Source organism: Ictidomys tridecemlineatus, chromosome 10, assembly GCF_052094955.1.
Source record: "Ictidomys tridecemlineatus isolate mIctTri1 chromosome 10, mIctTri1.hap1, whole genome shotgun sequence".
Lineage (NCBI taxonomy): Eukaryota > Metazoa > Chordata > Mammalia > Rodentia > Sciuridae > Ictidomys > Ictidomys tridecemlineatus.
In genome coordinates, this window is record NC_135486.1 from 86,373,526 (window position 1) to 86,445,614 (window position 72,089).

Sequence of the window (72,089 nt, forward strand, 5' to 3'; positions counted from 1 at the left end):
CACGTACTCAACTGTAAATTGAAGCATACAACACTAATGACTACCAAGATTTTAGTAGGAAAATTAAGAACCTTGCTAAGTAGTTAAATGTCAAAAGTTTCAATATCTGGAATGATGCCAGTGTGTGGGAGAAGCAGAGGTCTGGACACCTTCAGAACATATTAATGTCAATATCACCTTAAGTGTTAATTATGAAAACATTAATTCCTGGCTGGATGAGATTGAGGTGACTACACAACTCATTTTCTCCACTAGAATATAGTCTCCTCTTCCTTGTCTATTGATTCCTTGTTGTGGATAGTAAGGAGAAATTAAGGTTGCAGGTGAAATTAAGGTTACTAGTCAACACTGACCTAGTAAGATTATCTGAATTATCCAGATATTATATATATATATACTCACTATCTATCTATCTATCTATCTATCTATCTATCTATCTATATATATAGTGAGTACCATCTCCAAATATTTTGGCAATTGGAAACAAAGGCATTCCACAAAGTATTGGGTACTACTTAATATCTTGTGGATTTATAGTCAAATAAAGGTTTAATAGAAATTTAGCCATGTTAAAAATAGCATTTATATGATACAGTTCTATAAGAAAGGGCAATGTGGAGATAATAGAGCCCATTTTGAAACTAATGTTACCTATGAAATAAAGGTAAACTTAATTTTTTAGATGCATTTGACATAGAACAAAAAGTTCTGTCCTCAGTTACACCCATATGATTTTCAACATCAGAAGTACAGGTCCCTTGTCACAAAGTATAAATGTTACTTATGCTCTATCCCTCAGCTCAAGGACAGGAATAACTGCTAGAGAATTGGAAGGCAATTTACAAGGGTTCTATTTCTGTGATCAGTTTTCACAGAGCCCTTTTCCCTGTTTAGCCCACAGAGCCTAAAATATTTACTGTCTGAACTTTATAGAAAACCTTTGCTGCGTCTAGGAGGAGGAAACTGACCTTTCCACATGGCAAAGGGCAAATGGCAAGTGGATAGTGTATTAGTTTCCTTTTGCTGCTATAATAAACTACTACAAACTTTAGTGACTTAAAATTTGTTTTATTATCTTACACTTATAAAAATAAAATTTATTATCTTACACTTATATAAATAAAAAATTAAAAATGGGTCTCACTAGGCTAAAAAATTAGGTGTCAGCATGACTGACAGTGTTCCTATGTTGGGGGTGCTTCTGTGGAAGAAATTACTTTCTGGTCTTTCCCAACTCCTAGAAGCTTCCAGATTATTTGGTCCATGGCTCTTTCCATCTTCAAAGTCAGAAATAGTTGGTTAAGTATTTCTTTTTTTTTTTCCCTTTCAATTCTTTATTCACTTAAATTCTTTTTTTTCCTTTAATTTTAATTGTTAGTTGTTCAAAACATTACAAAGCTCTTGACATATCATATTTCACACTTTGATTCAAGTGGGTTATGAACTCCCATTTTTACCCCGTATACAGATTGCAGAATCACATCAGTTACACATCCACTGTTTGACATATTGCTATACTAGTGTCTGTTGTATTCTGCTGCCTTTCCTAACCTCTACTATCCCCCCTCCCCTCCCCTCCCATCTTCTCTCTCTACCCCCTCTACTGTAATTCATTTTCCCCCTTGTTTTTTCCCCTTTCCCCTCACTTCCTCTTGTATGTAATTTTGTATAACCCTGAGGGTCTCCTTCCATTTTCAAGCAATTTCCCTTCTCTTTCCTTTTCCCTCCCACCTCTCACCCCTGTTTAATGTTAATCTTCTTCTCATGCTCTTCCTCCCAACTCTGTTCTTAGTTACTCTCCTTATACCAAACAAAACATTTGGCATTTGTTTTTTAGGGATTGGCTAGCTTCACTTAGCATAATCTGTTCTAATGCCATCCATTTCCCTGCAAATTCTATGATTTTGTCATTTTTTAATGCAGAGTAATACTCCATTGTGTATAAATGCCACATTTTTTTATCCATTCATCTATTGAAGGGCATCTAGGTTGGTTCCACAGTCTTGCTATTATGAATTGTGCTGCTATGAACATCGATGTAGCAGTGTCCCTGTAGCATGCTCTTTTTAGGTCTTTAGGGAATAGACAGAGAAGGGGAATAGCTGGGTCAAATGGTGGTTCCATTCCCTGCTTTCCAAGAAATATCCATACTGCTTTCCAAATTGGCTGCACCAATTTGCAGTCCCACCAGCAATGTACAAGTGTACCCTTTTCCCCACATCCTCGCCAACACTTGTTGTTGTTTGACTTCCTAATGGCTGCCAATCTTACTGGAGTGAGATGGTATCTTAGGGTGGTTTTGATTTGCATTTCTCTGACTGCTAGAGATGGTGAACATTTTTTCATGTACTTATTGATTGATTGTATGTCCTCCTCTGAGAAGTGTCTGTTCAGGTCCTTGGCCCATTTGTTGATTGGGTTATTTGTTATCTTATTGTTTAAGTTAAGCTGGTTAAGTATTTCTTCAATAGCATTGTTCTACCTCTTCTGATTCCCCTTTCTCATTTTCTAAGGAGGCTTATGATTATATTGGGTCCACCTGGATAATTCAGGCTACTCTTCCCAGGTCAGAGCTGACTAGTAACCTTAATTCCACCTGCAACTTTAATCTCTCCTTACCCTGACATGTGTATATGCATAGGTTCCAGAAGTTTCCACTAGGACTTGGATATCTTTTCATTAAGCATGGTGGGTGGCATTATTCTGCCTGCCAGACAACTTAGCAATGTAGAAAAGGATGCAGTTATATAAAACAAAATGTTATGTTTTTGTCACTGCAAACCCCACAAGGGCAGGTTGAAGAGTATTAGCTATGAATTTAGTAACTTTATGTTAGAGGGTACGCATTCTGAGAGCTTCTCTACCACCAGTTACCCATGAGTCTCGAGAAAGCAACAGTTGGAGCAGACAACCTCTGAATTTTCTTCTAACAGATAGTATTTTATTCAATTGTCAGTGACATGGATTTTAAATCTGAGTACTTAATGAAAAGCCTAGAATTTCAGTTATTTATTTGTGATTTCAGTGGGAAAATTCTAGACTCATGATGGATGTGTACCCATGTCTTTCTAACACTACCTATAAGACACTGAAGCCAAGAGTTAAGGTGGTATATTTATGGGACCAAAAATAATGATGAGACTTGCGTCTTTTCTGTGCAACCTCTCTGGTGACCTACATTGATGCTGGTAGGAATTTGGTCTCTAATTACGCAATAAGATCATTATCTTTGCTTAAAATTAGAATGTGCCATTAAAATGAGAAGTGACTGGTATGTACTCTGTGACCAAAAATTTTTCCAACGCTTAGGAATCAGGTCTCACCTCTAGCCTCCTCAACAGAAACCTGAAGGCAACATGAAAGTGAGAAAATAATAGAATAGAAATGACCCTGGAGCTTCCCATGAAGAAATGAAAAGTGTTTTCCAGTTCTAATTCACCTACATGGATTGATTGACATGACCTTAAGGCTTCTGATACACAGCAAGCTGGGGCCCTTGTTCCAAAGACATTGAAATCCAGAATCAAGTTTTCTACACGAACTGCTGGGAGTTTACAGTGCATGCATTTTGTAAAAAGTGATATCAGACCTATCTTGCCAACCATTTTTTTTCTTTTTTTGCTTCCAAAAACCATAGTAATAACCTTTTCTAACTACATTAAAATCTGCACTCATGCCAAAAGATTGCAAGAGCATATGCTAATTCAGTGCTGTCATAACATGATATTGCCTTAAAAATGAAAACAGCCCTGAAACAGGGTTTGACTCTGACCCTCTGCGCAAATTATAACAAAGAAGATAGACAGCGCTGCCTGTCCTGGCCAGTGCCTGGAAAGGGATAGACAAGATCCATTTGTAGCATCCTGTCAAACTCAAGGGAAGAAAGAAGTCACAAAGTACGTAGATGAGAAGATGCCCACGTCCCATGTACAATATGGGCACATTCTGGTATTGACGCACAGACATGTCATGATTGGTGACTAAACTCTTCGAAACTTGGGGATGGCTGCATGACTTCAATGCAGGCACCCTTATTTTGACTATATTGTGGGGCTTCCTTTCTCTGGGTCTGGAAAAGCAGAATAGATTTTTATCGTTGTGTATTCTTTGAATTAGGCTTGCCTTGCCTGAAATGCACATAGAGAAGAATGAGTTGCAGAGTGGAGGAAATGAACAGTTTGCATGACACTGAGGGCCACTGATTATATGCAACATCGTCTTAAAAATCAACCATATGACACATATACATAAAGTTATATGAAAAGGGAGTTGTAGGAAAGAATAATCTCTGTGGTGGTCAAGGAGGTAAGAAGTGCAGAAGGAGATGAGATACAAACAGAAACAGTAACAGATAAAACAAAGCACTAGTTAATAAGTCTCTGGTGAGACTAAAAGATCTTGCATTTTCTCTCTGTTATTTTGGGCTATTTATTGAAATCTCACCCATCCTTTAAGGAGCAACCTCCAAGAAGAAGTCTTCTTTAATCATGCTGAGAAGTGATCTTTTCCCCTTTTGTATCTTCATAAAACTATTTACCACTTTTATGGAATTAAAATGTCTATTCTTGTGGACATCTTAAGTTCCCTACTCTGTGGGAACATTTCTGTAGGGCAGGAGTAAAATTAAGTATCCAGTTTCTTCCTAGTGTCTATTTCATGTTTCACCTATAGTAGGAGTCTGATAAATGCCTATCGAACAAAAACTGAGTACGTTAATCTTGTTGTAAGCATAAGTGAGAGGTAGAATCAGAATTTGGAGTATAAAGTGATCACTTTTGTTTGGGATATTTAGGGAAGGTTTTAGGAAGAAATAGTATTTGATTCCCTATTGGGATTATTGTAAGAATAAAATTCTTGCTAACATATTAAATTCATGGTACAGAAAATTGAAAGATTAAGGTATGTCTGAAAAAATAGCCATGTGTATTAATATGCCCTCTCTACTACGACTGCCTCCTCCCTCAACACACATATGAGCAAAGGTTTCTGATTTGTGGGGTTTAGCACAGTTTCTGGAACATAGAATATGGTCAGTGAAAGTTGAATAAATCATTGAAATACTTTTTTAAAAACTTTTTTTTTTTTTGGTTGTTGAAAGACCTTTATTTATTTATACGTGGTGCTGAGAATCAAACTCAGTGCCTCACACATGCCAGGCAAGTATGTAGCTACTACTGAGCCCCAGCTCCAGTCTTCATTGAAACATTTTTAATAAAGAAATTCATCTCAAATATATATTAACAATAAACAATTCTTCACTTTAGAAGGAACAAATTAATATTTATCGGACTTCTCTTGTAGTACATATATTACCTAATTTCAATCCTTGCAACAATGCTGTGTGGTCAATTTTACTCCCAATGGTTTTATGGGTAAATCTTTGGGCTCAGAGGGAAGAAGTAACTTGCCCACAGTATGTAGTCAATAAAGAAGTGGGGATTCAAGTCCAAGTCATGCTCCTCATAATTTTTCCCATCACCAGGAAGATGTAGGTAAAAAGCAAATGATGTAGCTACCTCTACTTGCCTAGTTGCTTTATACACTAAAATAGCACTAGAGTTCTTATTTTTAACCTTGGCTTCTATGAGGTAAAAATTTCTTTCAGCATCATCTTAAGAAGCTATTATGACCTTTCTTTTGAAAGCATTAGAGTCTCCTATCTCACCCAAACCCTGTGGGTATAGAGAAGTGTTCATAAAATCTTTCCATCTTTTCCTCTGCATTATTTCAAACCTTGTTTCATTTTTACATTAACACATCCTCTGGTATTATATATATAAATAAACTAAATTCAGTGCTTCTTGTGCATCCTGATTGGCCAGACCAGATGGAGTGATTTCTGAACTAGAATTGAAAATCAAAACACAAATGCTTTTTAAAGAGGTTGAAGTTTGGAAGCAACTGTTCATGGCAGACTTTAATTCTAAGGGGTTTGGGTTTGTTTTCAGGCTATGTTTGACTATGGAATGTTGGAACTTCCACCCTTGAGCTACTATATATGTATCATACATATTGTCCTTGACAGAGAAGGTAGCACAGTTGAAGCCGAGCTGTAGAGTTTTCCAGGAGGATGTGGCTATAATCATCATTGTCATGGTAGAAGTGACAGCTGTTTGTTTTCGCTTTTGACTCTTAAGAGCCTGTGTGCAAAAACAAAGAGATGGGAAGTCGCTTTGTTGAACAGGTTCTGAGAGGATCCTGCAGAGCAAATTCTGAAGAGTAATGCATGTTCATTTTCAAGGGCTTATTCTGAACAAGATTCCTTATACTTGCCATCTTATTTAATCCTCGGCCCAGCGTTATGAAATCAGCATTGCAATTCCTGTTCTACGGAGAATACAGACAGTGTGAGGGTCATAGGACCAGAATGGAGAGGAACTGACTTAAAAATCAAGTCTTATGGACTCCCAAAACTTTGATCCATTGTGATACCACTCACAGACACACTTTTAGGAGTTTAGCTTGATTAGAAAGCAGGTTTTCTCTGTCCCAGCAAGTAGAGAATGAAGGGCTTTGAGTATGTCTCTAAGCGAAGAGATCAGTGTTCTGTGGTATGTCGAGTCCCCAATTCTTATTTCATGTTCACCAAGACTATCATGCAACAGCAGGGTCCTAATGACGACAAACGCCACACAGAAAGCATTATGACACAATAGTTTATATAGGATCCAGGAAGGCTTGGGGGTTGATGTCTGCCTCTTCCCCTAGCCATGCTACCTTATTAAGCAAGTTATTTATCCTGTCCACTGTTTCAAGGATAAGATAGTTAATCCTCATTATTCATAGATTACTTATTTGCAAATAGGCCTACTCACTAAAATATATTAATTACTACCAAATCCATGTTTTCAAGGTTTTATGGTCAGTTATAATCATGCCCAGAGCAGAAAAAAAAAAAAGGTTTGAGTTGTCTGATGTATGTGTTCCCAGCTGAGGTTGAATGAAGCGACCCTCTGCCTTCTCTTTCAGCTCTTCTACTGTAAACAAGTGTTCTTATCACAGTCTGTTTAGTGTCCAAGTTTTCAGATTCTTGTGCTTTCTTGACTGCCTTTGCTGTTTAGGATGGCTTTCAAGCATAGTGCTGAAGGGCCAGGTGTTGATCCCAAGGGCAAAAAGGCTGCACAGTGCATTACAGGTGCCGGATGAGCTCCATCCAGACAGAGTTAGGGTGCCGTTGGCTGGAAGTTCAATGTTAAGGAATCAACAGAAAAATGAAATGGAAATTTACCTGTCTGGATATGAGGCTGCCCTGGAAAAGTGCTCAAGTGACCTAGCATGTGACGAAACTATGGGAAAGATGGAAATGTGGCTAAATTTGTGGTTCATGAGATGAATTAAAAAAAAATACGACTTAGCTTCTAAGTGTCTCCATTCCTGGTCACAGGATCCTCCCTCAATTAAAACTACTCTCTCAGATTATGGTATTTCCTCCCTAAGAATCTATACGCCGCTAGAACAGGTGAATTTATTGGACTGGTTATTCAATATCTAACAGAGAACAGACTTAAGGGAGTAAATTACAGGAGATGTAGATGTCAGCAAATATCTGGGTCATTGTTCTAGAGAGCACCACATTAATCATTAATCATAGGGTGGAGATGGGGTAAAGGTAGATGGGCAGTTGGAGGAATCCTGACCCCCCCTCCCCTGAAAGGGCAGGAATGCCTGTTATAGGTTTGGGGGCTGCTGCTGAACAGGTACAAAGACAGCACATCAATGGGTAATAAGACTCTGAAAAGACAAACTTACTTATGTCCTTTATTTCACACGTTTGCCCAGAGTTGTCAAAGCTCACAAGAAACAATATCACTGACATGCCTCCTAGAATGAAAATGTAGCCTGAATTTGGCTCAAAATAACCGGTGTGATTGTTTAGAATCTGTGCTAAGCACCCTTTGTGTTTTGTATCATCCAATTGCTGTAGAGTCATTAATTAAACAATTACTCAAACTGAAAATGTGTCTCTTAGGAGAATGTTGAAAAAAAATAATAATCATAAAGAACATAATCCTCATTAAGAATCATCAGTCCACGTGTGACAAGCCTCATTTTGTCTTAGAGAAAACAGAGATGTGGTTTGGTATTTAGTCAAAATAAATGGGTTATGACACATTCCACCCTATAAAATGTTCCGAGGCTGGTGGGATAAAAGCAGGAGATCTGCAGATGGTATGCTGGGCAAAGACATCTAATGAACCTAGCGTTGCTACATAGCAACAGCATTAGCATTTCATTTGTTGGAATGAATTATTTGAGTTTTTCACTTTTTCAAAGGGTTGAGGCACTGATGTTTATGCAATGGTGTAACTAATGATTAAAAATGAACAAAGACTTGAAAAATGGGACTTATTAACAAAGGTTACAAGATCTGAAATGATTAAATCGAGCAGGCTGATGGAGTTATTTAGTCAGGAGTTTTCAGTGTTTGAATGTCTGCCCAGAGGATAGTAACGAACTGATCTTTTCCTCCATGGAATTGTATTAATAGATCTCAAAGGATGTCAACCTGAACTACAGTGGGAGTTATTGGGGTGAGTTATGAGAAGAACTTCCTACCCATTTTGGCAAGAAGGACTAAAATAATTTGGCAAAGAAGATGTATAATCTCATTCCTCTCAGTTTTTTTTCTGTCCCTCCTCCCAAGTTAGAATCAATTCTCTCTGCCCTGGGAGAGATGCAGGCATGGTCTTGTTTGAAGGGAGGGGACCAAATGATGTTTCCACGTCTCCATTTTCAGGAAGATTGGTTGCTGTAGTCAAAGTGGTGTGCTGGATGCTATATGAGCCCACTACTATTCTAAGATTGTATGGTTTTATTCTTTCTATAAGATAGATCTCAAATTAGAGGTTGAAAATGTAAAAGTAACTGGTGCCTTTGCCCTGAGGAATTCTTAAAGCCTATCTGTTTTCCCTGCCTCCCGTAACTAGGAGTTCATTATTGGCAAAAGCAATTTTATTCATATTTCCTCAATCACTCCTTCCTGCTTTGTCCCCCCTCTTTTTTCCCTCCCACCCTCAAGCTAACCCATATAGAGTGGTTCCTTGAGGGAATGGTTTTATGAATAAAGATTGTATCCTTTGCTTGAGAGCCTTGGTGTATGATTATAGATTAAAGTCTCATTTTGAACGTCAGAGGAATATACAGCCATAAAAATAGCAAGAGCAGCATTATTTTAACGACAGCATCTAGAAACATAAGAACGATTCAAGAAAAATGCAGCATGCAGCTGGTAGGCTCAAGAGCTGTCCCCTGGCCAGTTGTACTGGTGTTCATGCTGGTATCCAATGCCCACGATGATAGGTTACTACCATGCCAAATGCTGGTTGTACCGATTCTGTGATTCCCATGGTGCGTTCTGTATTTTTTATTTAGTTTTAGATCTCAGTTATTCACTTCTCCACCACATGAGGAATTAGAGCAGTCTAATACTTTAACAAGAACCTATCCTGTGGTCCTCAACTGCTCTTTCTAGGTGATCAAAAATACACTCCACTTACTGTTGTTTGTATTCTTAAGAGCTGCCATTCTGACTGGAGTAAGATGAAATCTTACTTTTGATTTTCATTTATCTAATTGATAGAGATTTTTTTCATATATTTATTGATTGATTGTATATCATCTTCTGTGAAGTGTCTGTTCAATTCCTTGGCTCATTTATTGATTGGGTTATTTGGTTTTTGGTGTTGAGATTTTTGAGTTCTTTATATATCCTAGAGATTAGTGCTCTGTCTGATGTGCATGGGGTAAAAATTTGCTCCCAAAATTTAGGCTCTTTATTCACCTCACTGATTATGTGTTTGCTGAGAAGAAGCCTTTTTTGTTTGAATCTATCCCATCTATTGATTCTTGATTTTAATTCTTGTGCTATAGGAGTCTAATTAAGGAAGTCAGGGCCTAATTTGACATGATGGAGATTCGGGCCTACTTTTTCTTCTATTAGGTGCAGTGTCTCTGGTTTAATTCCTAGGTCCTTGGCCCACTTTGACTTGAGTTTTGTGTATGGTGAGAGATAGGGGTTTAATTTCATTTTGTTGCATATAAATTTACAGTTTTCTCAGCACCATTTGTTAAAGAGGCTATCTTTTCTCCAATGTATGTTTTTGGTGCCTTTGTCTAATATAACTGTAGTTATGTGGGTTAGTCTCTGTGTCCTCTATTCTGTACCATTGACCTACCTGTCTATTTTGGTGCCAATACCAAGTTGTTTTTGTTACTATTGCTCTGTAGTATAGTTTAAGTTCTGGTGTAGTGATGCCACCTACTTTACTCTTCTTGCTAAGGATTGCTTTAGCTGTTCTGGGTCTCTTATTTTTTCAGATGAATTTCATGACTTCTTTTTCTATTTCTATGAGGAATGTCATTGGGATTTTGATTGGAATTGCATTAAATCTGTATATATATCATTAAATCTTTTGGTAGTATGGTAATTTTGACATTAATTCTGCCTATCCAAGTACAAGGGGGATCTTTCCATCTTCTAAGGTCTTCTTTAATTACTTTCTTTGGCATTCTGTAGTTTTCATTGTAGAGGTCTTTCACCTTTTTCATTAAGTTGATTCCAAAGTATTTTTTTCTTTGAGGCTATTGTAAATGGGGTAGTTTTTCCTCATTTACTTTTCAGAAGATTTGTCACTGATATATAGAAATGCCTTTAATTTATGGGTGTTGATTTTATATCCTGCTACTTTGCTAAATTCATTTATTAGTTCTAAAAGTTTTCTGGTGGAATTTTTTTGGGTCTTATAGGTATAGAATTATATCATCAGCAAATAGCACTAATTTGAGTTTTTTTCCTATCCATATCCCTTTAATTTCTTTCATCTATCTGATTGCTCTGGCCAGTGTTTCAAGAACTATAAGTGTTGGCAAGGATGTGGGGGAAAAGGTACACTCATACATTGCTGATGGGACTGAAATTGGTGCAGCCAATATGGAAAGCATTATGGAGATTCCTTGGAAAACTGGAAATGGAACCACCATTTGACCCAGCTATCCAACTCCTCAGTCTATACCCAAAGGACTTAAAAACAGCATATTGCAAGGACACAGCCACATCAATGTTTATAGCAACACAATTCACAGTAGCTAAACTTTGGAACCAACCTAGTTGCCCTTCAGTAGATGAATGAATTTTAAAAATATGGAATATATATACAACGGAATATTACTCAGCAATAAAAGAGAATAAAATCATGGCATTTGCAGGTAAATGGGTGGAGTTAGAGAAGATAATGCAAAGTGAAGTTAGCCAATCCCAAAAAATCAAATGCTGAATGTTTTCTCTGACATAAGGATGCTGATAAATAATGGGGTAGGGGGGAGCATGATAGGATTAAATAAACTCTAGATAGAGAAAAGGGGAGAGAAAGGAAGGGAGAGGGTATGGGGGTAGGAAAGATGGTGGAATGAAATGGACATCATTACCCTAAGTACATGTATGAAGACACAAATGGTATGACTTCACTTTGTGTACAATCAAAGATATGAAAAATTATGCTCTACATGTGTAATATGAATTGTAATACATTCTGCTGTCATACATAAAAAATTAGAATTTAAAAATTTTTAAAAAAGAATTCATACACTCCAGTTGTAAGCCAGCATCCTGGGAGGCTGAGGCAGGAGGATTGCGAGTTCAAAGCCAGCCTCAGCAAAAGCGAGGTGCTAAGCAACTCAGTGAGACCCTGTCTCTAAATAAAATACAAAATAGGGCTGGGGATGTGGCTCAGTGGTAGAGTGGACCTGAGTTCAATCACTGGTAATCCTCCCCCCCCCAAAAAAAGTGTGGTAAATAGTAGCGTCTTTAAAATGTTAATTTCTTCAAAACAAAATTTATTGAACCAAAAAAAATACATATACTCCAGGCAAAAATTTGGAACTACTTCCACTCTGAAACATATTTTTAATTTACAATAGAAGTTAAACTAGATGTCTGTCCTGTATTTTTATTTGATGCATTTGACAACTCTACATCTAGATGATATTTTCATTAATTTGGTGGTGTTGAATGTGATTTTTATTTTATGATAGCAAATGGATGGTCTCTATTGGAACTCCATAGTGGTTAATGCTAAAAATTACAAATACATAACAATATGTGGAAAATACAAACTTTGGCAGAGGGAGTTAATAATTTTAAGGTGGATGGGTTCCTTAGAGTGGAGAAAAAGAGAAAGTCCTATTTAAACATGTAGTCTGCTACTGAGCTTTATCCTCAGGAAATAAACATGTAGACCAAATGATTAGGATGGCTAGACTGACCCAGTATCTTGGTCTGTACTATGAATTTTTTACTAGTAGAATGGAAAGTTTGTTAATATATATGATTTATTAAAGCTTGTTAATATATTTGATTTTACTGATGAGATTAAAAAGAAAATCAAATATCAGAAGGTAGGTGATTCCATGTGAGCAAGAGTGGAGAGGGTACCATGATGGTTATTGCATACTCTTGCCTGGAGTGATGTAGGCGGATATGTACATAAACACACACACACACACACACACACACACACACACCCATATATAATTTAATCAATGTACTCAGTGTATTTGAGAAGAATATGCATTATGTTGCTTTTTTCCATAAAGCATTCTATAATCTCTTTTAGGTCTAGTTTTTTGGTAATAATGTTCAAGTCTATTATATTCTTGCTGATTTTCTGTCCACTTTCTACTAATTATTACTAAGAGGAGTACTGAAAGATACGATTACATCATGGATTTCTGTATTTCTTTTTGCAGTTGTATCAGTTTTTGCTTCATGGATTTTGAAACTCTGAATTAGTGACCTAAGCATTTTAAATTTCTATTTTCTCTTGTTGAACCGATCCATTATCCTTTATGTAATGGCCGTCTTTATCCCTGAAAATAGTCTTTCTTCTGGGATATACTTTGTTTGACATTACTGGAGCCACTGCAACTTTCTCTCTCTCTTCCTTTCTGTTTATATATTGATGCTGGGGATTGAACCCAGGATCTCATGCATGATAAGAGCTTTATCCTCAGGAAATGGTGGCAGCATCTCTGAGTGGGCACAAATGGTGTGGTGTTCTTTATTATTCAAATTTGCAGACAATACCTTTTCCAAGTTTTTATTTTTAACATATTTGTGTCTTAGAGTTTTTCTTATAAATAGCTTAGAGTTGTTTCCAATATGATAATATCTGCTTTTTAATGGAGTGCTTAGACCATTTATATTTAATACTATAATTATTGATCTGGTTATGTTTAAGCTTAACATCTTATTTGTCAATTTATTCTGTAATTTGTCCTTTTCTGATATTTGACCTACTTTGTGACTGAGTATTTCTAATTCAATTTAATCTCTTTGGCTTATTAACTGTAATTTTTATTTTATTGTCTTGGCATTTGCTTTAGGTCTATATTCAGTTTTATAGAAGTCTTCTTGATGTAGCTTGGACCCACTAAATATACTCCCAGTTCAGGGTCTTTGCTCTTTTCTTCTTCAGAAATACTTCTGAGGCACTGATAGTTACATGCCTCATTTCCTTATTGCTCCAAGTCTGTGCTCAGTTATCACTTTACCAGGGAATCCTTTCCTGACCTCCTAATCTGAGACAATGCCATAAACTTGGCCTGTCAATCTTTGCCTTCTATCTAGCTCAATTATTCTTCATAGTCTTTATCATTCATGATACATACTGTTGTATTGTGTCTTTCTCCTCACTAGCATGTAAGCTTCATGGAAACAAGGGACCTTTTTTTGCTCATTAGTGAATTTTTAGTTTTAGTAGATTGCCTGCTATATCACAAAGTTAATGAAAATTTGTTAAGTGAATGATTCAGAGCTGGGGAAGGGACATATATCTAGGTTAATACATAGATTAATGTCTGGCTTGATATGCTGCAGTATCTCATCACCAGAATGCATTTTTTAACCTAGTTAGAGAGGTATCCTCCATCGTAGTCACTGCTCTGACTGTGGCCCCTGAGGATCACACTGTACAATTGTTAGGAAGGGGTCACATATCTAGTCAGAAGAGGGATGTTCACAGGTGAGATATACACAAGGAAAGGGTTCACAGAGCAATTTTGTGATCCCTCTTCATCTCTTTACACTATATGGCCCCCATTCATCCATGTTCTTTCTTCATATTCACTATCTCGATTACTTTTGAAACAGATTTCTCAAGACTTGGAGAATCAGCCATCTTTAGAATTTAGAGGTGCTGGGCATTATTTTTTTCAATTGGCTTATTAACCGCAATTTTTTATTTTATTGTCTTGGTATTTGCTTTAGGCCTATATCCAATTTTATAAAGTCTTCTTTTTGTAACCTGGACCCAATATAATGGACCCAAATATACTCCCACTTCAGGGTCTTTGCTATTTGTTTATTTTGCTGAAATATTTTTTTTTGTGGGGTGCTGATAGCTACATGCCTCATTCTCTTGTTGCACTGAGTCTGTGCTTAAATATCATTTCACCAGGGAATCCTTTTCTGATCTTCTAATCTAAGACAACTCCCTAAACTTGGCCTGTTAATCTTTACCTTTTACCTAGTTCAATTATTTTTTTTCAAGAAAAAAATATAAAAATAATGTAAAATATAGGGTGGAATCCCGCCAGCCAAGCCCGCACTGACCCCCGGGCTGAGTACGGGATTTTAGATGGGGAAGGAAGCAGTACAGTCCCATCCCCCACAGCGGACACTCCACCAAGGCAATCAGCAGCCAGCATCTTGAAAAGCTGAAATATCCACCGCCACTCTCCGACAGATCTCAACAACAAAACAGGTGTGTGGCACTCAGCCCATCTCCCATACATCAGGAACTCGCATAAAATCTCTCCTAGGCTTTCCGGGGGAGGGAGTATCAGAGTGAGCCTGCATAAAGACTAGGGGGGAACTAGAGGCACCTGACCTGCAACCCCCCCTCCCCATCTGCAGCCAAAACGAAACCTGTCTAGCTAGCGCTGGGGGAGGGGCAAGCAGAAAAAATCAAAAGGACAGAGTGCCTGGGATCCCAATTGCCAACTGTGGGACCCCGGAGAGCCAGGCCGACTGATTCGCTGGGGCCTGCCCTGCGGCTACAGAAGACGTGGGAGGGAGTATCAGAGTGAGCCTGCATAAAGGAAGGAAGTGGTACAGTTCTATCACCCACAACGAAAACAAAACAATAGAGTACTGGGGTTCCCAATAGTCACCCTCCACACCCAACAAACGGCAGGCCCAGAGTACAGTTTGAACTGCCGAGAACCATCACTCAGGGGAAATCTGGTCTAGCAGGAGAAACCAAGACTAGCAGGAGAAACCAGGAGGCTAGAGGCAAGGCCCCCGAGACTGGGCAGCTGGAAACCACAGGCCCGCCATCGACAGTTCACCCACTGCCCACATAGCTGGGCGGTAGGAGAACACCCGCCCGCAGGCGACCGATCACCCGCCCGCGGCCTGTGATACTGGGCGGCTGGAGACTGCCTGCCTGCCGCGACCGGGAGCTGAAACCAAACAGAGACAGTCCAGTCACACCCCCTCATCAGGACACCCCGGCAAGGAACTGGGGCCGGTCATAGCAAAGTAGTGTCGTCACTGGAGCTCGGACGTCGGAACTTCCTTCACAGAGGAATCCACGTTAGCAGGCATAGTTTAACAACACAAAGGAGAGGCATCAGAGTAATATGGAACCAAAGCAAATCTATAGAAGAGAGCAGAAACACGACAATCAAATAGAGCTGGAAAGCAATGGGGACAACATGAGAAAACAAGGGAATAAAGGAGTACAAACAATGCAAGACAACTTAACTCTACAAGAGGACATAGAAACATCAGAAGCAGAAATAGGGAAAGAACTCAAGGCATACCTAACTTGAATGGAAAGGAATATTAGAGAAGACATGAGAAAGCAAGTCCAAGCAATAAAAATATATTTTGAAAATGAATTAAACAAATAAATTCAAATGGCAAAGAACGAGCTCTACCAGGAGATAGAGATCTTAAAAAAGAATCAAACAATAATCCTAGAATTGCAGGAAACTATAAACCAAATTAAAAACTCAAACGAGAATATTACAAATAGACTTGATCAAGTAGAAGTCAGAACATCAGATAATGAAGACAAGGTTTATCAACTTGAAAAGAGTATAGTCAACACAGAAAAGATGCTTAAATCCCATGAGCAATCTATTCAAGAGATATGGGATGTCATTAAAAAATCAAATTTGAGAGTCATCAGGATAGAAGAAGGCACAGAGATTCAAAACAAAGGAATGGACAGCATATTAAATGAAATAATTGTAGAAAACTTCCCAGAGATGAAAGATAGAATGGATTGCCAAATCCTGGAAGCCTACAGAACCCCAAACATTCAAAACTATAATAGACCAACTCCAAGACACATAATTATGAAGATAGCCAACATACAGGACAAGGAGAGAAAAGAGGCAGATTACATTCAGGGGTAAACCAATTAGGTTAACGACTGATTTCTCAGCACAGACTTTGAAAGCGAGAAGATCCTGGAACAATGTATTTCAAAAGCTGAAAAATAATGGATTTCAACCAAGAATACTGTATCCAGCAAAATTGAGCTTCAGATTTGACAACAAAATTAATTCTTTCCCGATAAACAAAAGCTAAAAGAATTTGCAGCAAGAAAACCAGCACTGCAAAGCATTCTGAGCAATATACTACAAGAAGAGGATTGAAAAATAGTGCCCAAAACTAACAACAAGAGGTATCTCAGTAAAGGAGGAGGAAAATAACCAAAAAGTAAAACTAGCAAAACTAAAATAAATAAATAAAGAAGCATGACTGGAAGTACAAATCATATCTCAATTGTAACCTTAAATGTTAATGGCCTAAACTCACCAATCAAGAGACATAGGCTAGTAACCTGGATCAAAAAAACAAATCCAACAATATGCTGCCTTCAGGAGACTCATATGATAGGAAAAGACATACATAGGCTGAAGGTAAAAGGTTGGGAAAAATCATACCACTCACATGGCCCTCAGAAGCAAGCAGGAGTGGCCATACTCATATCAAATAAAATCAACTTCAAACCTAAGTTAATTAAGAAGGATAAAGAAGGACACTATATACTGTTAAAAGGGACCATCCACCAACAAGACATAACAATTATCAATTTGTATGCACCAAACAATGGAGCTGCAACGTACATAAAACAAACGCTCCTCAAGTTCAAGAGTTAAATAGACCATAACACAACAATTACGGGTGACTTCAACACACCGCTCTCACCATTAGACAGATCCTCTAGACAAAAACTGAATAAAGAAACTATAGAACTCAACAGCACAATCAATAACCTAGACCTAACCAACATATATAGAATATACCAACCATCATCAATTGGATACACGTTCTTCTCAGCAGCACATGGATCCTACTCAAAGATAGACCATATATTATGCCATAAGGCAACTCTTAGTAAATATAAAGGCGTGGAGATAATACCATGCACCATATCTGACCATAATGGAATGAAATTGGAAATCAATAATAAAAAAAGGAAGGAAAAATCCTACACCACATGGAAAATGAACAATATGTTATTGAATGATCAATGGGTTACAGAAGACATAAAGGAAGAGATAAAAAAATTCTTAGAGTCAAATGATAATACAGACACAACATACCGGAATCTATGGGACACAATGAAAGCAGTTTTAAGAGGGAAATTCATTTCCTGGAGTTCTTTCATCAAAAAAAGAAAAAACCAACAAATAAATGAACTCACACTACACCTCAAAAACCTAGAAAAGGAAGAACAAAACAACAGCAAATGTAGTAGAAGACAAGAAATAATTAAAATTAGAGCAGAAATAAACAAAATTGAAACAAAAAAAACCATTGAAAAAATTGATAAAACTAAAAGTTGTTTCTTTGAAAAAATAAATAAGATAGACAAGCCCTTAGCTATGCTAACAAAAAGAAGAGAGAGAACTCAAATTACTAATATACGGGATGAAAAAGGCAATATCACAACAGACACTACAGAAATACAGAAGATAATTAGAAAGTATTTTGAAACCCTATATTCTAATAAAATAGAAGATAGTGAAGATATCGATAAATTTCTTAAGGCATATGATTTGCCCAGATTGAGACAGGAAGACACACACAATTTAAACAGACCAATAACAAAGGAACAAATAGAAGAAGCCATCAAAAGACTACCAACCAAGAAAAGCTCTGGACCGGATGGGTATACAGCGGAGTTCTACAAAATCTTCAAAGAAGAATTAATACCAATACTTTTCAAGCTATTTCAAGAAATAGAAAAAGAAGGAGCTCTTCCAAATTCATTCTATGAGGCCAACATCACTCTGATCCCAAAACCAGACAAAGACACTTCAAAGAAAGAAAACTACAGACCAATATCTCTAATGAACTTGGATGCAAAAATTCTCAATAAAATTCTGGCGAATCGAATACAAAAACATATCAGAAAACTTGTGCACCATGATCAAGTAGGATTCATCCCCGGGATGCAAGACTGGTTCAATATACGGAAATCAATAAATGCTATTCACCACATCAATAGGCTTAAAGACAAGAACCATATGATCATCTCGATAGATGCAGAAAAAGCATTTGACAAAGTACAGCATCCTTTTATGTTCAAAACACTAGAAAAACTAGGGATAACAGGAACTTACCTCAACATTGTAAAAGCTATGTATGCTAAACCTCAGGCTAGCATCATCCTAAACGGAGAAAAACTGAAGGCATTCCCTCTAAAATCTGGAACAAGACAGGGATGTCCTCTATCACCACTTCTATTCAATTTAGTTCTTGAAGTACTAGCCAGAGCAATTAGACAGACAAAAGAAATTAAAGGCATAAAAATAGGAAAAGAAGAAATTAAATTATCGATATTTGCAGATGACATGATAATATACTTAACATACCCAAAAGGATCTACAAAGAAGCTGCTAGAATTAATAAATGAATTCAGCAAAGTGGCAGGATATAAAATCAACACGCACAAATCAAAGGCATTCCTGTATATCAGGAACAAAACCTCTGAAATGGAAATAAGGAAAACCACTCCATTCACAATATCCTCAAAGAAAATAAGATACTTGGGAATCAACCTAACAAAAGAGGTGAAAGATTTATACAATGAAAACTACAGAACCCTAAAGAGAGAGATAGAAGAAGATCTCAGAAGATGGAAAAATGTACCCTGTTCATGGATAGGCAGAACTAACATCATCAAAATGGCGATATTACCCAAAGTTCTCTACAGGTTTAATGCGATGCCAATCAGAATCCCAAAGGTATTTCTTGTAGAAATAGATAAAGCAATCATGAAATTCATATGGAAAAACAAAAGACCCAGAATAGCAAAAGCAATTCTAAGCAGGAAGTGTGAATCTGGAGGTATAGCGATACCAGAGCTCAAACTGTACTACAAAGCAATAGTAATAAAAACAGCATGGTACTGGTATCAAAACAGGCAGGTGGACCAATGGTACAGAATAGAGGACACAGAGACTAATCCACAAAGTTACAACTATCTTATATTTGATAAAGGGGCTAAAAACATGCAATGGAGGAAGGATAGCATCTTCAACAAATGGTGTTGGGAAAATTGGAAATCCATATGCAACAAAATGAAATTGAATCCCTTTCTCTCGCCAGCCACAAAAGTTAACTCAAAATGGATCAAGGAGCTAGATATCAAAACAGAGACACTGCGTCTGATAGAAGGAAAAGTTGGCTCCAATCTACATATTGTGGGGTTGGGCTCCAAATTCCTTAATAGAACGCCCATAGCCCAAGAGTTAATAACAAGAATAAACAAATGGGACCTACTTAAACTAAAAAGTTTTTTCTCAGCAAGAGAAACAGTAAAAGAGGTAAATAGAGAGCCTACATCCTGGGAACAAATTTTTACCCCTCATACCTCAGATAGAGCCCTAATATCCAGAATGTACAAAGAACTCAAAAAATTAAACAATAAGATAACAAATAACCCAATCAACAAATGGGCCAAGGACCTGAACAGACACTTCTCAGAGTAGGACATACAATCAATCCACAAGCACATGAGAAAATGCTCACCATCTCTAGCAATCAGAGAAATGCAAATCAAAACCACCCTAAGATACCATTTCACTCCAGTAAGATTGGCAGCCATTATGAAGTCAAACAACAATAAGTGTTGGTGAGGATGTGGGGAAAAGGGCACACTTGTACACTGCTGGTGGGACTGCAAAATGGTGAGGCCAATTTGGAAAGCAGTATGGAGATTCCTGGGAAAGCTGGGAATGGATCCACTATTTGACCCAGCTATTGCCCTTCTCGGACTATTCCCTGAGGACCTTAAAAGAGCGCAATATACAGATACGGCCACATCAATGATTATAGCAGCACAATTCGCAATAGCTAGACTGTGGAACCAACCTAGATGCCCTTCAATAGATGAGTGGATAAAAAAATTGTGGCAGCTATACACAATGGAGTATTAGGCAGCACTAAGAAATGACAAAATCATAGAATTTGTAGGGAAATGGATGGCATTAGACCAGATTATGCTAAGTGAAGCTAGCCAAGCCCTAAAAAACAAATGTCAAATGTCTTCTTTGATATAAAGAGAGCCACTAAGAATAGAACAGGAAGGAAGAGCATGAGGAAAAGACTAACAGTAAACTAAGACGAATGGGGGGAGAGAAAGGGAGAGAGAAGGGAAAGCATATGGAAATGGTAGAGACCTTCAGTGATAGACAAAATTATAAGAGGTTATGAGGGGCAAGGGGGTGGGGGAAAAAAAGGGGAGAAAATTGAACAACAGCAGAGGAGGTAGAGAGGGAAGATGGGAGGGGAGGGGAGGGGAGGGGGGATAGTAGGGGATAGGAAAGGTAGCAGAATACAACAGTCACTAATATGCCATTATGTAAAAATGTGAGTATGTAACAGAAGTGAGTCTGCAATATGTATTTGGGGAGTTCAAAATCCAATTGAGTCAAATGTGTGAAAGATGATATATCATGAGCTCTGTAATGTTTTGAACAATCAATAAAAAAAATGGAAAAAAATAAAATAAAATAAAGGGATTGTATCCATCTACAACTAGAAAATATATTACAAATATGATATTACAAATTAAAAAAAAGAGGAGGGAAGGAAATGGGGAAGTGCTGAGGAATGATATTGGCCAAATTATATTGTTATATTGTGTGCATGTATGAATATGTAACAAAAATTTCATTATTATGTACAATAATAATACACTAATAAAATTGTAGAAAAAAATAAATAACAACAAAAATAAAAATAATGTAAAATATAATAACATAATTATGTATTGTTATATTAATAATTATATATTAATATATTACATTATATTACATATAATAGAAAAGGGGGAGAAAAAAGAATGATAAAGCAAATGTGATAAAATAGGTCATTTGGGACATTTGGATGAGGCGCTATGGGAATTCTTCATACTGATATTTGCAACGATTGTGTAAGTTTGAAATTGTTTCCACATAAGAAGTCAATAAATTTGGGTTTTATTGCTCCTACCCCTTCTTCCCATCTGTACAGCCAATTGGATCTTCAAGTCTCCTTTCTAGTTACTTTCTGACTTTGTACCCCCGTACATTTCCCTCTGGCCATACTCTACCTGCTGTTCCCATTGCTCTTATATATTCTCACCTAGGATCTCATGATAGTCTCTGGAACTGGCCTCTGGAGGCAGTCACTTCTGGCTTCCCTCCACCCTACACATGGCTTCCTGAATTGAATAGTTGGCCTGAAATATAGATCTAATCACATCACTTGGCTCAAAAGTCTACTATACTCTGTTGCCTACAGGGTAAGAATTATTCCTTACCTGGGGCTTGAGCCCCACACCATCCAACACCACCTAGACTTAGTTCCCACTTTTCCCCACTGTGGCCCTCATGCTCAATTCCCTGTCATTCCAAGAAGGCACCCACATATTTCTGTTCTCTTTGCTCTCTCCCATCTGCTTCCATTGAAGGACTTCTTCATATGCTACCTTCTTTGAAGATCTTCTCTGATCCCGCTAGTCAATAGGGAGTTTCTTATGAGAGTTGTGTTGAGAGCCACAGCCGAAGGGGCCCCAGCAAACTTCCAGCTGCCAGCAAACTTTCAGACTGCCAGCTGATGATTGGCTCACAGCTCCCGAGCAACATCTAGCTGATTGGCTCCTCTGCGGTGATGCTCATTGGGCTGTTTCCCTGCCCTTTCAGACCACGGAGCTGCTCATTGGGGGACTTTTTTGGCTCCGCCCATGAGACCCAGCCAATTGGCCTCAAGAGCAGGAGGACTGTGGGAGGTGGAGAGGTGTGTGTTGGGGTGAGAGGATTGTGGGAAGCTGGTGGAGGCAGTTGGGCTCTGAGGGTATTTCCTGAGGAGCTGTTTTGTTTTTTGGTGTGTGTGGTTCTAAAAATAAAGTTAGTTTCTTTTGACAAGTGGCTCCTGAATTGTGCCCAGCCAGACTGCGGCAAGTTGAAAATCTTTAACTGTAATTCATACTTTGTTATGCTGTTTATATATGTAGCTTGCCCTGGAGGCTGTGGAAGTTTTCAGCAAAAGAAACTTGTGTTCCTCTTTGTGTCCCCCAAACTTAGAAAACTTCTACAGCTTCCATATAAAACCAGTAAATGTTTGCTGAATTGAACTAATTTAATTTTAAATTTCATTATCACCACCCTAATGGCTATTTCCACAGAGCCCCTGTCCATCAAATTGTTTCATTTGAATTGTATTCATTTTTAGCATAACTTTCAAAAGACCCAATCAACTAGAATTTTCTTTACTGGTATTCTGAATAATAAAAGCATAGAAATAACCCAGTGTTCTCGTCTTTCCAAGAAAACCACTTGAAAGTATAAGTTGGTGAGAAAGTATGTTCAGAATAATTTAGAGGTATTCTGCTACTGTTGAAATCATATTTTTTCTTAAGTTGAAATGCTTATGCAAGTTTCTGTCTTAATAGAGCATCCCATAAACATTGTCACAAGCATTCTTTCCGTAAGATCTACATAGTTGAAGACTCGCTAATTTCAAAGTTGAAGAATTTTTTTTTAATGAAAGTTTTATTTGCTGACTCCCTTTTACATTATGTTTAACTTTATATTTTTTCATTTTGTCACAGATTTCAATCATAAGAATCAGGTAGAGAAGAATACCTGTTATTGGCATATGTATTTTTTAAAGGGTGAAAAAAGAAAGTATACAGTGATTTCTAGAATCTTTTCATCAATTTTATTGGCTGTGAAGTTTTTTTTTTCCTGAAATATGTCTGAATTATATTAAAGAGATCAAAGCAATATGACAGAACAATTGCCGACATTTGTACTATCTGGATAAGATCTACAGTGTTTAAAAGATTAAATATTCTAGAATGTTGTTCTATCTGCCAAATGACAGGACTTGATTTTGTGAACTCTTCCTCTGTGCAAACTCAGGTCAGGGTTTCCCTACCTGTCACTTTAATCTATTTCGTGATCTATTACCATAGCTTTTATGAATTGGAAATGACAGTATTTTAAAATCTATTTAAACACCTAGTGAAGGTCAATTTATTTTTATTCTTCCTTCTTGAATTTCTGTTTTCTCTTGAAATTAATGGTGTTTTTCTAACACATTTATGATATGGACATTGAATTCTAAGGAAAATCCATTTTATTATATTTATTTCACTTTCAGAGTGGTAAGATTTAACTTTTTTTCCCATTCTTTTCATCTGATTTAGCTTCCAAATGATTAAGCAACATTTCATTCATCATTTCAATTTTACTCTTGAATTTTTCACAGATAACTAGATACATAGAAAACTAGATACATACCCACAAAGTAGGATCCTTCTCAGTCCTCCCTGAATTTTGGAAGATTCCAGAAGTCTTCATAACTAGTTCATAATCTGGTTTCACATACGAAAGTTTGTTTGCTGTCACTGAGTTTTACCTCACAGAAGGGGTCAGCAGAGCTCTGTAGATTGGGCCAAACACTGTCCACAGGTCAGGGAGGCATACTGTTCCAATCTCTTGAGTACTGATACAGCCCAGGATTGTTCCATTCTCTGGGTTCTGATACAGCCCAGGATCAATCAACCTTATACACATGATTGTAGCTACTGTTTGCAGTTTCACTAGAATTGTATGGTCCAGGGGACTTTTCTGCTATTTGATTCCTTGAATTGCACAGAGATGGCTTAAGGACAGCTCTCAGTCTTAAACACTAGTCTAATATAGATGCCTTGACTAGACTTCAAACAACTACCTCCCCAGACTTCCTTTTAATTGCTCCCTTAAGATTACCTTGCTCTGGTCCTACCTCCTCTTTGCTTTATACTTTGAATCTTCTTTGAAGAAGGAGTTTGAGTAATCTGGAAGCAACTGCGCAGCAATGATAGGAAAGAGTCTCATGTGTTCAAACTATTTGAGTCAATTTGTCCTTCTAGGATCACATTCTGCTTGTCAATTTCCACTTGTTTTCACCCTGCTTCTTGTGCTGTGGTCCTAATTCATTTCTGTTAATAATAAAACAGCATGTTTTAGTATCAATACTTTTAGTAGCTGGTACAAAAATTGTCATGATTTCTGTATGCACAGATATATACAAAACCATTCCTATGAAATATACACATACCATAATGTTCTCAATGGTTCTTTTTTGTTCTGTTTTTTTTTCAATTTTTTTTTATTTTTCCCAGACTTTGCTCATTAAAAAGCAGGTTGATCATTCCTATGTATTATTTCAGCACTGGGCTTACTCACCAACATCCTTACAATCCCTTTGCCCTGATTTGTAGACTTTTAAGCCAGCTTGCTTGGCTTTCTAAGAATAGTTTGCCCCAGGCACAGACAAATCCCTCTATAACATCTGAGAGTCAAAACTTATCTCCAACGTACTGGTAGCTAGGTCTACTTCTTGACACTATTTATGTCAGCAGTACCATTGTTCTTCCAGTCTCAGATCTCAGAGTTATCTTTGATTCTTTCTTCCCAGACTCATATCTGGCCGTTCACTAAGCCCAGCTTCAAATGTGCAGCTGGCAGAACATCACCATGGATTTGGGGAAAATAGGTTCTGATCTGGACTCTTTCTAATTAACTGGGAACTATGTTTTACATAAGTTTAGCTTCCTACCATCTTCCGAACATGTTTTACCATTCTGTAATCAGAGGTTTTCAGACTTTCTCCTGAATCCTACCCTGGCCTGTTGGCTACACATGCCTCCTACTATTCTGGCACACTATCTACTTCAAACATACAGAGAAACATTCCTCCAGTGTGGGCTAGACACTAGAGTATCGCTGCAGGTCACAGGTGCAATTTCATAGGAATCTGTTCTAATCTTGAGCTTCTAGACAGCAAAACCCAAAATCCTTATGGAAGAAATTGAGACAAACTTTCTGTCATTTGTGGAAAAGATTTCAATCTGCTATCATTTCAGCTAAGTGGAATATGATTTTCTGGAATTACATACGAAGTTTTAGACTTATTAGCTCTCATTTTAAATCAACTGCTGAATTAGAATACTCCATTGTATATTTTTATATTGCCTCTATAGTATTTATGGTTTTGTCATTGAACTATTGATAATGATGATGCCCCCCAACTTCTTGACTGCTTTATAAGCTATTCTTTCCTAATTATTCCTGTATTTTCTCTCTGCATACAATTATTATGATGATTCTGAACTTTTTTAAACTTTATTTTATTTATTTTTATGTGGTGCTGAGGATCGAACCCAGGGCCTTGCACGTGGGAGGTGAGCTCTCTACTGCTGAGCCATAACCCCAGCCCTAATGATTCTGAACTTTAATCTTCAGTTTTTATTGAGCTCAACCATAATAAAAATACATTAAGATGAAAAAAGATGATATATTAATAAATAATATATAACTTTACACATAGAACTATGTATGGTATGTATTTTATGCATACATATAGAATTAGGTACATAATATTGAGCTTAGTAAGTTTTGATATTAGTGAATTGTGATAGACTCAACAAGAAAGTGCATGAGTTTTAGTATGTTTCAGTTATTTGTTCAATTGAGTTTGCTAAAACTGATACATTTTCTTCTCTAATTGAAAAAAAGCAGTTAATATATCTTTCCTTGTTCAGAAATTATACGAAAATAAAGAATTCCATTGAAATATTTTTCAACTGCTGGCATAGCATAAAGATGTATCTTGCTTTTAGTGATGTGATCTTGAAGATTAGTGAGTAAAGTGACTTATTAAAAACATACAGAGTACTGCTTATAAATTGGCAAGCTATTGGTCAGTATCTGGTTGACAATAAGGTTAACAATGTAGATGGCCCTCAGCTCATCTGTTTCTCTTCTAGCTTTATGTAGATTTTCTGCTGTCTGTGCTAATATCAGGTAAACATTCTTCATAATAGCCATAAACATTGCAAACTAACAAATATTGAGCATTGCTGTTTGTTCCAGCTACTTTACAGCTGTAATTTTATTTAATCCTATTGTTACTTACTATCATTTATTTGGTTATCACAAGGTTGAGCTGATCCTAAGCATCCACTCATCATTATAAATTTGTTTTTTGAAATATGTATACATACACAACTTTTTAGAAGTCTTAGTTTGTTGTCTGAAATTCCTAAACCAAAGGTAACTATTAACAGTCAGGCTGCCGTCCTGACTTTAAAATCCTTATAACTACAGTGTTTCACCTTTAAGAGAGTATCATTTTAAGGTCTGAAATAACAGTTAATTACAGTATGTGGGAATACGTTTAATAACATTCTAATAAAAATGTGTAGTTCCTTAGTCAACGGACAAGAAATCAGACTTAAATAAATGGGATTACCTATCAAATAAACTATATGCAATTAAAAATATAAGTTCTATTCAAATTAATATGATTTTTTGTTTGTATAAATTTACACTGTCACTTTTAATATTTTAGATTTCAAACATTTTTATTGAAAGGAAGTGTGAAATTATTTTTAAAGGTTTAGAAAAGAAGACTGAAAGGTGAATAATTCAACCAGATATTAAAGTTTGTTCTGAAGCTATAATAATTAAAAATGTGATATTGATTTAAGCATGGTTCAATGTTCTTTTTGCTTCATTCTGGTCTAGTGACTCAAGCTTGTCCTTCACCTCATTCTCTTGTCTCTTCCTCTTTCCTTTGTATTTCTACTGCTTTGCAGTGATTTCTATACACCCTCCCACCACGGACTTAAGATCTTATCATTGCACATTTTATCTCTTTCTGTTTCTTAAAGAGATACATCAAAAGCTGTTCAGTTCCATTTTCTATCAGAAATCTATTTTAAATGTATTTTTTTAAACTCAGTGCAATGTTCTAATTATTTGATATTATAGATTTTTTCATAGATTCCATTTTCTCCAATTTTCTCAGGTGTAATAGAAGAAATTAAACAGTATAATGCTTTTTTTAATTGTAAGACTCCTCCTTTAAGGCCTTATAGTTGATGGTTTGTTAAGGTAAATTTTCAGTAATAGCAACAAAAAAATGCAAGTGGAAGAAATTCAGAGCCATGGGAATTCTGCGATAGGAAGCTTAGTCTCTGTAAGAATTTTTGTGTGTTTAACTGGAAATTTTCTTTTTATGGCCCATTTTTAGATATAAAATTCCAGGCCTATTTTCCAAATATAAAGTAAAAAGTATGTCCAACCAAATAAGTGCTGTTGAGAAACCTTTTGAATCTCAGCTAACTTTTATCTTGTGAATAATCGCCATTTACTTCAGATACACTACAATGCTCCCTACACAAATATCAGAGTTAAGGAAATATCAGCTAACAACTTTTGATCAAGGTTGACTATGTAGGAAGTAAATATTTTATCTTGAAATCATATAACAGTGTGCAATATAGGTAATGCACTCCATTTTGTAGATAAGCAAAATGAATCTTCAAGAAGGTATTTAATAAACTCATTTACCTAGATACATCCTACAAAAGCAGAAACATTGACTTGCTAATTAAAATAAGATCATTCCAGAAGTTCTCCTAGAAGCAATTTAATTTTATCTCTTAACCAAGGCCTGAATCCCCTCAACAGCATCTCTGCTAAATGGTCATATCACATATACTTAAAGCTTCCTACTGACAGGGAGGTGGGACTTTATCTTCAAGATATTGGATTCACCTATATATCAGAGTTAAGAGTTTTCAATCATGTCATCATCGAGTTCTACCTTCACTTATTGTTGGAAATCAAGTCTAGGCTTTCAAGTAACTGCCCTAACATTATTAGTTTGAATAATTATGTCCCATTTTCTTCTCCAGAAACTAGTTCACTAATAAACCTCCAGTTTGTGTCTGTGTAGACACAGCAAAGGAATAAGGGAAGGTGGGAAGATAAGTTCTTGGTAGATTTGAGGTCACAGCCACAGTAGCTCCCAAGGGACTCACTGGGGTGAACATACTTTCTCCTTCCAAGAGTCTCTGAAGTTTTGGAGAAGCAGCATGAAGGACATAGTGTAGCTGCTCTGGCTTCCGCAAGTAGGGCTATACAAAGCCTCTTCACTTATAATTACTGAGTGTTTTAGTCAGCTTTTCACCATCGTGACTAAAAGACCTGACCAGCATAATTGTAGAGGAAGAAAAGTTTATTTGAGGGCTCACAGTTTCAGAAGTCTCAGTTCACAGAAGTTCAGCACCATGCCTGGGGCTCCCAGTGAGGCTGAACATTGTGGAGGGAGAGTATGGCAAAAGGAACCAGCTCACATGATGATCAGGTGGCAGATAGAGAAAGAGACTCCACTTGCCAGATACAAATATATACCACAAAGCCATGCCCCCGATGCCCCACCTCCTCCAGCCAGCCCCACCTGCCTTCCTTTACCATTCAATTAATTTCATCAGGGGATTAACTCACTGATTGGGTTAAGACTCTCACAATCCAATCACTTCTCTGAACCTTCTTGCATTGTCTCACACATGAGCTTTTGAGGGACACCTCACATTCAAACCATAATACGGAGTATTTTATTTTTTCCTAAGTCCCAGTTCTTACCATTAGTATATTCTTGGTATGTGGTTCCATCTTGTACAACTCTCAGGTATGGTTTGAGTCTGAGGGTTTTCTCTCCCCTAAGGCTATATTTTCTCTCAATAACATCCCATTTGGGTACATTCTACTGCATTCCTTTTCACTCTGCAGTGACTTCTTTTAGATTTCCATGACACATATTTGCATCTTTGACGAAGACTCCCATTTGCTATGAGAAGCCTCTTTCCTTAATTAAATACTTTAACATTTGTAAAACATATTAGATGAAAATTTCAGACCTCTTGTCTGGTCGGCTTTTCAACATTACACATGTTAGAGCAATCATGTTTAGTTTATGACTTTATGACTTTTTAAAGAAGCCGAGAGTTCCTTGAGCATTGATGTCATGTCTGATAATTCTCTTTCCCCTGGCCGGAGCTAGTTAGTTTAGTGCTGTACACAGCACATATTTCTTAAATAAATAAGAATGTGCTGGTCAGTTCTGTGTCTTAAGATTTGGATAGTGGTTTGGGGGAGTTGTTTTCACTGAAGTATGATAAGCAATCTGTCCCCATGGACACTATTGAAGTGAGCTGCTGACCAGAAAGAGAAGTGAATGGATTACATAATAGGATGGAGCTGGGTTAGAGGACAGGAACAGGAAAGTGAGTTAAATCAGAGGAAGATGGAGGTACTTAGCCATTCCATCTTAGGATAGCAAATAGAAATGAATGTCAAAGAGGATGCAAAGAGGAATCTGGTGGAGGTGCTGGCAGCCATGTGTGTTGAGTTAAGATGGAAAGATAGTGCAAGAGGGTATTGGGAATAAATCTAAATAAGAGGTTTTAAAAACCTAAGCTACATGAGTAAAGTTGTATGGAATCAAAGGACGGGGAAGAGAGGCAGCTTATACTGGAACAGAAATCTAGTGGGTAGGCAACTGTACAAACCTCCTCACTTCTGATTACTTATGACAAGAAACAAGGAATAAAAAAAATTATTGTATGTAAATGTCAAAATACAAAACAGAAGAGACCACTGTTCAAAAAGAAAATCTCAGAGGGAAATGCAGAAGACAAAGATAATAGGGGAAGAACAACAGAAAATGTAGCTAGAAATGAGGAAGATAGAGAAATATGGTGAAGATTGGAAAAGATGGACGAGGGAAGAAAAAACCAATACTGATTTCATTGTCCCTAATTACAGCTGGAAGTCATCTAAATGTGAATTTTTATCATTTATTTATTTTGAAACACAACATTTATTTATCTATTTATATGGTACCGGGGACTGAACTCAGGGGCACTCAACCCCTGAGCCACATCCTCAGCCCTATTTTTGTATTTTATTTAGAGATAGGGTCTCACTGAGTTGATTAGCATCTTGCTTTTGATGAGGCAGCTTTGAACTCGAGATGGTCCTGACTCAGCCTCCCAGGATGCTGGGATTATAGGTGTGCACCACTGCGCCAGACATATATATTTATTTTTAAAAGAATGAAGGCCACTGCGCCAGACATATATATTTATTTTTAAAAGAATGAAGGTCAAAGTAACCAAGTCAGCCTGTAGGTTTCATGAAATTGGAAAAAAGCAGAACTATGAAGCAATATCACCTTCCCCAAACACACATCCTCTTCAATAGCCCCGCCAAATGTTATGGAATTTAGTCTCTACTAAATTATATATAACTTTATCTCTCAAACATCTCTGTATCGTGCTTTCTTTTTCTTTTTTGAGTTATTCCACTTTTTCAGAATTTCTTTAAATTTCTTTTTCAATACATGACTTTCTTCCTTGTTCCAAACATTTAAAAAGATAAACCTGCTCTGTAACAACATCTTTCCAGAGGCTACCCAGTTCTCTCACCTACCCTTCCCAGTTAGCTTTGTATTCAGTACATACAAGTATGATGGTCTCAATATCTGCCTATAATGTTTTAGTTCTCTAGAAATTAGGGAAATTAATGTTCCACTTATAAAATCATAGACTGTTGGAACTGGTAGGGAATTTTAGAGATCATCTAGACCAACTTATGATGAGTCATTTGTTAGTAGCTCCAGGGGACATCTTCACAACAGGGAATGTAAACAATTAGGGCCTCTTGAAAAGCTCTATAGTAAGAAAAATTGTAAGATTTCCCCCAAGGAAGGAAATGAAGCTAAGTGCACTAATTTGGACAGATGCTTAAACAGCATCTCCAACACATGCAGGCACAAATACAGGGCTATGTTGATTCAGTACCGTAGATGAGACTTCAAATCAAACAGAGACATTTATTAAGCATAGCATCATAATTAAGACATGCCAGGAATCACAGAACCAAACAGTATCCTCAGAAACACGGGAAGGCACATGAGAGGCACATAATCCAATTTATACAGAAAAACTACCTATCATACTGATATTCAGAGTCAGTTTTCTTCTTCTAAATCATTAGCTTTATAGGTTTGGTGCTCAAAATGTTACTGAGGAACTGTACTATTGAACAGATTTATAAGAAGACTTTTAAAAATAAACTGCCTAGTATAGATAGAATGCACTCAGTAACACCTTTGCAGAGGTCTAGAATAATAACCTAACTTCCATAGTTACTGCTGAGGTCATTAAAACTTAAATCAAGTGAAGAATTACATTTTTACCCACGAATTTGCCTGTGATCTTCTACTTTATTCTAGGTCTGCATCAACAAAGTTGAGAAGTGTGATGTAGTAGCCTAGAGGAGTCCTCCTAGATTTATAAGCCCTACCTCATTGTATTTGACCCTTTGGAGCCTTTGCTGACCTCTGATCCCCAGACTAGGAAGCACAAATTAAAGTCTCTTCTCTTTGTGTCTCCTAGCTCTTCACTGAGAACCAGTTAGTCAAGGGTTCCCCGGAGGGTACTGTTGCCTCCTTTGGTGTTTTGGAGATATGTGAGAAGTTTTTGTTGTTGTTAGAATGATAATGGGAACTTTGTGTATTTAATGGATATGAGCTAGTTCTGCTCAATGAATAAGTATTCTGCATCCAGTACTTTTGCACAATTTTAATGTACATTGTCTTTTCTGGAAGTTCTATTAACCGTGTAAAATAAGACTGGGTTTTTGAATGTTACCAAAAGTCAGTGGCAGTGCCACTCATGTATTTGAGCCACTGACAACTGTCCACTTAATCATTCTGTATCTGTTGTTCTCATGCCAGTGGTGACTCCATGCATAAAGACAAGTATCTATTTCATTATGTCTTTTGGTGTCGTCAGATCAGAGCATTCATGTGTGTATTATTTTACTATGAGTTTTATCTTTCTTTTATTTCTTCTGATTTTACAGTTGGGACAATACATTGATTTTTATGAACATATGTATGCAAAGGTATATTCTCCAGAATTGATTTCAGGACCATCAAGGAGACATGTATTGATCATAGAAAGAGTTCTGAGTCTGATAGAATTGAGGTAGAAAGAACATGAGTTTTGAGATCATAGCTGGATTCCAAATTCATCTCTGTCACTTACCAGTTCTTTGAATTTAGGGAAGTTTTTTCTTTAAATCTCCTTTTGTCGTCTTAATAATTAGGACAACAGTAACCCTTTTTAGCCATTGTGATTGTTGCAAGCTCCTGATTGATACATAGCTGATGTTCAACATTTGTTTCCTCTTTATTCATTTATTCAACAAACATTTAATGAAAACCTATTCTGAGCAAGCGTAAATTTAGGTGCTAGTATACAAATCAGTGAAGAAGAAGAAAAACCTATAAAATCTCTGGCTTCAGGGAAGTTGCATTCAAGTGCTGAGACATCTTACGGCATCATGACTTCCTGTCACTTCTGTTGTTCTTATGATGTGTAACTATAGTTAGTGAAAAGTATATGCCACCTGGGACTGGGGTGGTGGCTCCATGGTAGACCACTTGCCTAGCATGTGTGAAGCACTGGGTTCAATCCTCAGCCACACATATAAAAATAAATAAAGAAAATAAAGATAGTGTGTCCATCTACAACTAAAAAAGAAATTCTCTAAAAAAAGTATATGCCACCTATATGCCAAATTATATGCTTCTGAAGCTGATGTAATATTTATTTACTTCCATCTCCATAGCCACTACCATAGTCCTCTGTTTATAGTTTGCTTTTTAGTCTTCAATGGGATTGGATTATCAGATATATTTCATATTAAGACTTCAATCATTAGAAGTTCTAAAATTTAAAAGTAAGTTTAAATAGTACATAATACACTTAATAGATGCAGTGAAAGTCAAGAGTATTCTGTACATATGCCATTATGTTTATTGATGACCATGACCCAGCGTTGTTTCATTTGTTAGTTTTTGCATAATTCCAACTTAGACTAGGTAAAATAATGCTCCACTTCTGCACCTATTGTGATCTTAGCCCTGCATTGAGGTGAGAGTTCATGAAGCTGGACGAATGTGTTCATTCTGAGCCTGCACACCCTCCTTCTGGACTGTGTTAAGTGTTCTGCTTGATGGACTTCATCACTGGCTCTAGGAACTCAGCAAATTTCTTTTCCAGATCTATTCTGTTGCTGGGAAACATACCAGTAGGGTCAAAGGGTGCAAAAGAGAGAATAGTTTGCAGAAGTAATGGATGAAATTGTGATATTTGAGCATGGGCACTGACATGCATGCTCATAAGATCTCTGGAGAGCCAGATAGAGGGTACAGTGGAAAGTTCAGAATGCAGTCTAATGTTTTGATGTGGCATTATAAAAAAATCCCAGGATAAAAATTAAAAGGTTGCAAAAATAAAGGAATAGCAATAACATATTCAAGAGTTTGTTATAATTTTTAACTTCTAAATATTCTCCTGTATAGCATATGAGCTTCTACTTTTAATTTCACCCTGGGTACCACAAATATCAGAGATGGTTCCATTTTTTATTATTCTTTTCTAATTAAATTAAAACACACAGAGTTGAGTATGTGCATATAGTTATAGTGCATATAGTTATACATAATATTTATGAATCTGACATATTCATAAATGTGTATAATATAATTTGCTCCATTTTAAATCCCAGTACTTCCCCTTTCCCTCCTCTACTCCCTTCCTAATCTCCTTTCTCCATTGTCTTCCTTCTATTTATTTATTTTTTTATATAAAATTGGTGCTTTATAGTTATCTATAAAAATCGAATTCATTGTGATTTATTTATACATGCACAGAGCATAATTTGGTCAATTTCATTCTGTACTTCCTCCATTTTCTCATCCCTTTTCCCCTCCCCTTCAATCCATTTCCTCTCTGTAAAAATAAGAGAAACATTGTGTGTTTAGTTTTAGGCTGCTTCTTATAGAATTTCTCTAATCTTATGTATCCTAACACAAAATTTTAAAAAAATCTATAAAATATCCTTTCTTTTTGTGCCATTTATCTAAACTTGTGCTTTATATTAAATTGTATTCAGGATTCCAAATTTTAACAAAATTGTTATATATGTTTTTCTTTTTTAAATATATATTTTCCCTGGTGATGAAAAAAAAAACATGTATACATTGGTGGTTTTATCTAGAGTTTCAGCATGATAATATATATTTTACCTAAAGATATCCCTAATATTGTTGGGGTTTTCTGTTTAAATTTTTTTTGGGTGTAAAATCCCCATAATTGCTCTTTTCAAAGAAAGGTGCATTTATTTGTTTATTTCCATATACCCCATTTTAGAATATTTTCTCTGTTTTTCACACAAACTATGACACAAAGTTCCTACTTAGCCAGTTGCTCGAATTTATGATTTTTACATTGCAGTTACAATACATTGATATATAATGGTCTGATTTGTGTTAGTCTTTATGTATTTCCTGAAGCAATTTTCCATAATATATATTTTAATAGAATAATTTCATTTCTCTTTATATATATGATAGCTTCTCTTTTTGATATATGTTGACAATTTTAAAATGTATATTTCACTGCATGATTGTTCTTATATGTGGAATATAAAAAAGTTGAACATGTTGAAATGGAAATTAGAATGGTGGTAATCAGAAGCTGAGTGTGTAAGGCAGATGGGGAAAGGGATATATTGGTTGAAGGATACAGGCATAAATTTTTGTGACCTGTTGCACAGAATGATGACTATAATTAACAATAATGTATGTTTCCAAATTGCTTAAAGAAGAGATTTTAGATATTCTCACCACAAAAAACTTGTGAGATGATAACTATGTTAATTAGCTTGATTTAGTTATTTCACAGTATAAATATTGTGTAGTACATTACATTGTACTACATAAATATATACAATTATTATTTTTCAATTAAAAATACAATTAAAAAGTTCATATTTATACCATATATTTTTATATTATAGTATATTATTGTTAATATCTTCCTATGAATGCAATTATCATTAATGTTTCATAATCCTCTTTTTTAAAGGAATTGTTTAATTTTATTTGTTTAATCACTTTCTGCTAATTCTAGCCTATCAGATTAATGTATGCAAATAATTGAATATGCTTATAATTTTAAAAGATCTTTATCTTCAAATTCATGATGAAATCTTATTTTATTTTTTGCATGTTTATTCTTTCATGTGAATTAATATCATCACCTGACTTCTCTGCCTAACACATCAATCTATGCATTAAGACACAGCTCATGGGCTGGTGTTATGGCTCAGTTGTAGAGCGCTCACCTACCATGTGTGAGGCCCTGGGTTCAATCCTCAGCACCACATAAAATGAATACATAAATAAAATAAAGGTATATAAAAAAGACATAGCTGCAGTAGAGCGTTCATTTAGCATGTGTGAGGCCCTGGGTTCAATCCTCAGCACCACATAAAAATAAAATAAAGGTTAAAAAAAAGGACACAGCTCATGTATTACCATTATAATACCTTCAACATTCCTTCATTCAGTAATTCAACAAAATTTATGGATTGCTGTTTTAATCAGCTTTTTTGTTTGCTATGACAGGAAGAACTGACAAGAACAATTTTAGGAGGAAAAATTTATTTTGGGGCCTCATGGTTTTAGAAGGCCCAGTTCATAGACAGATGACTCCATTCCTTAGGATCTGAGGTATGGCAGGACATCATGTCAAAAAAATATTTGGCAGAGGAAAACAGTTGGGAACATGGAACCAGGAAGGAAAGAGAGAGAGAGAGAGAGAGAGAGAGAGAGAGAGAGAGAGAGAGATTGATTCCCCTCACCATAGAAAAAAATATATACCCAAAGGCATGTCCCAATGACCTACCTCCAGTTTCACCTTACTTGCCTACAGTTACCACCCATTTAATCCCTGTTAGTGGATTAACATGCTGATTAGGTTTAGGCTCTCATAACCTGATCATTCCACTTCTAAAATTTCTTGCATCGTTCCACACAAGAGTTTTGTGGTGATACCTAATATCTAAACCATAACAAGTGAATATTGTGCTACATGAACAGTTCTAAGCACTGGTGATTCAATAGTAAGTAAAAACAAGAAGTGATATGTGTTCCCATGGGAAAAATGATATTAATTTAGTAATCACTGTTAGGATATGCAGGGTTCACCAGAGACTCGTGTGATGAAGGATTGGTGCAAATGCTGCTATGTTTGGAGGTGGGCTTTTGGGATGTGTTTGGATCATAAGGGCTCTGATGTCATCCGTGCATTAATCCACTGATGGATTAATACTGTGATGATATTACAGGAGGTGCTGGGAATTTTAGGTGGGACCTAGTTAGAGAAAGTGTGTTGCTGGGGACATGCCCTGAAGGGTGTTTCTTGTGCCCAATCACTTTCTCTCTTTCTGTCTCTATCTCTCTCTCCCTCTCTGCTTTCTGGCTGCCATGAGCTAAACAGCTTTCCTCTGCCATACCCTTCCATCATGATGTTTCTGCCTTGAAGCCAGTTGACCATGGACTGAAATCTCTGAAACAGTGAGCCAAATTAAATCTTTGCTCCAGTAAGTTGTTTTTCTCAGGCATTTGTTACAGTGACAAAAAACTGACTAACACACATACTATATCAAGGATAACTTTAGACAGAAACAGGAGCTCTGAAGGAAAGGGAGAGTTGTATGAGAAAGATATCAAAGAGACTCAATTTGGATGCATCTTTGATCTCACAAGGTAGTAATAACAGGTCAAACCCAACTGTCTGAAACTGAAGACCCAGATGACTGACACATTGATTGCTAAGGTAGTTGCTATACCTCATGACCACAACACCCCCTTTTCTGTATTCAGACCTTTTTTCCCAGTGACTTTTCTTCTCTAGTCATGAAAGATAATTTCTCCTGACTTGGGATGCAGGCCGGTCTTTCAACTTGCTTTCTCTTGACTTGCTTTCTTTCAACTTTTTTTTTTTCTAGAATGTGACATCATACCGTAATTGTGACAATTTCTTTTACCCTGGCTTCAGAAAACCCACATCCTCCTAATTTTTCCTCTTGTTCTCTATCAATCAATATTTTTTTTTCAGATAATTTTTTTTCTGTCTTTAAATGCTATGTTTCCTTCAAGTATATCCTAGTTTATCTTCTCTTTCCTTTAAGTATTGTCTTCTGGGAAACCTCAATAAGACAGAGCTTCAGTTGGATCTATATGTTGATGATTCTCATATTTATATCTCTTCAAACCAATAATCCAAACACTTCAAACCAAAACCCCGTGATTTTGCCATTTCCGTAATTAGGCATCCCTGTTTGTGAAAGATAAGGCTGAAGCACCATTCTTAACACTTCTCTCTTTCTCAAGTCTGGTTTGTGACCAGCTCTCAGTTTATCTTCTAAATGCTCTTCAATCTCCTTTTATTTCAATTGCAACCACCCTATAATGATTCTTTCCTCACTTTTGTAGATGCCAAGAAATTCTAACAGATCTCAAGACATCTATTCTAGACCATATTGATTTTTTTCTCCACCATGTAGCCAGAGTGTTTTCAAGATTCAAATCTGATCTTATCAATAAATTCCCTACCATAGTCAATAAAAACACTTCATTCTCTATCCCCACTGATTAAAAAAAAAGTATTTTTCCATACCTTTGTGAATTGGCATCTCTGGCTAGAACACTTCCTTCTCTGTGTCTAGGCGTACTGGCCCTTCTCTTTCTTTCTTTTCTTTCTCTCTTTCACCACTCCTCCTTTACCTCCCCACTCCTTTTATTTTTGTACTGGGGACTGACCCCAGAGGCACTTTATCACTGATTCACGTCTCAAGTCCTGTTTTAAAAATTTTTGAGACAGGTTCACACTAAATTGCTAAGGCTGGCCTCAAACTTTTGATCCTCCAGCCTCGGCCTCCTGAGTTGCTGGGATTACAGGCATGCACCACTGTGTCTGGCTCATATTGTCAGAATCCTTTGAATAACACTGTGGATTACACACAAGCCATTCTATCTGTCTGGCCGTCCCTCACCAATATTGTCCTATTTAATATCTTCCCTTTCTAGAAATGTCAGAGTACATGTTATTCTTTAATGATACTTTCTCTGATATCTACTTGTTCCCATTTTAGTTCTTGTTCTGTGGTTTCATAGAAGGAACCCAGCTTTTCCCTGTGAAAACATCTTTCAGTTTGTAGGGTTAGATTTAAAAATGTGACTTGTAGGCTACTTTTCACATTTAGAAACAGAAAGATTGAATGGGTTTGATCACCCCAGTATTATTACACTTTATCACTGTCCTCATTACAGCAGATGCCAACAAATATTTTTTGTTAAGTGTATGCAAAGAATGAATGCAAGCAATGTATTATTGAAAACAGTGATGAGACTTGCATAGATTAGATGTCACTTACTGCATGGCAAACTCTGTAGCATGAGAAGCACTACAAAAAAGTTTTTAATTATTTAGCTACAAAGATCATGGATTCTTACTCATTATTTGGGGGGGGGTAAGCATAAAAAACGGAAGAAAGTTTTTTTTAAAAAAAGAACATAAATTTGTGTACCGCAGCATTCTTTTAATCAAATAGTTTTAAACTTGATTTCAAAAATTGCATCATGCAACTTTAGTGCTCCAGCTACTAAAGTTATGTGTATTTCTCTGAAATAAGTTAAGGCACTTTAAACATTAAACCAGATGACTCCCGGTAACCAGCTTTGAAAATTAGTCCAGAATTTTGAATTACATTTTCACATTTGGATTTTCAGAAAGTGAAGGAAAAAGGAAAATGGAGGAATGAACATTTGACAAAATTTCCCCCATCTGATATTCTTTGGGCAAAAGGAAAGAATAAGAGCATGTGAGATTCCAGGAGCCAAGAGACAGTCCTAAGAGGAAATGAGTTTGAATCAGTGGATGTAGGAAAGAAACTGGAAAGAAAAACAACCAACGTGAAGGGTAAGAAGAATATATGCAAATGCACAAAGAATTTCATTGGAATTGGAAATGCTTTGAAGGAAAGAATGGATTTCTTATTTTATGCCAAACTTTAAGAATCTTCTCAATGAAAGTTCCAAAAGAATAAAAGAAAGACATTTGTGAAAATCATTCTGAGGTTTCTCTAAAGAATATTTTCAGATAATTTCCAAGATGCTACTAGAAATCAAAATGACATAGTTTACAGAATAGAGCAAATGCCAAAAGGTAACAGCCACGTGCACAAAAAACAGATTATTTGTAATTTCAAAACGCAGCCCTATTTCCACACTGACCCTGACAGGGGTGCAAAACTGGTTACCAATTGCTTTGCCAGTAGAACTTGGAGTTTCAAGTTTAGATTAGCAAAGTATCCTTCCCTCAGAGGGTACCTACAATCTCAATTCCCAGAGATGCCTCCATGGCTCTATCTTCTATTTCTTTTTTTTATGTAAATTTTTAAAATTTATATATGACAGCAGAATGCATTACACTTCTTATTACATATATAGAGCACAATTTTTCATATCTCTGGTTGTATACATAGAATATTCATACTAATTCGTGTCTTCGTACATCTACTTTGGATAATAATGATCATCACATTCTGCCACCATTAATTACCCCGTGCCCTCTCTCTTCCCCTCCAACCCTTCTGCCCTATCTAGAGTTTGTCTATTCCTCCCATGCTCCCTCTCCCTATCCCACTATGAATCAGCCTTCTAATATCAAAGAAAACTTTCAGCATTTGATTTTTTGGGATTGGCTAACTTCACTTAGCATTATCTTCTCTAACTCTACCCAGTTACCTGCAAATGCCATGATTTTATTCTCTATCTTCTTTATATAAATGTTTTTTCACTTCTGTTTTTTTTTCAGACCTAGAGGAGGTTCTGTGTTTCTCATTCCAGAGATTTCTGGCTTAAGCAGCAACTACCAGACCTGAAAGTAGCTGAGACTGGAAAGTTTTCGATTGGAATTAAAATGAGGTAGTCTGAATGGATGTATAAGTCCATTTCTGATGAAGTGGGGTGAGAAGACTTTCAGAGGGATGTGCAGCTGGCTGGGAGATGGTAGGGACATCAACGGGGACAAAAAACACTGGGGCCAGGGCCAACAGAGTCAGAAACTAGATCTGAGTCTCTGGCCACTCTGCTGAGCAGAGATGTTGCCTCTGCCAATGTGACTTCCCTCTGCTGCCCTCTGTGGTGAGCTCTTTATAGGCTTCTCATGCTCCATGGTGGTGATTCTTTCCCAAAGCCCAAAGATTTCCCTTACCTTCCTCCTTGCCCATGTGCCCACACCAGTCCCTTTTTTTAGCTCTCTCTCCACCAGCTTCCAATTTACACTCTTCTTCTATCTCTCACCTTTTTTCAACTCAAGGATCAAGTCTGCAAATTTTGCCTCTACTCTTTGGAGTTTTTGCTGCACTTCTCTACAGGAGGTAGGAAAAAGCCAGTGGATTGGTTGCCAATAACTTCAGCACAGTCTCAGGTAAACATCTCTCCTTCAGGGGCTACTACTTTAGAGAAAATGGCACCCGGAAGTCAGGAAGTCCAATTCTCTTCCACGTAGCTTGCTATCTGGCTTTGTGAGCAGAGGAAAGTCACCCAGCTCAGCTCCTATCCTTCACAACCAGAAACTTCTCCAATTCCTACTCATAGCTCAGACCCAAGTTCTCTCTTCACTCTCCCTTGTTTGGTGGACATGTCACAGAACACAATGTCTTCTCTTGTGTTCACGAATCTACTGGCAACTTATTCACCACTAGGTAGACTTTTTCTTCCCCCCATTCATCTGTCCCAGACCCTTAGGTCAGTCACTTCAGTACCAATTTTTAAGTACCAACTGTATGCTAGACCTAATTTCTGAGTATGAATTAATAAGCAAAATCGTTGTATTTTCTATCATTAGACAGCTTATAGACCAATGTGAAGGAGATAGAAAGAAACAAGAAAAAAATGATACAATATAGAAGGGGTGCAAATGGAATCAACTCATCAGAAATCTTTCCTTATTCCCACATCTTTCTCTGAGCTTAAAGTAAATAGGCCCCATATATGAGATCCAGATAATTCTAGCATCTTGAGACTGCAGAATTGATCTTTGTGCAGTGGCTATGATCTTTGAAAGACTCTTCAAGAACAGAAATTGATAAGAAAGCTGAGTAGCATTGAAACTTCCAAGAGGTTTCCTTAATGTTCAGAACATGTTATGTAAAAGATACTGTTTGGAAATAGGTCCAAGCCCATATTCATTCATTCATTCATTCTCTCTCTCTCTCTCTCTCTCTCTCTCTCTCTCCCTCCCTCTCTCTGTGTGTGTATCAGTGCATGTACTTCAAGATGGATTCATGAATAAATAATATACCCCACTTATTTTGTCTTTTTGCTGCCTACTTTCAAAGTTTCAAGCCACTGGAACCTCTTAGAAATAACTTATATGGTGACTTAAGGAGCCTTCATTAATTTCCGGTTAAGGAGATGGAAGGAAAAAGCAAAGGAAAACAAGAAAATATCTACAACCAAATAGTGGACTTCAGATAGCTCCTAAGGCTAGTTTGAGTTTCTGGCTCTTTGAGAAGCTGATCCTTATACCACTCTTGGGTAATCCCCAGTTATGGTAAAGTCTTGGGGAAGCCCCACCAGCGTGGTGGTGGCTGAGCTTTCATGTCAGCAGCAGTGAGCAGCCTTACAGTGTGGGGACAGTAACTTGTATCAGAAGCATGTGTTAGAATCAGAGGTAGAAGAATTCAAGAGCCTGAGGGCTGGTTCTCTAGCACGCACGTAAGAGGAAGATTAGAGACACTTAAGAGAGTTGGAGACCCTCTTTGAGGTGAGAAAATTTTTGGAAATTAGAAGGACCTCATTTTGTTGCCACTGAATCTTGAGGCTGGAGATACTAAGTGAAGATGTTATTTATTGCCTTCTCCTTCCCCAAGTTCCTTGATGGTATGTGCGAGCCAGGCAGCGTTGTCAACTCTCCCTTATATGTTAAGGGATGCAGTTTAATAGCTTTCCCAAGGTCACAATGTGAATTTGGAAGGCAAGCCCTCCTGCTCAAGGTGCTATGTGCCACATGAACACTCCTACAACTTTGGTAAGTCCTTCCTAATAATTAAAAGGGTATTGGAAAGGTGGACAGGCCCCATGGAACTGGAGCTACAATATGCTTTTCCAAATTCTCCCACTGTGCCTTGCAATCAAATAGAGCTGCTGTTCATTTCGAGACTAAGGATGCAGTGTTCTGGGATGCAATGTTCTCAGTCCTGTTCCCCATGGATGAGTCCTCACAGATCACAAATAGCACAGCTGATGTTAATGGTTGCTCATCACCCTGAAGCTTCTCAAAGGACCTGCAAAGCTGGCAGGAGACGTCTTGGGCATGGAAACATAGGTCCTCTGTTAGATTGTATTAAAGCTCTATGATCATATACTGTGGTAGTTTGAAAGTTGTTCTCATGCCCACGATCCTGAAAGTTAAGGGGTATGGGACCCTGTGCAATACTGGCAAGTGCAATTCTGCCAAGTAGACTGGGAACAAAAATAGATTAACATAACCTGTGTGCTCTCCAAAATCACAGCCCACGTATCCACGAAAATAAACAAGCTGAGTGTGGCCCATTTTCAGGGTTTTGATAAACTTCCAATCACTTAATTTTTTTATTTAATTCTGTTACCAATAGTTATCAGACTAATGGTAACAGGTAAGAGACATAGAGCAGTATTCATAGATGAAGAACTTAAGTGAGAAAATTCTGTATTCTAATCTGTTACTTCTCTTTTCTTTCTGGAAATCAGGAGGTGATTGCCGTTACTTAATTTTTCAGGAGAACACTACCTTTTGGCTCTCAGAAGATGTCTTTCAGGAACTGTGTTGTTGCATAAAGTATAAATAAATATGATATCAGATATGTGTAATGAAGAAAGATCAGTTTGAACTTTTTCTTGTTGCTCCTAAAAGATTTGCTAAGGATCTAAATGGTTCAACAACTGTGCTGGTGACAATAGTGAAAGAAACATTTTTAACTTTCCAAGCACTTTGGGCATATCTATAGATGCTATTTGCCACCTCTTTGTCCAACATCTTATTTATTGATTACCAATATTTGAAAATACGTTGATTCTTTGAAAAAAACACACTAAACTTCTCTTCTTATCCTTCTCTCTCATCCATTTCTCCCTCTCCTCTTATAAGAACCATTACTCAATCCCAGAGCTTCTTGAAAAACAGTTTGGAAATCATCCAGTATTTTCATTTTTTTCATCCAGTATTTTCATTATTTCCATTTTCGATGTTGCAGTTTGCATTTAAAGTGCGATTCATATTCATGTTACAACCATAGATCTAGCATGTAGAAACCATCATAGGCTGTTCTCTCTCCTAGAGACCAGTTGTTAGACTGCAAGCTCTGTGAGGGAAGAAAGACATCATTTGATCGTGCTCCCAATCCTTATCACCTGTGCTTCAAACCTGTTAGTAGTAGTGCCATTTTAAATATTACTGAAGACAATGTTGATAGTGACAGCTAAGAATGACATTGTTCTTACTACATTCTAGGCATCTCCTATGCACTTGACAAATATTAACGCTTGGTTCTCACAACCACCAATGAAGGCAGCACTATTAATTTCTCCATTTATAAATGCGAAAGTTCAGATTCTGTGAAGGTAAGTGATGTTCTGAAGGTCAGTCAGGGGCAGAGCCAGATTCAAGGGTAGGTCGTATGACTTCAGGGCTTGTGTCCTTAACTGTCAGAGCATCCTGCCTTTCAGTACAGGAAAATAAAGTGGCATACCTTATGAGAAAATTTTATTTGGTCTCAGCTCATCCCTAACCTGCTACCCTATTTGCATGACATTTTTATACCTTTCCTAGAGCTTCTGCATATTTTACCTTATAATCAAGTTTTCAAATGACCAAGTTCTAAATCACTACAAACTTTTCCTTTTTTTTTTTCCAGAAGGCATACTTTAAATTACCCATAAGTCAGATCCAGTTTTACTTCTCTGATTTGGATGAGGTTGATTCTAGTGGCTGACAGGGTGAAGGTTTTATTTACTCAGGTTGTGGACAGCACCTCTTCCAGATTTTCAACTGGGTTAACCTCTACTCTCCAAAGCTTTGCTGGCATTAAACAGTGATCAGCTTTAATGAACAACTTATGCAACTACTTATAGCCATGTTCTTTAATCTTATAACTTTGTATTCTAAAGTTTTTACAGTTGAATCTCTATCAAAAATAACAATACTGGATCTTGAAATCCTGAAAAAATAAACTCAAGCATGCTGCTCTGTTGCTGTGGAACTTTTTCCAACTGCTTCCTCCCCGGGTAATAATGAAGGTATTTAAAGAGCTTCAAAAATATGTAGTGGAGTCACAAATTGATTCACACTATAATTTTGGTGTGTAAAGAAAATGTAGCTCTTATATTTCTCTTTCTCCAATCTGACCTTTCTTGTCAAGTATCTACCTGTTGGGTTGAGGAGGAAGCCACAAAGGTAATTAGTCTACTCTGATCTAAATCCACATGAGACAAAATGACTTCACATGTTTCTTTAGGCTTAACTTGAATATTTGGAGAGCCGATCAGTGTTTCTGTTGGCCCTACGTTTTCCCTGCTCTTTTCCAAGATGGTGGCCTAAAGTTTGGGAGATACCACAAACTTTCTAGTTGGGAGGAGTTTGTGGGATGACTGGTGTGAACTGAGCTCCCCCGTGGTGGTTTGTTTCAGTTAGTTCTGATTCTAGAGGATCCCCCACCTTTTAAAAAATCTTTTGTTGATATCTATGGGGGATAAATTCATAGTGTGTGCTTTTTCAGTATCTTAGAACTACAGAAAATATTCCCTGGTTACTTAGTCTCTCTTGATTTTCAGGTTTGGGGGCCTCCCCTGTCACATACATCTGGCTCATGTTGAAAATACCAAAGCCTTTGCTGATCATTCACCAAGGATGGGCTACTCATCATCAAGACTCTTAAATTTTTTTCTTCCATCAACCTCATTGGCTTCTCTTCACTCTGGGAGGAAAAAATATATATGTATATATGATAACTCCTGGGGGCCATTTTTGTTATGCTGGTGATTTTAACCAAGGATGTATGAAGAGAATACTTTCATCTCACTGAATTATACAGGTGGATGGAAGAAAAATCAGAAAACCTTACTTTGTACATGCTCTATATCTCCTTAAATATTTAAGTGTCAGAATAAAAACAAGATGTAGTGCAGTGGTAAAGTGCCCCTGGGTTCAATCGCCAGGTGAAAAAACAAACAAACAAATAAATAAAATAAAACAAAATATCATTGATATCATAGTCCTTATGTCCCCAGAGCTCCAATAATCTTCCTAACACACCAATGAGAATTCTTTTTTTTATTGGTTGTTCACAACATTACAAAGCTCTTGACATATCATATTTCATACATTAGATTGAAGTGGGTTATGAACTCCCCCCGATTTTACCCCAAATGCAGATTGCAGAATCACGTCGGTTACACATCCACAATTTTACATAATGCCCAATTAGTAATTGTTGTATTCTGCTACCTTTCCTATCCCCTACTATCCCCCCTACCCTCCCCTCACATCTTCTCTCTCTACCCCATCTACTGTAATTCATTTCTCTCCTTGTTTATTTTCCCATTCCCCTCACAACCTCTTATATGTAATTTTGTATAGCAATGAGGATCTCCCTTCATTTCCATGCAATTTCCCTTTTCTCTCCCTTTCCCTCCCATCTCATGTCTCTGTTTAATGTTAGTCTTTTCTTCCTGCTCTTATAGCCATGAGAGAAACTCTGAAATGGAACTCTACCCCTTCAGGATAAAGTCCAAACTTATTTGCATAACCCAGAGTGCTCTTCGTGATCTGCTGCATTCTACTTTTTTGCCCTTATTTATATCTGGGCTTGTCTTGCTGAAGGACAGATGGTTCCCTAAACCTACTGAGCCCTTTTGTGTCCCTGTGACTTTGTGTTGAAACTCTGTCCTTTTCTTCAACTGGCCAATTTGTATACTTACCTTTCAAATCCTTGGAAGGCTTCACTGAATATAAGTCCCCCCTCTCTGGCCCACTGAGCCCAGTACTATCTTCCACAATAGTTTTCGCTTTGCAATTGAGTTGTAAAATTGCATTGTTTCCTCATTTAGTTTTTAAAAAGGTGATTCACAGTTTTAAAGACAGTAATGATGTCTATTCAGCAATAAAAAAATTATTTAACCTGTCAAGCAGTAAAATAATTATCCAAACATTTTCTTTCTTTTAAAGTAGACTGACTGGAGAGTTTCCAAGTGTGGGTTGGATGATCATGAGAGGAAGTTATTGAAGATTGGTATAACCATGACCTAGAGTCAAGAAGTCCAATGTCTTATTATTCAGCTAAACACTGTTACCCACCTGTGGCAGTAAATGGAATCTACAGGACTAAGTTGTACGTGTGCCTGTGTACTCATCATTGTTTAATTTAAATTCATAATAAACTTGATAAATTCAACGAAATGCCAGGAAATATGATTTTGAAATTCAGCAAGTCAATAGGAAGATACAAATAATGTGACATCTACAAACTCACCTTTACATAAACTTTAGAAGAGTCATTAATCATATTCACATGATTAAGTATCTTATTTTGAACTTAAAGATAAAACTAACACTTCAAAACTCAGTGTTACAAAAAGCCATACCGATAATTATTTCCAATTTGATTTTTTTACTTATTGGAAATTAAGACTTTCCCCCTCACAATATGTTATTTACAGAAATGCACTTGTAAATAGGAATCTGAATATCTGTTGATATTTTTTGGTGCACGAAATGCAAAAATACCAAATATCAGATGCTGAAAACAGTTTTTGTCTTTTTAAATAGTGTTTAACATGCTGTTGAAAGTTAATGTACATTTTAATATATATTTAATCCTCAAGCCAAACATGTCATAATTAAGTTGGTGTTGACAGATTATGCTTTTTTCTGATGAAATTTAAAATAAAATGAATCACTCATGACACATGCTAAATGGTAAACAAGTCAAAATTCATCTACACTAGTTCAAATATTATTAATGCTCTTCCCAACCCCCAAATCTACATGAGTCACAGAGTCATTTACTTCGGGTCTTTACTCAAAAGTCACATTTTTAGCAAGGTCCTCACTGGTCTCTCAATTTAAGCTGCAATACATTGTCTAGCATCCCTCTGACCCATCTTTTTTCCGTGGATTAGTTTCTCCTTGGCATTTGGCACTCTCCCACATACTACAGATATTACTTTCCAATTACTTATATTTATTATCCCCATGAGGGCCAGGGGTTTATAAGTCATGTGTGTTAACATATTCATATCTAGAATAATGTCTGACCCTTAACTGGTGCTCAATTAAATATTTTTTGAAAAAGAATGAGATAAACATAAAAAGAAATGTTTAAACATATTGACCTAAGAGGAAACATTTCTACTCCAATACATTGATATGCAATACACTATCATTAATGTTGTTACATATTTTTATATCTTAACATTTTTATGGGGCTTTGCGATATTAGTTTTTTAAATTCAATCTGCCAACATTTTTTTATTTTTGCATTACTATTCTTAATACACCATTATACCATATTAGTTTTTTAATATGTAAAATGGGAAAATGTTAGGAAAAGAGCTGTATTATAATTTTGATTCTCTTTAACTAGATCTTGAGCTTTTGTGATTATTCATTTACAAATTTCTCTTTCTTTGTTTCTCTTGTGCTGCCAGAGTTCATAGTTGATGCTCAAAAATAGTTATTGAATGAGTAATTGATAAAGTTTCAGAGGGAGATTGATACAAGGTAGTTTGGGACTGAATTCTCAGGACACCCATATGTACCATGCTATTGCACATTTATTATAAACAATGTACCTTTGGGTTACTCAACCTGATGACTGTTCATCAGATGCTTCCTCAGTCTCCTGTTTCCTCCTCCCCATTCACCCCAACTACAGTTCCGATGTCAAAGAAATATTCGTGGAAAGATGTACCCATTGCTGAGAGTACAAGTCACTGGGCTGGGAGTAGGTAGGGGGCGTGTGGTTACTGAATGTATAGAGACAACCAGGTAAACATGATCAGAAAGAGTGGAAAACGAACACAAACTGAATGGAAAATGAGAAATTGAAATGGCCTTTTCTCTGGTTGGGGAAAAGTATATAACTTATACCGATCTCAGAGTGAAGGAAGAAAAGTGACTATAATTTTCTTCAATCACAGAAGTGAACACTGAGGAGGATGAGATCATAAGTCACTGTCTCTTTCCCATCTGTTTTTAACTGCCCAGGACACAACATGTATTTTTCTTGAGGAAAGGAAAAGACTGAAGCACTCTCACGTCTTCTGAGAATATCTGTACAATGGAGGTTAAGGATACAGGTCCAACTTGGGTCTAGGCTTGAAAGAAGAAAGGGGCAGCATTGGAGGGGCAGGGAATGACTGTTTGACCACTAGATGTGGAACAGGTCAACACTTGAGTCATGATGTACCTATAATCCCACAGCAAGACTGTAGTGCAGGTTATACTTATATTTGAAAATTGTAATTTCGATATTCTAAACTACAAAGAGTAGACCATAAATAATTAGCAGATTATTTATTTTCTTAGGAAAACTATTTTTCATAAAATATCTCCCACAACCTTTATCCTACATTCGTTTCTGCTCCCAACTGGACATGCTGAAGTTCCAAGGGCATGCATTCTGATTTTTTTTAAAAAAAAAACATCCTCAGCACCAACTTACCTTCTTTGTATAAATAACTTGCATGCAAAATGCTTTTCCTCCAAAGTCTCAAGGAGCATTGGGAGAGGGTAATTAAAGCAGCCTGTTTCTGCAGCACGTTCTGTCTGTTTTTTCTTTTCATTATTAGATGTGATGACACATTTGCCTGTGTGGCTTCCCACAGATGGCATAGAAATTTTGTGATCAAATGGTAAGAGTAAACCAACTGTCGTCTCAGATCACAGCTTTCCATGTTGTTCCCCCTGTGCAGGAATCTCACTTTAATAAAATACTTGCCTCTTTTAAAGTGGTATTATCTGCTACACAGAACACTTTGGAATAAACTGGAAAACCTTGAAAATGCAAATAACCAGCTAGTTTTATGCCGTGCGTTTTGACTTTGATACAAAAGAGAATTAATTTTAAAAGTCTCCCCACGGAAAAATGAATGTTTAAAACAATTTAACTCAGTAATTTTTGTTTACCAGAGAGGTCAAAATAAGAATGAGAGTTTGGATTTTCTTGAAATTTTGTGGATCGATAAGGAAAATACTGTGACCTCTCTTTTTCTAAAAGCTTTTATGTTGGTTCTGAATTTATTTATGCTTTTAATAGACACAAATATCTACACCTTTAAGCAAGATTCTTTGTTCAGAAAAAAACAACAGCAACAACAATAACTAATTAGGAAAAGAGTCTTCTAAAAAGAAGAGCAAAAAAAAATACCTTTGGTAAAGTGGCAATTATAACATTTATTTTTAAAAGCTTAAAAATTGGCTTTTACCTTCAGAACAAAAGGAAGAGATAGATTGCACATAGATTGTTTTGAATGTTAGAAATATGATGGAAATTCACTGTGCCCCCTTCGATTATGTTTCTCATTGGTGTTTTGGCCAAAGGTACTAGTAATAAAATGAATCAGAAGAAGCCAAAGATCTGATTTAGTAGGTGAACCTCAGGAAAAAAAGGTTGGGTTGGAATGGTTACTTGGAAAAAGAGTAGAAGTCAAAAGCTGCCTCTCTGAATGGGGAAGAGAAGGGCTTTGGAACTGGAGAAGGTGGAGGAGGTCATTGAATCCCAGTGTGGGATCAGTGAGTATTCACCTCAATGTCTATAGAAGCTACTCTGAAGTAAGAGAAGTTCAAGAGAAAATGTAGCCTGGAATATTTTAGATCCTAAAGCATGTAATGCAGAATTACATCAAAGAGTAATTGATAACAGATGAAGCTTAGTATAGTGGAGTCAGTGGTGAAAAATGATGTGATATTTGAAATCTGTGTTGGGCTTTCCCACCAAGTTGTGTCTGTACTCAAGCAAATCCCTCTGAGTCTTACTCCTACGTGAATAAACCCAGGGGCTGTATTAGATGAACTACCAGATGACTACCAACCCAGAGACTCTATAGTTCATCATGGGAACTAGACTTTGTATTTGTTTTGATCTTCTTAATTTGCTATAAGCAATCACTCTGATGATTAAGAAAAATTCAATATGATGATTGGGATAAAATAACAACAGAAATTCATTATTGAATGTAATGGGATCTGAGATTCCATCCTTTAGGTTGAATAATTTTGGAACTTAGCTAATCTTAAAAACGTGGAGAGATTACTAATTCTCTTGAGCTTAGGCTGATCCAGTTCAAATCCTAACTGTCCACTCTCTGTGTTTTGAGAAATTATTTTACCTCTGTAACTTTTTCTTTTTTCACTAAATTGTGGAAACCTCGTTAACCAGGCCTTGAGGTTGTTTTGAGAATTAACTGCAGCAAGGTAAGCAAAATGTCTGGTTCACAATGTAATTATTTAGATTGATTCTCATAGTAAAATATCACCTTGAATAGGTCTTATTTCTTATATATCTGAATTTAGATTTTGTACTTGTTTTAACTTTTCTACCTCGTTTACCATAAACATTGATTTTAATGTTAAGAACAATTTGCCAAGATGATTAGATTAAAATAAGAGTCATTTTATTTAGACCACATGGTCTAGTTATAATGCTCACAATGACTGGATATTTTCTTGCCTTAGCTTCACTGTATTAATTATATAAGCAGTCACTTAAAATTGCAAATCATTTATTGCTCTATAAAGAAGGAATTGATTGACAAACATCTGGGCTATTTTGTTTTTGTTAGGTTATTGTTCCTTTAAATAATTGTTTTCATGAACTATAACTTCTTTGGAAGAAGTAGATGTTAATAGTTAAATATTTCTGATACCAGAAGGAAATATATATAGACAAATGGGTAGAATAGAATTAAGAAGCAGACTTTCATGTTTATAAAAATTGATTTTCAACAATAGGGCCCCAAAAATTCGATGTTGGAGAGTAGCCTTTTCAACAAATGGTACTGAGATAATTTAGTGTGCACATGTAAAAGAATAAAGCTGGATTTCTACCTCACCATATGAAAAATTAACAAAAGTAGATGATATACTAAATATCAATGGTAAAACAAATAAAAATCCTTAAAAGAAAACATAAGCATACATCTTCATGACCTTGGATTAAGCAATGATTTTTTAGATATAACACCCAAAGCAAAGGCAACAGAAGAAAAAATAGATACATTGAATTTTATTCAAATAAATAGTTTTATATTTCAAAGATTAATGACTCTCCCTTTAAAAAACAGAATGGGGAAAACATTTTCAAATAATATATCTAATAAGGGTCTTAAATACAGAATATTAAAAAAACTCTATAGACTCAATAAGAAGACAACAGTTTTTTTAAAAAATGGGGCAAAGTATCTGAATATGTATAGCCAATAAGCAGATGTAAATCTTTGATGATTATCATCCATAGAGAAATGTAAATCAAAAGTCTGATGAGACACTGTCTCAGACTTACAAGGATAGCTTTAATTAAAATGACATACAATAATAAATGTTGGTGAGAAACAAGATCCCTTACACACTGCAGGTGGGAATATAAAATAATGTAACCACTTTAGAAAACACTATGGCAATTAACTGAAAAGATTAAAAACAGATTTACCTTATGATCCTGTAATTCTACTCCTCCTTATACAACTAACAGAAATGAAGACATATACCAATATTTAAAACTTATGTATAAGTATTCCTGGAAGTACTGTTCATAATAGTTCACATGTGGAACCACTGATGAATGGATAAATGAAATGTGGCATATCCATATTATAGAGGATTATCTGACCACAATAAGGAATGAAGTGCTGATGTAAGCTACAACATGAGTGAACCTTGAAAACATACTAAAGCTGTAATGGAAACCAGTCACAACACTTCACCAGTAGATCATATTTATATAAAATATTGATAATAGTCAAATCTATAGAGACAAAAAAATAAATTAGTGATTGCTCAGATCCTGAGGGATTGGGGAGTGATGGGGATTGACTGACAATTGGTATGGGGTTCTTTTGGGGTTGATGAAAATCTTCTAAACTTAATTGTAATGATGTTTGTATAAATCTGTGAATATACTGTGAACCATACAATTGTACTAGATGAGTGAATTATATGGTATATGATCTATATCTCAATAAAATTGTTACATGGCAAAAACACATGAGAAAGATATCAGGCAATTTATTTAATATATTTTTAAAATTGAAATCTAATGTGCTATTTTAGGGAAATTTTTTTCTAGTTAAATCTATAAAATGAGACTAAGAATGGTGGAAATTATCAAAATAATACCAATACATCAAAGAACCTGTTTTGAGTTTTTAAATAACTATCTTGGGTGTCCATTTTACCTTGTGCATTTGTTTCTGGCACCGTTTTTTAGTTTAAGTATCTGTGAGATAGCTTTTATAAGGCATATATCTATTAAAAATGTCTTTTAAAAAGTTTTTCACATGATTTCTAATGTTTTGTTCATAAATGTTAGTTCCCACTCAAACAGTCCCAGTTCTTAGTCCAAATTCATGGACTGCCTTCATCGGGAGCTGTAAAGTACTTTCTGACGATAAGAATAGCCATACTCAACTGTGATGCAGAAGGAGAAGGGTTTTGCTAAAAAGTATAGATCAAACTATGTTTTTAATTCCCAGAATTTAAATCTATGTCAATCTCTAGAAAGCAAATACATGCATTTGAAAAAAAGGAGACCTAGATGTTAGTGAATTATTGTAAGTCCATCCTGCCAATTAAAAAAATACTTAGTTAAAAAAGCTCAGTGAAATGATTTCAGTAGAATGATGGCATATTATGGTTCCTATGTATTGAAATTTAGAACAAAAACAGATGCAGAGAAATAGTCATGGACTCAGAGGAGAGAATATGAAAGATTTATAATTGAGTTCAATTATAAAATCTAAACAGAAATATTGAGCAAAAATAATTATCCAAATTGTGGAAGGATTGTATTTAACCCCCAGTCCAGTGAATTCCATGGTTCATCTGCCTTGAAAGAAATTCTGAAGTAGCAATTGTTCTAAGACTAGGGTAATCCACATCCTAAAGATTCTGCACATACAAATCTACCTTATTCTCAATACGGAAGGCTCTGCATACATAGGGGCTCTCTCTTAAACATCCACCCTTATAAATGCTTTTAGAGCACCACTTGCTTTCACAGCTCAGTGATCTGCTCCAGAATAAAGCACTAGCTTACAGTCTTGATTGTGTTGTATATTTCAACATAATAGTAGGCAGAATAATGGGCCCTCAAAGATATCATCGTAATCTCCAATACTTGAAAATATTTATCTAACATGGTAAAAGAGATTTTGAAGGTGTAATCAAGTTAGACATCTCGAAATGGGAAGATGGTCTTGAATTATTTGGGTGGGCTCACTGTAATCACAAGAACTGCTGGAGTGTCAGAACCTGGGAGAGAGATCGAAGATGCTATGCTCCTGCTTTGAAATTGTGGATGGGACACAAGATATGGAATGCAAGCATCCTATAGATGCTGGAAGACCCAAAGATATGGATTTTACCCTTTCTTTGCAGAAGGACTACAGCTCTGCTGACACCTTGCTTTCATTACAGTGAGACTTCTGATACAAATTGTAAGAAATTTGTGCTGTTTTAAGTCATTAAATTTGGGGTCATTTGTTATAGCTACTATATGAAACTAATACAACTCTCTCATTAATTGTGAAACCCATTCTCTCTCCAGGTGGTAGATTCAGCATTATATATGTGCTAGCATGATGCATGGCTGCATTGACTAAAGAAGAAGTGCCAAACACCCAGGCAGCCTTCCTACCCTATATGCATATGCTCATATACTTATAAACATGCATATATGTACTAACTTCTGCAGATTTTCATGCTGTTACTTTAGAAATTCTTGTAGGTGAGCATGTACTTCAGATGTTATACACTTACCTAAAGTGGAAGGAATTTGCGAGCAGCTCCTTAATTTGTGGGGAACTGAAAAATTGAGGGTGCTTTTCTGGTACATAGTAACCATTTGACCAAGTAATTCAGGCAGAGGTCTTCACAATGGCCGCTCCTTGACGTTTCCATTGAACTTTAGGCTTAAAAACTGTCTGAGGGTCTGAGATCGTGGCTCAGTGGCAGAGTGCTTGCCTCGAGTGTATGAGGCACTGGGTTCAATCCTCAGCACCACATAAAAATAAATAAGTAAAATAAAGGTATTGTGTACTACAACTAAAAAAAATATTAAAAAAAAACTTGAGGATAACACACAAGTACCAACTTTTTGTGATATTGTGTGGGCCTCTGAAGGATGAGGAGTGGGGGCACAGTGTCTCAGGGTCCAGAAGGAAGATTCCTAGAAATTGTCAAGTGGGTGTGTTAGCCACAGAAGCAAAAGGGTTTTAGTCATTTAAACTTTAAAAGGGATTTATTAACGGTTAACAGATATACATGATTAATGGAGCCTGAAAATAGTCAGTTTACCATGGATTCTTCAGCTAGAAACCCGGGGAAGATCCTGAGATGCTAAAATGCTCTCCACTGAATCCAAAGAGAATACCTTAAAGGTCCTCCCTATTCACTAAAAAACAAAACAGACAACAAACAAACAAAAAATCATTCATATGCCCTGGATCTGGGGTATTTTGTAAGCAAAAGTTTCCCATAATACTGAGCATAATAGGATGCTCCTTGGCAATAATTTCAATGATATGGAAACTTAGGTATGATAAGATCCATAACTTATTTTTTTCCCAAAGAGGCCAATTCAATTACTTCACTAGAATTTCATCCCTTGATGAATAACAGTGGTATTCATAATTCAAGTTTTACCTAAATTAATTTTTATGTGAGGGCTAGGAAAAGTCTTATGAATTTTTACTTTATGTGTTCAGGATGTGATTTGACTCTTCTAGTGGTCTATATTTAAACTATTCCTTACGAATTATCAGGAGAATATGTGCTACCTTATTAATGCAAGTCAGCAGAGACTTCCTTTGAAGTTACCCCTCCCACATTATGCCAAACACCCTTGAACTTAAGTGTTGCTTTTCACTGACATTATTGATTCATTTTTATGCAACAAAACCAAAAGGAATTACTTGCAGAATCCTAGAAAATAATTTCTGCAAAGCATAAGATGTTACTTGTAAAAGTATTGCAATTTTTAGGAAGAATGCATTTTTAAATGAGGTTTAACCTGTATACACAATTTTAGTCCTTCTTACCTATGGCATACCATTGTTTGTGCTGAATGAATATCTAACAGTAACTCAGTAAAGAGAATTTTGTCACTTAAATATCCTAATATCCTCTGTTTTTCTCTTTTGGTAAGTTTTGTTTACAACCACACAATACACTCTTTTTTGAGCACTTGAATAATACCCAAAAGATTATATTTGATATTCCAGTTCCAAGCATTTAGTTTTCTGTTTCCTTTAAGTGGAATGATATAATTAGGAAATAGGTTTTGATGAGTTTGGGGCTTTGTGTAGATTATATTTGGTGGGAGACTATCATATTTGCATAATGGATTTTTTAAAAACAGACTTCTTTAATAAAGGTGAGTTGAGTGGAGGGTTATAATGCTATGGATTCAGATAGAAAAAACACGATAATATGAAACAATTTTCAAATGAACAGTTGGCTTAAAACTTTTCATTGTTATTTATTTATTTATTTTAATTTTATTTATTTATCTTTTTTTTCATTTTTTGGTGTGCTCTCAAATGGTTGTCTACCATGAACACAAATATCTGGTAAGAAAAACAAATATCTTCTCCCTGATTAGTAGTTCATGATTATTATCTATTTCAAATGTATAAAGAGATGGGGGTGGGTAGGTACTGCTTGGTCAAGGCTCCCTAATTTACGGGTGATGAGGTTGATAAATTCATCTCCTGAGAAGACAGGGCTCCTTAGGGACAACCTCTTGACCTTCACCTTTCTCCTTTGTCTCTGCTAATATTACTCCTCTTTATCTTTTCACTCTGAACTGGAGATGGCAAAGATATTTTCTCAATATAAACTCTTAAATCAGTAAAATACACAGCAGTGCAGTTTAAATAAAATGTCCTTTTAGTAAGATTGGGCTTTATCATTAAGATTGTTTCCTTTTTCCCAGAAAGATCTGGAACATTAATATTGATGACAAGGATTATAATTTCCATTCATTGACAGCTTGCCAGATATTTGGCATCCTGTGAAACTCTCTTAACCCATTTTCTGTATCAAGCATATGATGTAGATACTATTCCAGGCTTTGTTTTACAAATTGAGAAACTGAGGGTCAGACAGATTAGGTAATTTGCTCGAGGTTGAATAACCACGTTGGGTGATAATTGGGATTTGAAGGTAAAATGGTCACTTGCAGTATTTTAGGCTTATGGTCAACAACTATAAAATGTTGAAATTGGATAGATAAATCAGTAAACAGCAATACACAGACTGGGAATATTGTTGATTATTCACATGCAAAATATATTTTTTAAAAATATTGGATATATATGTTTATATATGTACATGCATATACATATACATACATATATATACACACATATATATGTACATTTTTTTTTAAATCCAGAGAGTTCTCACAAAAAGTCTGGATTACTGTCTATTCATAAAAATTCAGAACATCTGATATTTCTTGCTTACATTCTGTCATGGCCAAGACTGACTAGAGCTAAATGTCCCTTTTAAAGGAGGTGAGTACTTTCCAATTCTCCATTTGATCTGTGTGGGAGCTTTACTCATTTAGGCCATTTCCCTGATTTCTGTAGATGTTTGAGATATGGCTCCAGAATTAACTGATTCTTGATGAATACTTGGTTTTTAATTCAGTGATTCTAGATCCACAATACAAGATCAAATTTTTAGTAAACTACCTTTCCTGTTACCTAAATATGGCCTCAGTGTACAATGACTGGAAATCTCTTTGGAAATTTACATTATAAAATTATAGAACTAGACATAAAATCCATCCTAAATTCCTTTCTGAGGAAATTCAAGAGCTAGAGTGTACCAGTTTCTGCCAAGATTTCTTAAGAGTGGCTCACACAATATTTATACAGTGCCTTCCCAGTCACATTAGTGAGTGAGAAGATTGTGGAAGTCTTTAGTTCACGTCATGCATGTTTTTGTGAGATGAATATTTTCATTTTCACACAGGCAGGGGTGAATGATATGCAAAATATGAATAATGGAATGGGTTATTTGTTTTCTAATTGATGCTTTAATTAAGATGTTTCTCCCATTAGCTATAAAGAAGGCTGTTAGCAAAGATGCTGGTGGAAAATGTAATGGGATCTGCTTCTTCATAAAGTATTTTATAATTCTGTAAAACTTACCCTCTAGCACCTACTTGAATGTAATGTTGTTTAGGCCAGCAAACTAACTTCTACAACCATGTATTACTTATTGAAGATATATAAATTATGTATATGAAATTACATATGCATATATACAAAAATTCTTTTCTAACAACCGATAAACAATTTAAGTACAAAAATAATGTACCACCCCAAAGCACATCATATGACTGTCTTGTTTCCATCACACACAGAAACAAACAGCTTGTTTTAATAATCAAATATGTTTCCTAAGGGTCTTGTTAAATTGTTGAATGTAAATTGCAATTGGAATTGACTATTAAAGATCTTGGTAGAGTAGGTTAAACATCTGTTCAATTTATTACAATTTTATTTGTACTTCAGCTGTAACGGGGGCAATTAAGCCAATCAGAGCAAGCAAATCAAATCTAATTTACACTCTAATGGACTAAAAATGAATGAATAAACATTCTACTACTAGATCCAAATGATTAAACATGTCTCTAAGGATATTTTTTTCTATTTTAGAATACGAAATCATAGTGTTTATACTATAATTAACCATTTAAGGATCATGTAAACAAATCAAATATCTGTTTTTATATAACTGCTAATTAAAATTTGAGAATACAATGAATTAGAACTTTTCTTAAATTAGACAAGTTTGCTTATAAAATCACTAATGAAAGTTTATGCTTTATTTGAATGTGAAAATTAAAATAGAACTTACAGAAAAAATTTTAAAATAAAATATTCATATTCATTTTATTTTGCCTTAGACCTGGGCTGCTATAAGGGAAATTAATAATGGATTTAGTATTGGGATTTAAAACTTTATTGTTCTTTTTAGGTCTCGTACAACTTAGAAATGAGAACTTGACAAAGCAAAAATGCAGCATCAAGTACAGCATTCAGGTAGAACAAGCTAACATCTATCTTATTAAAAGTCCAATGTCACTGAAACTGGCAAGGAGCTATCAACAGGAGTAAGCATCTCAAAATACAGGTGTAGCATTAAAAGGTGGAGATCCAGACCAAACTTCCATCAGTGTCCTGGGAGCTCCTATCATTTCAGTTCAGCAAATATCAAACAAAACATCATTTTATGACATGCAGTAGTTTGAACATTGATTGAATAGTTACTATGTAATAATATATCAAGCAAAGTGTTAGGCTTTTTAATATACTACTTACTTTACTTGGAGAGCTAAAATTTCCTCACTTTGGGATAATAACTGTAGAGCCATGATGGTAGTTTGTCTAATTTTTGGAAACTATACCTTTGAACACTTCAACTGGCCCTTCAGTTGAGCACTCTGGTAGCACTTGCATAATTTAGTTGGGGACCAAAGGGCTTGGCAGAGGCCATCTTTTGCTTCCACTATCTGATGAAAGTAGACTAAACAAGGTCTATTTCCTCTAAGGAAAGATCTGACAGTGGCCTTTGGTCTTGTGTCTTAGAACACAGAGTCTAGTTTATTTCAGTGAGAATCCACCCAATCAGAGGAAGCTCCAGCCAGCCTAGACCTTCCCTAGCCCACTGCACAAGCTCCTTTCTCCTTCAGATGTGCTTTTCTCATAGTCTGGGAAACTTTTATTTATTTATTTATTTATTTATTTATTTATTTACACTATACTAACCACTTTCCTTGGGCACTGAATCTTTGCTACATGCTTTCCATCATCCATAGATAAAGCAACAGTTATTTATCCAGAAGCTTCTGCAAACACAGGTATGTGCTGGGTCCCATGATTTTAGGGAATGCATTTTATTATGTCTGGATAAATTCCTTACTTCATCTTCCTTCTCTGATTCCCTCCCTCCTTTCCTTTCTTCTTGGTCTTTTTTACTTCCTCAATATTTTGGAGATGCTACCAAGTATTAGGTAGTGTGTATGTATATATATATATTTTACTGATGATTTAACCTTGGAGGAGTGATTTACCACCAAGATGCATCCTCAACCCTTTTTATTTTGAGACAGGGCCTTGCTAACTTGCTGAGGCTGCCCTCGAACTTGTGATCTTTCTGTCTCAGGCTTCCTGAGTTACTTGATTATAGGTGTATACTCCCAGCCTGGATAAGGAAGTATTTTTCTTTTTTCTTAAAAACACTGTGAATATTTAAGAGATCTAAGCAGAAGGTAAATCTGTCTATTTTCCTCCGTAGAGAGGAGAATGGACAGGATAGGAGCAAGAGCAGCCATACTTTGACCAGCTGGGAGAAGGCTGTAGAATCCAGTTGCAAGACTTGCTGGCTCCAGTTAGGATGATGGTGTTAATTAAGAAAAGTAGATAGATTTGCCAGGCACAATGGTATGTGGATTGGTCTTTAATCTTCTTTGTCTCAGGCATATTGTGCTGACCATTTGTATGGTACCTATCCTCCATCAATGATAAGCTTCAGACTCTTCTTTCTCTGCCACTTTGTCCATCTATATCTTCTTTTGCTGTCATCTTCTCTAAATGGTGGAATTCAATCTAATTTAGAAAAAAAAAACAAACTTTCAACTCTGACTCTTCTTTTGAGTTCAACAACCCTTTTTGCCCCTAGGAGGTGTGAGGTAGAGCAGCTATGGAGTGGGGAGAGGTGGAGGGATGAGGACTTCAAGAACGTGTTTGGAATGTGGCCAAGACATCTTTATCCTTATTGAATCCTGATGAAATCTGCCTATTATAAATCCTGATTGAGTCCCATGATGTTTCCCAAGCAAATGGGACCACTTTGTAAAAAGCAAAAGCATCCTCTCACCATGTGCAAGAGGAGGAGGTGTAAATGGAGAGGCGCCACCAGCATTTTCAGAAAGCTACATGATGTAACAGCCCCACTACACTGCCTCATTTTTTGCTGGAAAATTTTAAATAGTCAGAGAAATATAATCCTGTCCCATTAGCATAGCAACAAGTATATTCTCAGCATAATAAACTTGATTCCAGGATGGCATTCGGCTCCATTTTGCATGCCCTTCTGTCTCACCTTTCATTGCCAATGCCATTGAAGTCCTAATGGAAAGACAGCCTTTGAAAGAACCCTGCTGGCTTTTTGGCTGCCTGTTGGCAACAGAGGAGAATAGGAGGACGGGAAGATACATTTGTAAAGTTCCATTTGCTTATCTGACTTAAGGCCATCGTTTTGTCCTTTCAAGCTCATCTCCTAGCCACTGTAATTAGGCTTTGCAGAAACAGTCTTGTGCTGTCTTGACATCAAAATAGCATTTTTATAAGCTTGGACAGTTACCAGTTAATCCGTCTGGCAAGACGTTGCTGCATATCCAAAGAATTCTCTATATCTTGGTGGATGCCATTAGTCCCCAGAAAGGGAATTAAAAATGTTTTGATGACAATATGCAAAGAAGTCATTCAGGAGCAGGCTTATATGGCATCAAAACTTTCATCTTCTAATAGCCAAAGCTGTGGAATACATTTGTCCAGAGTGAAGTGTGAGCCATAAGGTAAACTGTGGCCTTTGGGTTTTTATAATTTCAATGGAGGTTCATTGGCTGTAGCAAATGTACTACTGTGGTTGATGGTGTTGATAGTGGAATCAGCCATACATGCATGTTAGCAGAAGGTGCATGAGAAATCTGTACCTTCCACTGAATTTTTGGTTTGACACAAAAACTGTAAAAAAATAAAGTCTATAAAAGAAAAACTAAACAAACAAACAAACCCTTTCATCTTTAAACCCAGCAACAAGTTTTTTTCATATCGAGTTATTTATTCACGGGTCATAAAGGAGCATAGAACTCTTTCATTGATGAAAGGACAAAGGAAAGATGAATAAAAAAAACAGGGAGGGCAATAAAGAAGGGTATGTAGACAAAGAAGAGAGAGAAGAAAGGTGAGAGGAGGAGAGAAGCCTTGAAATGAAAGCTTTCTGAAAGTTTTCAATATGATTCTTCTTTCAACCATGATGATAGACATCGTCATGTCAATATTGGGCCAAGTGGGAACTCACCCTTGCACCCAAATGAGCATCAGAGATTGCAGTCAGACCAAAAGCCTCCATTGAGGACAGATTCTACAGTGGAGGCTTGATGAATTCTGCACTTCCAGGTCTGCCTTCACGCCTTCAGGAGCCTTTTCATGTTAAGTGGAGCAGGCCTAACCAATAAGACTTCTTGTATTGATGGAAACATTTTATTTTTGTCATCAAGGCACTGGAAATGTGGCTACTGCAACTGAGGAACTGGATTTCTAAATTTCAACTAATTAGTTAATCTATACATGGCCCACGGCTACCATATTGGATGGTGCCATGAAGAGGTAATGTTATCTACTAGAGGTGTTTATCTAGGATCATATCCTAAGCAGTAAAGCACAGCTAACTGTCTCCTTCCACTGCAAGGGTAGAGGAGACATGTTCTTCAAACCTTAATGCAGCCCTCTGAAATGAAACTTCAAGTCTTCAAGTAGGGGAAAAGGGCATCTAAGAGAGAGAGAGAGAGAGAGAGAGAGAGAGAGAGAGAGAGAGCAATGTCTTCAGCTCTGGGGCTAAAGACATACTGCCTACTCCATAGGCCTTTACTCCATTTCATGGTTTGGGGATATAGCTCAGTTGGTAAAGTGCTTGCCTTGCATGCACAAGGCCCTGGGTTTAATCCCCAGCAACACACACACACATATATGTATATATCAGGGAAACTGACAGCCAGCCAAGACTGAGAAAGCCTGTGGGAGAATTCAAGTTTCTCAGAGAGGTAGAAGGGACAAGAATTTATAGAGCCAATATATTTACATATGCTTAATATACTTAATTGCTTCACATATATATGAAATACTTTCATTGATTTTATATATGTATATACATGTATCTATAAACATATACATATATATATATATATATATAAAATCAATGAAAATATTTTCAGCATCAATAGGTACAGAAAAAGCCTATCATCTGCTTTTGATTAGCACCTGAAACCCACAGTGAGACTTAGAACTGAGACCCACTGAGACCTTGAATAGAATCTAGTTCAAAGATGCTTGTAAAATAGATTCATTGTATATTTGACATTTCCTTGAAAGATAACTATTTTTACTATAAGACATGATTAGCCCATGCTAGGAGGAGAGGAGGAATATTTTTCCTTTCTAGTTGCAATTGTTTGATTACTTTTAATCATTGGCTTGTCAGACCCATAATTGAGCCATAAACAGATTATGTTTTTCAGAAATTTTTTGCTGATTTTTATTGTCTTTGTGGACTCATTGAGGCATTAATGAATAGGATGTAGATATTTTGAGGCAGCTTATGGCCCCTGGCACTCATGTACAACAGTGAAAGTGGCATGTAGGCAAATGGGGGAGGCAGCATTTGGCCCAAGGATTTCACACAGCTGCTGGAACAGAAATGCCAATGCAAAGCCGAGCTACTAATTGGAAGTGGAATAAACTAAAGAAATCTTGGTTCAAATGGCAGCTATATTTTTCAAAGAGAAGATTTCAGTTGAAATGCCAAAGGAGACAGTTAGCCAAAACATTTGTCTATGGTAATTTCTCTTCTCAATTTTATTCGGATTTACAGCTGGGTGCTAAGTGAAGCATTTCTTGAGAACACATGTCATGGATAAACCAAGATGTTTATTTTCCTCAATAGCAGATCTGATTGAACTCACAACAAATAGTTCAATTACCATGATTACTAATAGGCTAATTAATTCAGGCTACAACAAATGAGACTGGGAGCATTAGAACTGAGCTCTTAGGAAGGTCAGATTAGCAGTGTTCAGTTGTTAGCTAAGGTGGCTGCAGCAGGTTTTCCATTTATGGAAGACCAGGGTGAGAAAAAGTCATATCAAAAAAGTGTAGCATGTTCTGTAAAATTGCTATTTGGTGAATACCTTGTGCAGGATATTATTCCACTGTTTTTTGGCTCTTATACAAGGATTCATGGGTTAAGTTCTCCATTCTTCTTTGATTCTTGTGTCAGAAAAAAAAAAAGATGTTTTTCCTGGTAAGCTGGTGTGATTCCTGAATCAAGCAGTAGAAGCTACACATCTCTTTTTAGTGTCTCTTTGGCCTGGTTTCCTGAAAACTCAGAGCTGAATTCACTACTCAGTTGTGTTATTGTCCTTGGCTTCTATTCCCACCACTCCCCACCTGGTTTGGAGCAGGGTCCAAATATATGGGAAGTCAATGGTAATTTTAGATTTCTCTCTTCTTTCCAAGTCCTAATTTATTCATCTATAAGATGAGGTGATAATCCTTATTTCATAGGAGTTTGGCCACATTGCTGATTCATAGTAAACATTCAAAAATGCTAATTATTGAATTACAAATTATTCATTTGATCTGCCATTTATTGTAAATCATCTTAAAACATATTCGGAAGCAAGTCTGATATTAAGGAGACAATCAAAACACAATGTGAGGACAGTCATTGAAAAGGCTAAAATGGAATAGGTCCATTGACATTACTTTTTTTTTTGTTTAGCTCCTTTTCAAACTTTGTTTTGGCATTGTGCTGGGCATCCAAACCAGGGCCTTGTACATGTTAAGCACTAACAAAGTAACACCCCTACCTCACCCCCTGTCCCTCCAGGAGATTTTTATGTTGTTTTTGATTCTTTAGTTTTTCTATATCAATAATCATGTCATCTGTGAACTAATATAGGTTTATATTTCCCTTCCAATTCAGTACATATTTTATTTCTATTTCTTGTCTTATTGCTCTGGAAGGACTTTCAGTATAATGTAGAATAGAAATCATAAGAGGGGACCTCCTGGTATTGTTCCTGATCTTAGTGGGAGAGTGTAGAGTTCTTAGCATTAGACTGGATGTTTGTGATTCTTTGTATATGTACTCTATCAAGAGGACAAAGTTCCTCTCTAAGTTTACTGAGGATTTTTTTTCCCTCTTTAATCAGGAAAGGATGTTGGCTTTTGTCAAATTCTTCTTCTTTGTGAATTGATATGGTCATCTGCTTTTTCTTCTTTCATTCCATGGTTGTGGTAGATTATATTGCTAAATTTTCACTTTTAGACCAGCTTGCATACTTGGAATAAATCACACTTGATTGTAGTGTACAATTCTTTTTACAGATTATTGGACTCTATTTGCTAATAGTTTGTGATAATTTTGTGTTATGAAAGATATTGGTTTGTAATTTTCCTTCCTTGTAATGTTTTTATCTGTTTTTTTGATTAGGGAATTCTGACCTTGTAGAATAAGAATAAAGTATCCCCTTTGCTTTTATTTTCTAGAGAAGATTGTGAAGAAGTGGTATAAATTCTTCCATAAAAGTTTGATAGAAACCACCATTGAATCCATCTGGGTATGGTGCTTTCTTTTTTGAAAATAGTAATTCATTGATTCAATTTCTTTAATATCTTTCAAGGTATTTAAGTTGTCTCTTTCTCTATAGGCGTTAGAGTAGTTTGTGTCTCTCAAGAAATTTGTCCATGTCATCTAAATTATCTAATTTTGGGGCATAGATTTTTATGGTTTTATTTTCCTTTTAATGTATAGAGATTTCAGTGGTAATGATTCTTCTTTCACTTATAATTTGTACTTTATTTCTTTTTTTCCTGTAGTTTAACTAAAAGTTTATTCATTTTATTGGTTTAATGAATAAATTCTTAGTTTCGCTGAATTTATCTATTGCTTTTATGTATTCAGCTTCCTTGAATTTTGCTCTAATTTCTATTATTTCTTTTCTGCAGTTTGTTTTATGCTTACATGGTCCTTTTATTCTGTAGTTTCCTAATGTGAGAACCTAGGCTACTGATTTCAGAGCATGTTTCTTTTCTAATACATACATCTAATGCTGTGCAGTTTTTTCTAAGCATTGTCCTGTGTCCCACAAATTTGGTTGTGTTTCATTTTCATGTAGTTCATTTTTTAAAAATTAGTTTTGAGACTTCTTCTTTGACCCAGGTGGTAATCTTTAGTATTTTCTTTAATTTCCAGAGATCTGAGGATGTTCAGCTGTCTCTCTGTTATTGATTTATAGTTTAATTCTTATGTGATCCAAAACATAGTTAACTTTTAAATAGGTTAAGATGTGTTCTAGAGCCCATAATTCCATCTCCTTTGGTGACTGTTGCATGAGAACTCATGAAGAATGTGCATACTGTTTTTTTTGTTGTTGTTGTTGTTGTTTTGGTTTGGTTTTTCAATGGAGTATACTATAATTATCTATTAGTTCACTCTAAGTGACACTGTTGTCCAGGTAAACTATATCGGTTTTCTGCCTAATTGATCTATCCATTACGAAAAATAGTGTTGAAGTTTTCACCTATAATAGTGAACATGTCTATTTCTCCTTTCAGTTTTATCAGTTTTTGTTTCACTTATTTTGATATTCCAATATTATGCCGATGCTTGTTTAGGACTGTTAGACCTACTTTGTCTGAAATTAAAATAGCTACTTCAGTTTTTTAAATTACTGTTAGTATTCCCTATTCTTAATTACCCCTTTACTTTTAACCTGTTTATTTAAAGTGGATTTCTTATGCATAACACACTGTTGTTTTATTCTTATTTTTTAAAACCTCTGCAACATTCTTTGTATTTTATTTGGTGTATTTGTATCATTCATATTTAAATGACTTTTGTTACATTTGAATTAATAGCAACCTTATTTGTTACCATTTTATATTCACTTCTAGTATCTTCTTTGTTTGCCTTGTCTGGTTTGACAGGAGCACTTTATATGACCTTCTTTATTTCCTCATTTATTGTATCAATTATGCTTTTCTGAAAATTCTTTTAATGATGTTCCTAGAGTGAATGCTGTTTTCTTTTACTAATTTCAGTTCACCTTCAAATGACCCTATTCTGCTTTAAGTGTGGTGCAACTACCTGGTAATAGAGCATTCCTATTTTTTCCTTTATGTTTCTGATGTGTTTGTCATTCATTTCACTTGTCAATATGCTATAATATCCAACTACATTATTATTTTAAATAAAGATCATATCTCAATTAATAAGGAAAATGAAAAATTTATTAGGCCTTCATTTCTCCTCTGCTGTTCTTCCATTTTTCATATACATCCAAATTATTTTGGGGATGGGTTACAGGGGATCGAAACCAGAGACAATCAATGAGCCACATCCCCAGTCCTATTTTGTATTTTATTGAGAGACAGGGTCTCACTGAGTTGCTTAGCACCTCACTGTTGCTGAGGCTGGCTTTGAACTTGTGATCCTCTTGCCTCGGCCTCATGAGACACTGGGATTATAGGTGTGCATCACTGCGCCAGGCACATCCCAATTTTTAATATATATTGTTTTCCTTCTTCACAAGGAAAATCTTTCCCTATTTCTTGCAGAATATGAATGAATGAATTCTCAGGATGAATTCTCTGTTTTTGATTGTCTGAGAAAGTATTTCTCCTCGAATTTGAAAGACAATTTTGCTAGAATTTGAGTTTGGCAGCATTTATTTTTTCTTTTGATATTTGCTACTTTGCTGTACTTTCTTTTTGCTTTCATGATTTCTGATTAACAGCAACAGCAAAAAAGTTGTTCCATAAATCTAATCCAGTTCTTCTATAGACTAGAGGTCATGTGCATTTTCACTATGGCTTCTTTCAAAATTTTAATTCTGTCTTAGATCTCCTGCAATTTTAAAATAATAAGCCTGCTGGGAATGGTGGCACACATCTGTAATCCCAGCAGCTCTGGAGGCTGAGGCAGGAGGATGGCAACTTCAAAGCCATCCTCAGCCTTGGCAAGGCGCTAAGCAACTCAGTGAGACCCTGTCTCTAAACAAAATATAAAATAGGCTGGGGATGTAGCTCAGTGGTTGAGTGCCCCTGAGATCAATCCCTGGAACTCCCATAAGATAATAATAATAATAATAAGCTGGATTTTTCTTTTGTAGATATTATTAATTCTGTAGTTTGTTGTCCAAAATTAAATTTGGAAAGTTTTTAGCTCTCACCTATTATGACTTCAAATATTTGTTTTTCTCCATTCTTTCTTCTTCTTTGGGTATCCCAATTATGCATATGCTACAAATTTTAATTTGTCTGAGTTCTTTAATATTGTTTTCTATTTTTTATTTTAGTTTCAGAGGTTCTCCTGACTTATTTTTAGGTTTCTTAATTCTTTCCTAAACCTGTTACATCTATCAGAGATTATATGAAAGATTCTCTTCATTTCAGTGCTTTGTTTTTGACTTCTAGTATTTTCTTTGACTTCTTTCTTAGAACTTGCATCTCTTGCTTATTTTACCTGTCAGATTTTGTCAATTGCCTACATTTCTATTAAAGTTCTTAACATTAATCCTAGTTATTCTATTTCTTTGTGATAATCTCCAAATTTGTGTCCTGTCTGATTCCGTTGTTTGTTTTGTTGGTTTTTCCCCTTTGTTTTTTGTATGTCTTTTAATTTTTGGTATAGTGTGGACATATTGTATTGTGTAATAGAAAGTGAAGGACAATGTAGTTAGTGTTTAAGTTGCTTGGAGTTGGGCTTTGGTTAAAGTTCCCTGCAGCTGGTATACCAGATGTTTCAAATTATTCTCCCTTCCTGACTTTGAGCATCCCTACATACTCTTCTTCAGAGAGAATCTATGTCTTGCAGCTATAATCCACTATTATTATACTGGATCCCCTAATAGTGTTGGTAAATGTGGAAGAGAAGGATTATTCTATAATCTTCCAGTTAAATCTATTGGTTCCTACTAAATCAATTGGTTATTTTTTGCATAATTCGTTTGCTGGGGCTCCCATAACTGGGTAACTGGGAAATCTGAGCTTAAGGCATCAGCAGGGTCAGTTCTCTGTGAGGCCTGGCCCCTTGACTTACACATGTCTGTCTTCTCTTTGCAAGTGGCTGTGCCCTATTCTTTTACTGCAAGGATACCAGCCATGTTGAATTAGGACTTACCCTAATGACCTTCTTGAAATTAGTTTTACTTATGTAAAAACTCTAAGAATAGCCACATTTTAAAGTACTGGGGGTTAGGGGTTCAACATAAGGATTTTTAGGGGACATGACCCAGCCCAAAACAGATTACTCCTGTCTCACTTTCAGTGTGGCAGATCTGGAGGGGGCTGAAGTAAGAGAACTGCTTTTCTCCTTGACTCTTGAACAAGACTCTAGTCATTTATTTTATTCTTAGTTATGACCTTAGTTATGGCAAAAGAAGGCTCTGGCCATATTTCAAGTGTAACTATTCCCTTCCCACTGCAGGAGTCAGCAAAGTTTCTTCCTTGGACTTCACCATCTGGCAGAGGTCCTCAATAAAAAGTTGGAACACATGGGGTCCCCATGAAGACTGTGGCTCCCAAGAGTTTCCCATTGTTGTGGGACTCCACACTTACTTCCTGGCAATTCATCATAATTATCATGTAAATGTTCCTACCAGTTCATAATTTCAATGGTTTCTGCTCCAGTTAATGGATTCGAGGTTTCTAGATTCACCTTTGATGCTGGACTTCAAATTTTCAGTTTATTCTTCAAACTCAGCTCTCCAATGAATCTAAGTAATGTCATAATTTTCAGTTTGTCCAACATTTTCCTGTTGCAAGGAGGGAGTTAAAGTGATTCATTTTTGTGTCAAAAGGGCAATGTGTATTTGATCAAACATCATTTTAAGTGTTTCTGTGATGTTAATTTTGGATAGGATTAAGATTCATATTAACAGACTGAATAAATCAGATGGTTCTTGATAATGTGGGTGGGTCTCATTCAATCAGTTGAATGTCAAATAGAATAAAACCACCATCCCTTTCTCAAGTATGAGAATTCATCTTGCATGACACCTTTAAAGGAGGACATAAGATTTTCCCTGCTTTCTCTCTTATACTAAAATATCTGCTCTTCCTAGGTCACAAACCTGCTGACCTTCAGAGTGGAACTACATCTTTAGCTCACCTTGGACTCTAGCTAGCTAACTCACCAAGCAGATCTTGGTACTTTTTAGCTTCCACGATTACATGAGTCAATTATTTATAACAAATTCCTGCATTTGTACACACACGTGCCCATGCACCTACACACACTCCCAACCCCGCAACTATTGGTTCTTTTTCTCTGGAAAATCCTAAATAACACAAGAGCAATGATGTCCAAGTTTCTTACATATTGGAGGTAAAACTGGAAAATCCAGCTGTATTTTAAATCATTCTATCTATTGAGGCTTACAAACTCAAATAGATATATTTTATTTCTCCATGTTGCAGTAGAAACTCCAAACATCTCTTTATTTCTCTATTTTACACTTTTTTTCTAAATTCAAACCATGAGTTCAGAGCTACAATATTAAATTTTTGGAATAAGAAACTACTTGTTGGATTTTATTATTGACATGGGATTAAGTTTTATTCACCATTATTTGGATTTAACTCTACATTTTATATGGAACATCGTTCACCTTCAACTCTTTTATCCTGTGACTTCCAGGTTTTTATTTGATTTTTTTTAGCTGAAATCAATATATTTGACTACATATTTTAGGAACAACTCATGGTTAGCATAATTACCAAGTCCTTGAATAATTAATAATATCTCTGTTGTTTTCACATAAAATCACCAACTAATTTGAGCATAAAATTTTTGTTCTCAGTCTCTTCTAACTACTGTTTAGACTTTGCCCCTCTGTGGCTTTTGCCATTTAATGTGCAGAAAAAATTGAGGTCCTCTAATAATATTTTTCCTTGATAGGTAGCTTCTTTTTTTCTTCCTGGATGGTTCTAATATTTTTTATCCTTTAAGTTAAAAAAATGTCATCTAGATATATCTAGATGTTGGTCTCTTCTCATTAATTTAGGGTATAATTCCTGACCCCTTTTAATTTTAATCCTTAAGTGTTCTTTCCAGTCACAAAATCATTCTATTATGAAATATTTAAAACATATAGAAGAGAGAATAAAATCTTATGCACTTACATCTACCACTCAATTTTAATAAATAATATTTTGCCACTTATGCCTGAAATTATTTTATAATAAACCAAATTTTACAGCTATAGTTGAATTTTCTTCTGTAGTTCTCCTTTGAAGTCTAAGTGTCAACACTATTGTGATTTTTCTGTCCATCTTTTTTGGGGGTGGGGAGGGGAGTGTACCACTGATTGAACTAGGGGGAATTCAACCACTGAGCCACATCCTCAGCCCTATTGGGTTGCTTAGTGCCTTGCTATTGCTGAGGCTGGCTTTGAACTCGCTATCCTCCTTCTGTCTCAGCCTTCCAAGCTACTGGGATTGTAGGTGTGTGCCACCAGGCTATCCATCTTTCTTATACATTTCTCTATCCTACATATATATGAATTCAAAGATAAGTTATTTTGTATCATTTAAATATGTGTGAAATCATATCAAACATATGTTTCCGAATCTTACTTTTTCCAGTCTACATTATGTTTCTGGAACTTTGCAATAGCAACAGCTACCCAGGTGTAGTCATTATAAATTTAAATGACTTGTTCAAGTTAGAGAAATCTGTGTGATCATGCAAATCACTTAAGATTTCTGTCATTTGATATTTTTGGTGAGTGGTAAAACCTAGGTTGTCTTGTTCACTCTGCATGTGTAAGCACTATGATACATTGGATAAAAGGTTTCCTATTTCTTGATTTAGTTTTAGTTGTCATTTTGTTTTTCTAGAAATTTGTTTTGTCTGTTTTAAATTTTTCATGCAGTTTTTCTTTATACTTTCTCATTATCTTTATTATCTCCGCAGTATGTATGTTATACCTGTTTTTATATTTCTAATATTATTTATTCTGCTTTTTATTTTCTTTGAACATATGGAATTAGTTATAATAATATGTGTTCTAACATCCTTGTAAGATAGTTCTAGCATCTGTATCACGACTGGACTGGTTTCTATTTATTAATTTTTCTTCTTATTATGGATCCTATTTTCCTTTTTCTTTTTCATGCTTCAGATTCTTTCATTGCATGCTCAATATTGAGAATTTTATCTTGTTGGGTGATGACAATTTTGTATGCCTATAAATATTTGCGTCTGGGATGCAGTTAAGTTACTTGGAAACAGCTTTTTTTTTTTTCATCTTGCTTTGAAGAGCCACCACAGAAGCTGATGTAGTCCAGAGCTAATTTCTCAGCTCTCTGTGGTCCAGAGCTAAGGGTGTTGTATTGACACAACACCCTTTCTCCTACCACACCCAGTGCACCATGAATTAGGAGGCTTTCCAGTGTGGATTGTACCAACAGGCACTATTCCAGCCATGTCTCTTGAGGGTTCTGGCTACAGCTATTCCCTCTAATCCTTGTAACTATTTCTTTTCCCTACAAAGTTAGGGAGTGTTCCTTCAAAAACTGACAGGTTAGCACTCTGCAGAATACTTAAGGGGGTCCTAGGTAGAATTTCTTCTTTGTGTTTTTCTGCACGTGGGTGCTCTGTCCTGCATGCAAACTCTAGCTATCTCAGTCTCCTTGG

General features: G+C 36.1%; 1 long non-coding RNA gene across 1 annotated transcript; it reads left to right on the plus strand.

Annotated features, from left to right (window-relative positions):
• The first annotated feature begins 8,430 nt into the window (after window positions 1–8,430).
• LOC144367038 (uncharacterized) lies at window positions 8,431–40,351 on the plus strand. The gene is made up of 3 exons (XR_013426244.1): window positions 8,431–8,531; window positions 39,059–39,248; window positions 40,146–40,351. It is a non-coding gene; the product is annotated as an uncharacterized LOC144367038 (long non-coding RNA).
• The last annotated feature ends 31,738 nt before the right edge of the window (window positions 40,352–72,089 follow it).